This window comes from Sinohyriopsis cumingii, chromosome 9 (assembly GCF_028554795.1).
Source record: "Sinohyriopsis cumingii isolate HCF-2022 chromosome 9, ASM2855479v2, whole genome shotgun sequence".
Taxonomy (NCBI): domain Eukaryota; kingdom Metazoa; phylum Mollusca; class Bivalvia; order Unionida; family Unionidae; genus Sinohyriopsis; species Sinohyriopsis cumingii.
This window is the reverse complement of record NC_142969.1, coordinates 62636321-62708409: the sequence shown is the minus strand read 5'-3', so window position 1 is coordinate 62708409 and position 72089 is coordinate 62636321. Positions and strand designations below refer to the sequence as shown.

Here is a 72089-nt window from a genome sequence, read left to right as displayed (position 1 = left end):
GTGATGTCTAGCACTGGGCATCATGCCGCAGACATGTAGCATGATATCCCACCCAGTCACATTATTCTGACACCAGACCGACCAGTACTAGCACTGACCTCTTAATGCTGAACGCCAGGCGAGGCAGTTGTTAGTACCAATTCTATAAGTCTTTGGTATGACTCGGCCGGGGTTCGAACCCACGACCTCCCTCTTCCGAGACGGACGCTCAAGTCTAGAAATAGCATTGATTGTGTGTTGATAGCTCAATGCATATAGTATTACGACCACCTAATCCAAATGTTTAGGTTAACGTGCTTTGTAACTGTATATTTCACTCAATAATCCAAAATACTTTCTAATAATAAAATGTTCTACAATTAGTGCCATTCTCTTTAACAAAGGTAAAATAAAATCATTTACAAGCATCTAATGCATGTGCCGTAGCCTTAAAAGTAACAGTTCTTACTATATTTGACAGATATTTAATATTAAGTCTTTGAGGATAAATAATTGGAACAAAATCTGTGCAAGATATTATTCCTTCTCAAGAAATGTTTTGTATTTAATATTGACATAAAACAAACAACTAAACTGTCAAAAGTTTTTTTTTTTAATTTTTACATAAAAATTAGATTTTAGTGTGGCGTAGCTAGGCACTTTTTCGATGTACACATTGTCATGGAGCTATGGGTTGGGGTTGGGGTGATGATATTATGGCTTGGAATTCAAATAATGGCATCTTAATTTGACGCGTGTCTGTCGGAATATCTAGCTACATAACCTTTTATGTATTACTGAAAATAATACACTGCAAGTATTTCTTTCCATTAAAATTTCATCAATCTACGATCTTTAAATTTTTTTAATTTTTAAAAACGATTTATATTGTGTAATATTTTCCAGATGTATTCTTTTTTTTGTTCGATGTTTTAAATGTCAGTAAAGTGCTACAAAAATTAAGACTTAGAAATGATTACATATATGTTGTCAGATTGACATTTAAACAAAGAAAAAGACAAACACAAAGTTGTAGATAGGCTTAACCTCTTTTTCAGTCTCTGGTCATCTCGCCGATTTGATTATTATAACGCTCAAATGTTTATAACATAAATTCAGATGAAAATTAAATTCAGTCAAAGTTGCAAATAATAGGTAACATGTACACATACAGGGCAGTCATATTCACTGTTTATAATTATTGTGACCAGTAAGATTTAGTCGATTGTATATTCCGTTTGGTATGAATTCAACTGAAGGAACTATTCCTGGCTTTTTGTACATGTTTAAGATTAACGTCTCGAACAGAAAGGACACACTGATACATATATACGGTAGTTAAAAAAATATTACCCAGACTATATTAATCACAACGATATTGTAATATATTTCGATAAGAAACTCGCTTTTAATCATAACAATTATTACAATATATCTGATAGAAATTAAAGCTTAACTAGGACCAGATACTGTTTAAATTCTACTTTTCCTCCCACACATTTGATTAAGAGATTATTGAATGACATCTTTGAAATCATCTTTGAAATCATGCCGAAATGAACACACATTTCTCTGTTTGCCTTAAGAAAATTCAATATTTATCCATTAAAATGCAAACGTTCGCCTTTTCTCAGTACAATTATGCTTATGTAACAGTTCGAGAAATACAAATTAAAATATATTGCAAACATATTAAAAAATTTAAATTCAACGCATATGTAGTTAGGTTTTTAATTATTTAGGTATAAAGGAAAGACTGATTACTCAGCCGATTGTTAAATAGATCTACGTTTGCCTCAGAAAAAATGTATTTTTGTCTTGTTAGCATTTTAACTAATGGAAGAAAAATGAGAGATGGCCAGAACTGTATTAGAAAGTGTTGAGACGTATATCTTCTTCCTTTTCTCACGCCACTATCGTACGGAGTATTTCATCCAATGTTTTAATAATAATAAAATAAAAATATCTTTTTAGTCATTATTGAAAAGTAATTTGTTTATTTTCCACCACCTTGATAATATCACTAAGCCACACACGAAAAAAATGTTAACAGCATCAAGCTGATCATTTCGTTTATCTTCAAAATTTATTTCTTTTTTCTGTCATAGTTTTATTTAGTCAACATTTATGTATTTTGGATTTTTATAAATTGTTATATCTTTTCAAGGCTACAAAAGATGAAGTGTTTATAGTAATTGACAACAGTGTGACTTGTTGTCATTAAGTTTGTCTCTTGTTGTCATTAAGTTTGTAAAAGAAATAGCTGATGATACTCCGAAATATGTTGACCAGTAATTTTTAGCTTTTAAATATATATGATTCAAGAGGGTATTAATTTTCCAGATAATAAGTGATTTATTTAGTGGTTTCATGGGAAATTTTAACTACGAGTCAAAAAATAAAACTGAAATATTTATCCTTTCAGCCATTGTGGCTCAGAAATAGACGAGTGTTGGAATTCTACTATCGGATCAATCCAGGTCGACGACTGTAGTATGTCCTTGGGCAACTTACTCGAATAAGTCTGAGCACTGTATGACCTACAAATGTATCCTTACTCGAGAACATGATTGGTATCCTGTGTTGCTCTGTCTAGTTAAACGTTATCATGACTTTACTTGTTCAAGAGACCGCTCTAGTGGCCTAGTGGTTAAAGCGTCCGCCTCGGACGCAGGAGGTCGTGGGTTCGTTCCCCGGCCAAGTCATATTAAAAGACTTATAAAAATGGTACTAACAGCTGCCGTGCTTGGTGTTCAGCATTAAGAGGTTAGTGTTAGGATTGGTTGGCCTGGTGTCAGGATAATGTGACTGGGTGGGACATCATGCTACATGTCTGCGGTATGATGCCCCAGTGCTAGACATCACTATAAACTGTCGCACTTCAGACATCGTAGCGATACGACTGAAAAATTGTTAAAGCTACGTTAAAATTCCAAATCACACACACACACACACACACACACACACACACACACTTGATCAAGAGGTTTGGTTAATACTGCAACATAACTCATGAACTAGCTGTAATAACTATAAGTGCTAAAATTACATAAAAGGATGAATTAAAAAGAAGAAAAGAATCGGTCAAAATGCTAGATGCGTTCTACTTGTATTTTTGTTTTACATACCCATGAAATATCACATGATCGCCCTGGCCTTCGATATGGATGTTGAGTCTGTATCGTGCACACTCACACCGTAGACGTTTTCACGTAACTTCGAGTGTTGACGAACATAATCGAACTTGTAGCTATTCCAAATTATTTTGAATTTCATTCACACTGTACAGCTGAAAGAAACAAAAATGAAAGCGTAAAACATTTGGCAGGTATTAAAGAGAAACCACATCCGTGTTTTGTTCAATGTCGTGTTAAGGACTCAGGCTGATATGGCACACGAATAAGTCTTGCCCTGACGACCTCGACGCCATAGCAAAATTTTGCCCACACTGAAGAAAACACGAATGTAGTTGTGGGTTTTGAAATGTAAAGCATAAGCCTATATACACCCTTTTACTCTGGTTCATGAAAAGCAGCTCTTTACTGGGAAGAAATTGTGTTAAGAGAATTTGTATATATCTCAAACAATTTTTTTAAAACTAAATTTCATAATTTTCCAACAAAGAGATAGACCATAATTTATGTTCTTGTATTTGTCGAGAGCACTACGATAGCTCGATAGAAATATACCAATGTTTACACGACCACTCTACCAAGTTTTGTTCGCGTGCCGGTAGACAAAAAAAGGTATTGTTAGGAAACTAATTAAGAAAACATAAATTTACACTAATCTAGACAGCCGATAGGGATCTTACAATACAACCAAATAATCGTAGACTTTAAACTTATATCGCTGTATTATATAATGCAACTTCTATTGTATACTTTTCTATTGCATTTTATGTCAGTGTCGTGAAAGAAACCTTGCGCTTCGACCCGATTTCTGTATTGCGTTTTTTTTTAAAAAATCTACCAATGATTTATATATTACTCAAGACCTTAATGAAAGCTAGGGATCAACTAATCAATTTAAATGTATCTTGTACAATTAACCCCACCTTTCAACACCTATAAACATCAAAGCATTCACACGATTAAGTGTAGATAGTGTTTGGAATTATAAAAGCCCAATTAATTTCCTATAAAACCTTCGCACGCAAAAAACACATTTATTTATCCATGTTTTTCGTTTCGGCGGGTTATTGCGCAGATGCACAGAGTGGAACTGCGTGACGCGAGTAAATTAAAACGCAACTTTTGTAATGCTGAAATGACCTCCAATTTTCAACCCTGGCCTCCCAGTCTCATGGTATTGAATTTAGCAGTGTTCCAGCGGTGGTCTTCAATGTTTTGAAAATTACGAGAAATTATCACGACGTATATTTGTATTTGTCTTTTTACTTCGAATTTGTCACATTTTACAGTGGAGACGATGGGTTTAGCTTCGTATTTAATTTGATAGTCTAGGAAGATGGTTGATTCGGAAATCTTCATTTCTATTGATTTTCAACTAAAATTTATATCTCCTAAGTTGAGAATTGAAAACGGTGCAAACCGAAATAGCCCATGAAATCAAGGAAAAGATAAAAGATCCGTTATAAAGACAGAATTGATTACTGAAGATGTTTCTTTCCATCAATGTTCTTTTGTTTGTTGTGATTAACGCCTTTGCAAGGAGGTTCGACTATATAGGCTTTCAGACACACAAGACGAATTAACAAACATTAGCTTTGGTAAGGGCGTGAAAGCTTGTAACCAGACTAAATGCTTTCCTTGCAATATCACCATTTTAAAATCAAGTTTGCAATCCAGAATTTCCCTGTAAGTATTATTGTCTATGTTGACTTTAAATAACGTTGCTGCTGCCGCTAAAGATCATGAATAACACGAAGACAATTATTATGGTGTGGCACTGGAAATAATAATAATAATAATAATAATAATAACAATAATAATAATAACGACGACGATGTTGATAAAAACGACAAGAACAACGACTTTCAGGAGTGCTGTGATAATGTCTTTAGCCACAGCACAACAGCAACCAGATGGCCAGTATTGACGATGTAGACGGCGATAATTACATCAATGAATATAACAAATAAAAAATAGTTTTAAAAATGTGATTAAATTATATTTCCGTAAGCAGACGTACGTAAAGTATATTCCCGACACTTATGGAGAATTACATTTTAACGACCATGCTAATTACCATAATATGTACACTCACAGGGCATTCAAAGGCTTGCTTTCAAACAGCTTTATTCTGTTACATGGCTTCACAATAACACTGAACTGAACTTCAATACACGCCAATGGCTCGATTGCCTTATTCGACTCCACCAGCTGTTACTTGTTGACCGATAGGTTCGTCAATAAATGACAAACTCCCCATCCCAGGTGGATAAGTGGTCCCAGGCGCTCGCCTTTAAAGACCATTGCTGTCTCGAGTCTCATACTCGACCAGCGTGGGTATGTGAGAAAGCCGCAATTAGCTTCCCGTGGGTCGGGAGTTCTTCCCCGAATTTTTTCCGGGTTCTTCCTCCACCATATACACTGACCAACATGTATAGCTTCTCATGTGCTGAAAAATGATGATAACCACAATCAACAACAACAACATTAACTCTGAGGAACCTGTCCTACCTCCACGGAATGTAAGTCTATAATCGGAGCATTTTAATCAAACAGACGCTGTGTTTGAAACTTCTTTAACGATGGTGTTTGTGAAAGCCGCGCTTTTTTTTTTTTTTTGGAAGCCTAGCGGTTCGTCAGTGCGTCATTTTGTTTTAAAAAAATAAATGTATATGACAAGAGTAATATCTCTGACGATGACGGTCATAATAGATCGTCCCAGGTTTCTCATCTCTATTTGGTGGCTAATTTAACCCCATGGGCAAGATTAGAGTATTACATAAAAACGAACACCTTTTATAGACACCCAGGTTTATCAAGTGATGCTATTTAACGGTAGCAAATACAAGCTTAGGTATATAAATTCAAAATGCCAGAAGTTTATGACTGGGTACCATTTGGGGACTGTGAGGTGAAAAAAAGGGAAGTTAATAATTGTTAGTTTTATGTTTTGACTTTCAGTTCTGTACTATAATTAAAAAACGCTTCAACTTCATTTAAAGCAATCCTACCTTTTATTTTCAGACAAAATATTAAAGAAAAGAGACTGATTGATAGAGGGTTGATTATTAGTTGATTGGTGCTCAACCGCACATCAACACTTGAAAGTTAACATCGTACCGCAGTAATATGTAGGATGTGTTTTGCCCAGAGACACACGAACCGGTCTAGTTCAGGATTCTATCCCGGACCATTCTGGTTGCGAGTCTGGCACACTTACCTCTGAAGTTCCAAGAAATTAAATCTTTGCACTTGGTAATAACAGTGTTTGATAGGTCATATGCTTTTGTTTCGCTTTCCTATGAAATATCACTGGTAAAGTGCACATGACTACATTATAATGAGGTGATGATAAATGGTACTTAACGATAAAAAAAAATAAAAGTTGCGCAAACTTGAACTCGCATATGCATGATAAATATATATAAAACAAAATAAGTTTTGCATGTGTTTTGTTTACTAAGGCTATTAAGATTCGCACGTGATGAAGATCCCTGATATTAATATATTAATTTTTTTTCCAAATGTAACCTCAGTGGGAATGAACGATAAAGTTATATAAGACCAATATAAAATAGACCCCCCAACCCCTCAAAATTAAACAAATTATGGACACAACCTTACACAAATATTTTAATTTTCGGAAGAGGTTTTACAAAAGCAGCAAAGTAAACTTTTTTGAAATTCTCTCCGATGTGAGAACTCATGGAAATTTCTTTTGAATATTTTAACCTGTTTATTTGCCATGCTACTTTTTATCCTACTATGTTTTAATGCGTAATCAAACAAACATAGCAATGTTGGGGTTATCATCGATGCATAGTTAACAAAATATTTCGGGTGTTACTAACGAGGAGACGAAGTGGGGCTATTTCATCCTGATATGAAAATGTAACATCAATGAAGAAATTGCGGAAATTGCAAATGTGCTCGGAGGTTACATTACCAGGCAAGACTGGGATACTTTCTGAACTTTGTTACGTCTTCAAACATTATTAGAAGGAAATAAGAGCGATTTATTTGAAATGCCAATTAACCGCATTATGCTAAACTGTCTTGTAATGGTTTGAAAACAAACCAAGTAGGGAAGATAATGGTCGCGAAATCTTTATTTTAAAAAGATAGAGATAACATATGCATTTGGGAAGGGCACGAGGAAATTATAAATGGGTTTAAAGTCTTTGATATGTTCTGTTTAAATTTCACAGTTCAAACGGATCAAATATGGCTTGTGATTGGCTAGTAATACTAGGTACAGATCAGCATTCAAGCAAGCCCTAGTGTTTTAGACCACACATGTGCGTGAGATAACTTAAAACATTTCTTTCCAATGAAATACCGTAACATACCTGAGTTATGAGATATACTATGAACTTATTTGTGTAACAAAATTCATAAATCTTATGAAATTAAGAAAAAGTAAAGAATATAAAGGATATATTATATTCATATAATATTAGCGACGACACAATGATGATGATGATAAGGGCGACGACGGCAATTATAGAGAGATATTTCAATCGAATCAGACAGAACTTGAAATAAATCCACGGTACAGAGATTAAATCTATTTAGTGTCGTAATAATCAGAATTTCGAGGACAATATTGATAAAACAAATAATTCTTCAGCAATATTCAAGCAATAGCGATAAACTCTAATGGTGCGCATTGTACGCTACCTCTAAATTTCATTTAGGGTTCGATTTTTCGTTAGATTCTTCTTGCTTTCGTACAAGTATGCGAACAAGCGATACAAGTAGTTTGGTTTAAATATTTTGCTGTGAGAAAGTGATAATTTAAAGAACAAATTAGACTGATTTTCGCTAGAACGATAATAACGCAGATTAACTACAGCTACTGCCATTCAGATTTGGAATACATATAGGTCTGTTTGTGTGCGTATGTATGTATGTATGTATGTATGTATGTATGTATGTATGTATGTATGTATGTATGCATGCATGCATGCATGCATGCATGCATGCATGCATGTATGTATGTATGTATGTATGTATGTATGTATGTATGTATGTATATGTGTATGTGTGTGTATGTGTGTCTGTGCGTGTGGATGTGTTTGTGTGTGTGTGTGGTGTGGTATATATATGCCAACTGGAAATGTGTTCATGGAACACAGATGTCCCACAACTAAATCACAAACATTACTGAAGTGTCCCTGACGGGGGACGTATGACTTGATTAACACGAAATGACCCATGATGGAAGGACGAAGAACCAGATATGCACAAAATGCCTCCTGACGGAGGGACGAAGGACCAGATTAACACGAAATGTCACTTAAGGGAGGAAAAAATAGACCAGATAAGCACGAAAAGCATCCTGTCAGAGGGACGAAAGATCAGTTAACACGAAATGCCCCCACCCTTGACGCAGAAAGACTAGATTAACACGAAATGCCAGCAGACAGATGGAAGAAGGACCATATTAACATGAAATGCGCCCTGGGGGAGAGACGAAAGACCAGATTAACGCAAAATATCCCGCTAGGGAGAGACAAAGGACCAGAATAAAACGAAATACCCCGTGTCGGAGAGAGGAAGGACCACATTAACATGAAATGCCACCTGACGGAGGGATGAATGACCACATTAACACGATATGCTAGCGGACGACGGACCAGATTAATACGACATGTCCCTAGCACTGTCGGGAGAAGTTGAACCAATTATCAGGATAAAAATGAGTGCAACTTAATTTTCTATCTAAAGCTAATGATACTGACATAATTATTATGACAAACGCTAAAATAGTGCAATTACATTTTTTTTCGTATCGTCATTGTTTTATCTGTTTAATTGTGTTAAAATAACCTTGGCATTACAAAATCAATATAATTATACATGAATATACTTTTGGAAATTATTTCATCTTGTGTCAACTATAAATATTCTTCTGGAAATTATTTTCTTTTGTGTCAGATATTATATACATAGTTACTCATTGATATTTCTTCATATTTCTTTCTTATTTATATTTGCTTTAATAAAAAAAACAATAAAAAAACAAGAACAACAAACAACAACCCCAACAACAACAATTTAGTATCAGGGTGATATGATCCTTGGAAATGTTTGTTGACCGGATAGTTTGACTAAATTACTATACGGAAATGTTGTTTTACGTTTTCTCCAATTACTTTCTTTGTAACATGGTATTAGAATTTTTTAAGATATATTATGAACTTTAAAAGAAAAAACCAACTTATCTAGGATAAATAATTCATATTAATAACATTTAAATATTATAACGAACCGAGAAGAACAGTAACAAGTAATGTCTGCTAAATGTGCCATACTTTTCTGATAAATCCACAAAAAAACAAAAATATATTTTCTGGTGTAAACCTGACATAGTCACAAAATTTCCGCGATTTATGCAAAATAATTTGTGCAGATGTCATTAGCATAGTTAGATGAACGGATACCTAGGCAAAGCATTTTAAAATCACCTTCTAATTAGTAAAAATTGAAGGTCCCGGGTAAACAAGTTTTGCCTAAATGATATTGTCGAATTTCAACAGCAATCGCTGATTTACTGATTGGATTACGAAAGAACGTTATCGTGCAAGGAAAGCTTTGTTAGATCTGATATAAACCCCAACACCTTGATGCGTGATATTTCAAGAACAAACCAGACCCTATTCTGTTGTATCTGATACTATAATCAGGCTACAATCCTTTTGAGTTCCAAATATTTGAATCTGGATAGAAAGTCGCTCACATTACACAGTACTTTTGTATCCAGGATTTTAAAAACATGTACGCTGTCCAAACCAAATAAAATCATACCACGTTTATTAGAGCATGATATTTAGTCAGTATTGTTTGGTGGTTTTTTTTTTTTTTTTTTTTTTGGGGGGGGGGTTAAAATAGCTATATTATCTTCTTTTGGGAATTTTACCTAAAAGGGCCATGGAATAGTAACCAAGCAACCCCGATGTGGCCTCTTAAACGAAAGAGTGTATTTAAGATTTTTTAAGTTTTTTTTTTATACCGTTGAAAATAATGTAGTCTTGCTATGACAATAAACATCTCTATTGTACAAAACCGTCTTTTCTGTGAACTTGAAAACAACAAGATTAGTAAATAAAACAAAACAAAATATAATTCTGAAAGTCCACAATCCCATATCTCCGTCATCTTTTATAAAGTGTTCAGCATTCTTGAAATCTGTAAGCATAGCTCCTTTGGAAAAAAAACATCTCCAGATTTTAAAAGTGTAATGCCTGATAGCATGTAAAATCCATAATGAATTTTTTTAAATCTATGAAACGGTATTTAAAATCCATAATGATAATTTGTCAAATCTTGATTTATTGCTCGAAGAGAGCCTGTTGTCACGAATTTTTCCAGTAATGTCCTGTAGTTTAACATTAGGTTCTTTCATAGAAAAATGTAACTATTTAACACAGTTCTAGAGGAGACCATATTTGCTTCATTTTTTTTTTTAAATACGACCTGTGTACATTTCCTTGTTTAAGTTATAACAAGACGATAACTGGTACTCAAATGGATTGATGCCTGTCTGACACGAGGAGTTGAAACCGACATGTTTTTCGGATACACGTTGGGTTTTATCTTGTGATAACTACACCTGGTCGATGTATATAGTATATGATGAGCAGGTGTTTATGTAGATTTTAAGGTGCTAAGTTCCATGCTTGAATACATAGCCGCAGGAGGTTCGCCAGGTGATACTTACTTAGTATGCATACCAAGAAGTTTTGTTGGAAAAGATGTCACTTTCTAAAATATTTGTTTGAACTCTAAAAACTGACAATGACTTGCATATTTTTTGCAAGAGATAGAAAGAGAGAGAGAAGAAAAAAAAAACAGTTGGAAAGGAATTTATCTTTCATCCATTCAGGTTTTAATTAGAAATAGGGAGAAAAGGGGAATAGCCAAATGTTAATAATGTCAAAAATATTTTTGATGTAGTTGTAAGCTTTCCTTTGTAAGTTAAAGTGAAGGCGAACTTTACAATGTTCATGGAGGCAAAATTTACAATATTCAAATAAGTATTTTAATGAGCAATGATTAAATGAAATGAATTCGAATCCAATTCGTAAATCGTCTTCATGCAGGTTTGCAGTATACACTATACTAGTGTTAAAGTATTAGACTCCACTTTCAGGAACACAGGAAATTGCTAACGTTACCTCCCCTTCAAAACAAAGTCTTTACTGTGGAAAACATAAAACGCCATTCAATACGTAGATACCACTAAAACTGAATATTAAGCATGCCAAAAACAGTCGTAGATTATAGTTTCTTAACTATATTTGAACAGCATGCCTTCAACCAGGATAATTCAATCATTACTGTTTAGATAATCAACTTTTCTGCTTTGTTGTCATTAGATGTTATTGCAACCACGGGTTGACAGGACCTATGACATTGGCTAGATTGAAGACTGTCTCAGCGTGTGCAACGAAGACCGAAACAAACACATTCTAAACATAATCTTAAAACATTTTTAGTGAAAAAAAACGGGTTCAGTCAAAATGTTATAAATTCACAATCTTTATCTCAATGTCTGGTAATTTGTACTATTAATGAATTATAAATAGATGCTTTCAAATGCTAAATACAATATTCAAAAGTAAATGTGATTTTAATTAGTATTCGTATTTATCGGTGATTTAACGATTCGTTTCGCCGTTGCCATGTTTGCAAAATGAAAAAGTATAACAGAGGGTGGCATTTTGTAGGTTTCGTTTTGCACACAAATATGACCGTTTCATTAAAATACATATATTTCCAGAAAATGAGATGTAACTTACGCTAGCGTATCGTGAGCTTCCTAATGTCGTCCGGGCTAAAATAAACTATTTATATCCTTCAAATGTCTGGTAATTTGATTTTGTATACCACTTACAAGGGCACTATACATAACAAATACCACGCAGCATTTTATATTCAAATTAAGTTATCCTACATATTCTTACGTTTACCACCACACATAGATCACGTTATCCTAAAGGCCATAGCCGTCAAATTTGGCATGGCACTGCGGCCATTTCCTTTTATGGAATTGGGTAATATGATTAGAAAAATCTATACCTTGAAGGTAAGAGTTAATGAAACAAAGAAAAGAAAAGAAAAGAAGAGAGATTGGCTGTATTCTCATGTTATAGTCATCAGTGTGATTTGATAATAAACAATACAATAACAAAACAAAAACTGATTTTTTAACCTCTAATAACATTCAATATACATGCACGTTTTTGTTCTAAATCTAATGCGGCGAGCATTCTGATATTTGCACCACTTTTTCTATGTTGAAACACTATACCAGGTCCATCTGTGCAAACTGATATTATTGGCAATATTGAATTTCCTTTAAATTACTGGGTAATCCATATTTGTTTTAGAATGTTCAAACAGAAGAGACAACTAAAATAATGCACTTATAGAAGACAACCTATGGTCACTAAAACGTATTTACCTACTGATGGACTGAATGACAGATCAGCTGGCTTGTGTTTTCAAATATACATTCCTACATAGCTGTCAAAGCATACATACATGTAAGTAAATTTATAGGTGCATATGTGTGCATGTGGTACAGTTGTGTGTGTGATTAGGATTTTTAACGAATCTTTATATATAAAAAAATCAGTCATATGGCTACGATGTCTGCAGTGTGGCAGTTTATAGTGATGTCTAGCACTGGGGCATAATGCCACAGACATGTAGCATGTCCCACCCAGTCACATTATCCTGACACCAGGCCGACCAGTTCTAACACTAACCTCTTAATGCTGAGCGCCAAGAGAGGCATCTGTAAGTACCATTTTTGTAAGTCTTTGGTATGACTCGGCCGGGTTTTTTAACCCACGACCTCCCGCTTCCGATGCGGACGTTCTAACCACTAGGCCACCATGTAGTATTTCATACAATCTTAACAACAGAAATAAACAATAGATAGTTCGAAATTTAACTATAAAGTATAGATTGGTCCTTGTGCATGTTGAATCTCTTTTATGTAAACTACAATTCCCGTGCAGTATGGTATCTACTTGAGCTAAAATCAATAATTAAAAACATAAATAATAGTTACGAAATAACCGATAGTGTTTTATATCCATATCTCATGTTACCCAAAGTGTTCAGTTTTGATGCCGAGTACACAGCTGTAGACAATTAAAGTAGCAATGGTTAAAAAAATATAAACATGTACACGGTTTAAAAAAAAAACCATGCCGTTTAATCGAAACAATTAGAACTTTAGCTTTTCCGCATAACAATCCGCTAGGCTCGCTGAAGAGCTAACATTTATTTTAATGTGCATGTGGTACGTCTTTCGACACGCGATTCTTTTCATGCATTACCTCTATCGACATGAAAATGTTTCATTTGTTGTACGTTCGTTACCTCTTATTGTTTTGAACCTAGCTTTAACAATTTTCCAGTCAAGTCATATCACTACTATGTCTGCATTGTAACAGTTTGTAATGATGTCTAACACTGGAGCGTCATGCTGCAGACTTGAAGCATCATGTCCCACCCAGTAACATTATCCTAACACGATGCCCACCTGTCCTAACATTATCGTCTTAATGCTGAGAACCACGCGAAGCAGCTGCAAGTACCATTTTTGTAAGCTTCTGATAAGACTCAGTCGAGATTTGAATCCGCAACCTCCCGTATCGGAGGCGGATGCTCTAACTACATTGCCCACGCGAGAGTTCTCCCTAGGATTGTACTAATATTGTTTAGTATTGCTGTATAATATGTACATGATGGCCACGTCGATAACGGAACCGGACGTACTGCCTGGAAATGCGCATGGGATGTTCTTGTGGGAGTTATAATGACTAGGAATTTATGCCGTTCCTAACAAATTTTAATACGATGTTTCCTTAAAACAAAATGTTGCTAAATAAAGGATGCAAAAACAAAGATGTCGTTTAAAGGTAAATATATTAGTTTAAACAATTTGTTACCATCATTGTCACTAAAACAAGTGGACTTGTAATTTTGTGTAATAATGCAGTGTAACCATTTCTCATCAACATCTGTTATCCTGCTGTAGCAACGCTACATTCAATGTATACTTTAAGAAACGAATTATCAAAAGAATACACTGAAGTATGTATGTATGTATGTATGTATGTAGATGGATGGATGTATATATATATATATATATATATATATATATATATATATATATATATATATATATATATATATATATATATATATATATATATATACTTACATACATATATATATGTGTGTGTGTGTGTGTGTGTAATTCACATATTGTAATTGGAACAGGGAGTTCCTACGTCAATGACATCCACGTGTATGTTTATGCACACGTTTGTTGATTTTGCAAAAGGTTGCAGGCAGTAAACTCAACTAAGACATATAAACATTGCAGACTAACACACAAAACAGAGCAAGATTTAGCGTTTAATTTCGATAGATCGCTATATGAACTGCGAAAATCCTAACCAGACGGCGCATGACGAAACGATCCGTCTTTATATATTCAAATCGCCGTTGAGTGAGCGTTATACACGGTGGAATAAGGTGTATATCTAGTTATCTACTACACCGGAAGGACAGTTTTATTACGTTTTATATCGTAAAAATATCTAACGAATTTCGGATGCTCATAGGATTACCATCGATAATATTTTTCATTTGGACTATATGAATGGAATTTCTGTATGTTTATATTTTGAATTCAAGTAAAATACATAATTTACCCCATGCGTGCAGAGAAGACGATGACTGAAACACATTTACCTACAGCTAAACTATATCCAGTTACGGAGTTATTATCTGTTAACAATGGTCTAGCTCCTATGTGATCATTAAATGGGACCAGAATTCACAAATCACATGCTCTAGTTCACGGTACTGTGTTGTAACTTAAAACGTTGTTTTTTTTTTAAAAAAACAACTTGTTATCATTGCTAAGTCAAATCAACGTCTTTACAAATCCAGGAGAGGGTTCGATACCCTTTGTTTTTGGTAAAGTGACGGGGGAACAAGGTTGTATTACAAGCAGAAATACGTGTAATAGTGTTTGCAAAGACAAAAAAACGAAAATCTGTGATTTGCATTCTTCTATTTGAAGACACCCTATTCGGTAAAAGGGTCAAGATACAACAATACTTACGTTATCGGTTTTGTGAACAATTCTTATTAATCATCATCTGCTTTATTTTGAGCACAGAAGCTGATTTGCAAGTGAGATCGTGAGTTTTTAATTTGTCTGTGTATATGTTAGACTGTCCAACGCAGAAGCTGATTTGCAAGTGAGATCGTGAGTTTTTAATTTGTCTGTGTATATGTTAGACTGCCCAACGCAGAAGCTGATTTGCAAGTGAGATCGTGAGTTTTTAATTTGTCTGTGTATATGTTGGACTGTCCATCACAGAAGCTGATTTGCAACTCAGATCATGAGTTTTGAATTTGTCTATGCATGTGTTGGACTGTCCAACAAAGAAACACCAGTTCAAGAGGGATAACATTTAGTTGCAATAACGAATTTATACAACCACCATGAATTCACTAGCGAGGAAATTCAGGTTGTCTCTCTTCTGCGTTGATTAGTTATGTCCCTGTTATGGTGGCCGTGTGATGACGTATCGGCATTACCTCTAATTCAATAGATTAATGTTTACACGCTGTGGTTCTTTATAAGCCATATTAAAGGAAATACGGGTTTTAAAGTCAGACAGATGAGTACAGTATAGGGTTTTTAGGATTCAATATTCATGCCAAATTCAAGCTGAAATTTTTTAAACGGGTAGCGAAAATTGTTGATATCTCTTGCGTATATGAAGACATGCAGACGACACTAAATAGGAGGTTATTCATACGGACTTCACGTTCACTAAAACAAAATCAGTAAGGTGATTATTTATCATGCTTATATCAACAACTCTCAGACCTATTAATAGGGTACACTGGTTGATTGGTGTTTTAACCGCACATTCAACACGGCACTATTTGTATTATGACGAGGAAATACGAGTTATGTGACTTTCCCATGAACACGCGTAGACGGCCAACTCTGTCCAACCTGGACGAGTATTGAACTCTAGACATTATACAAAGCTTCTGAACAATAGTTTATTACTATTTTTCCGATCGTAGTTTGAGCTTATATACAATGTATTTAATCTGTTTGGCCAGTTGAGCCTGAGATATACAGATTTCGGCCCATATAATGTTAATAATAGGAATTTCAGTACAAATGCCAATGTACTAGTAGGCAAAGAATGAACGTTGAAAACGGCGTCTCATGCGTGCATGTGTCCGTGTGTATTTGAGATAAAAAGAAATATATATATGACAGTCACTATATACTCACATTAAAGATTGTTCATTGCATAAGTTTCCAACTTTAAATCAAGAAGGCGACTCAGGCTTGTGGTTGTATGCGTAATTGTCCTTATACCAGCAAGTAATTTAAGGGAGTGCACAAATATGTTTCTTCACAAAGACTTTTAAACTGAAAATACCTGGAAATATCACAAGCCAAGCACTCTATATATGTGAGCTTTGTGCCTATTTGGAGGAAGACAAAAGGCGAAATACCTTCCGATAAAAAGATTGTTCCTGACCCCCGTGAATTATTACTGTCTGACACGAAACGGTAAACTACCCTACTTCTGCGTAGAATTTTTTGTATTGTAATCGTTTCAATGTAAGATTGCATATAGAGGTGAACATCGTACTTGCATAACTCTATCAAGGTTTAATTTGAAGTGCATATCCCAAAAGTCGATATGAAAAAAACAAAGAAGGCATTTAAAAAATATGCAGGTGACAAGGGTGATTGAAATCAAGAAACCGGAAATAATCACCGGGGCGATGACACGTTATGGAAAATATTGAAAAGTACACACTGCGGTGGGTGGTGCACTATTTATAGATAGTTCTCGGCTTATGAGCAACAACTTCATATTGGTGATTTAAGATAACGACTTTGACTGGGATTTGTGTTGTTCTTAGTTTTGGCTTATTGGTAATTTCGAGACTTGGAATGATATTTATGTGTCTAATCAATCAATAAATCAATTAATAAATAAATAAATCAATATATATATATATATATATATATATATATATATATATATATATATATATATATATATATATATATATATATATATATATATATATATATATATATATATATCAACCTATTAGAACATAAAGTTCGATAGTTATGTATAACATGTGCTTTTATATTGGATACCTTTAAACTAAATTTATTCCTCTGAACACATGTCTACATAATTCAGCCAAATCAATTTGATTTACTCACCTGTAAACATATCTCTATTCTTTAACGAAAGACATGTCGTTTAGATAAACCACATCTCACAATATTGAAATACGTCTAATCACAATTATTCCCAGAAGGCAAATGAAACAAACTATACCTTCCCTCCCGGTTATCAGAAGTCACTCGGCAGATTTATCACACATTAAGTATGCAGTATATTAAATCTATAATAAATTTTCTTGATTCCTTCATGTGCACAGAGAGACTTCAAGAGACACTTAACAGTGCATTCCTGTCCCGAACAATGTCTTTGGCGGGACAATGCTTTCAGGTAAACAAACTATTTCTACTTGTGATTGTACTTGATGCAAAGAAATGAGCTCGACAGCAAATAAAATTCTTGTAAATTCATCAGATAAGAAGGTTATTACACACACATATATAGAAATAAGGCAAATTTTCATTGCAAACGCCATGTGGGGGACTTCAGTTATATTTACAACTGAAACAGGTCGAGACACGTAGCGATGGAAATCAGTGCAGATCTTGTGATCAAAATCATGTCCAAAAGAAAACTATCGTCAGGAGTAAAATGTGCTACTATTATATTGTTCATAGTCAAGTCATCTTGTGTGCATATGGTTTAGGCGAAAGAGCTACGTGCACAGGTATATACATAATTATAAGATAATTACGAATGAGTTGATATTTGTTTTACTTAATGAAGTTGTCTGGAGTACAGAAAGTTAAATTATTGTATCCAGTAGAAATAGGAAGTAGTTTTAATAACGTTCCAAATAATACCAATTCAATAATATTAACTGATACGAGGGGCAGACAAAAAGTTTTGAATATTAGTGCCATGTACAGCTAAGCTCTTTTTTTAGCGAACAGTATCCCCTTCAAATAATTCCATATACATCTTTACACATTCGCAATCTGATTATCCATTTATTTGCAAATCCTTCAGAACATGGTCCAGCCAAAAATCGTTTGAAGCTAATGCAGGGTTATTTGGAGGATGTAACAAAATTTAGATACTGTTCACCAACAGGTGGTCTGTAGCTATAGCTAATTCATGCGCCGGTGCGTTGTCATGAAGTAAATGAACACCTCAGGTTCCGTTCACGGATTGTTGGTTTGGTAGTGCTCTACAACTTGCGGCAACATGTTAGATACATAAAAGTTGCCCACTCATACTAGCTCGGTCAGACACAGGTACCTGGACTACCTTCGATAAATAATGCGTCTTATACTCTCTTAACATTTCGACTACGTAGAGCGATTTGTAATCTCTCCCTCCTTGTCTCCATTCCAAATTTTATTATTTTGTTTTTCTTAAGTCTGGTGAAAAAAATTCTATGCTTCATCACCTGTGTCAATCTCATTGAAACATACCTCTTTCTCCCTTTTAGTATTTGGCGATTCAGTATGTTAATGTTTTTCAACAGTGGCCAATAAATGAGGAACCCATCTTGCACAAACCTTTCTGAGCTTCAACTGATTTGTTTAGCATATTCTAAATAGCTGACGAATATGAATGTAATAAGAAAAGTATGTTTCTTTTGTATATAATTTATAGTCATTTATTGACATGATTGACATCAGGTTCATGGTTCAAATAACTTGGAATAAACAAGTAAGTCAGGACTAGAATTTCGTTGAAAAAGTTAGATATATTGACACATTTTATCTACATTGTGATTGTTAGAACTATGAGAGGATTCCTTTTAAAATAGTATTCATTCAGTAATTAAACCATTAAGTTAACTGACATTTTTCTTTTAAAAGTGCATGCTTGTCACAATGCCTGTGGTTATTTGACATCGCAATAAATTTGATATCCACTTGTCAAAAGTGTAAAAGAGTTGCAGATTTGTATATGTATTTAAATAAGAGTGAAATAGTTCAAGAATTATCCATTAAACATATGCGTTACATACGTTTTGCATTGCAGATGTGAGACATATAAGACCTTTTTCCATTACATTCCAGGATTTTATAAATCTGCCCACATTTATTTATTTATAATTAGCTATTGATCACGAAATAACCACAAAGGTGATAAGTAGAGAACATCTTGTCCGATTAATTAAAAAAGGTGTACTTCCTTGCTGATGAAAGAAATTATGCTATAGTATTTAGGTGCTTTTAAACGGTTAAAGACCACAGATCCTTAAACACTTTTGGAAAACAACAAAAACATTTTCGGAATCGACACATTCTTCAAATTCTATTTCAGTACGCAAATTGAGAAGTACGAATGTTTCTTTTTGAATTAATAATAAAACTAATTTATTAAATGAGCAGTACCTTTCGATTTCACTTATTGATGAGTGTAATGTTTCCCTCCCTTGTTTAGAAAAAGATTCTTTCATACCCCGAAGTAGATGACAATATCATAAGAGAAATCATTGATACTACTATTCGAACACTCGCAAAATATTGCATTGTGTGATGTATCATAAGTTTATTGTCGGTTCTGGCACGGAGGCTTATTATGTTAAAGCAAACAATCCGGGTAATCTTATAAAATGCTTTGAAAACTATTTAATGGTAAACATATAACCCTTCTGCAGCATGCTTATTCACTTTTGTTTTAAATATAAATGTCGGTGTACCACAATGATCCGCATTAAGGCCGTTCTTGATTCTAATTTACGTAAACGTAATTGCTGTTGTTGATGTTGTTGTAGGGTTAAAGGCCATTTTTCAGCACACGATAGGCTATACATGGCGGCCAGTATTAATGGTGGAGTAAGAACCAGGGAAAAGCCCGGAAAGAACCACCGACCTACGAGAAGCTACTGGCAAGCTTTCTCACATACCCACACTGGCCGAGCCCGAGACTAGAACCCACGCAGACAGAGGTGAGATGGCAGTGATCCGTGACGGAGAACGCTTTAAACCATTCGGCCACTCAGGGCCCTAGACATAATTGCCGATTTCTGCAAGGCTATGTCTCCTGTCTGTTTGCAGAATACTCATTTCTGCTAATGGTAATGATATGGAACTAGTCATTAATAATGATCTAATAAAACTGCACGAATGGTCCAAGCAATGACGTTTAAAGTTTAATCCAGACAATAGTGGTTGATTTTCACGAACACGAAAGTATCTAATATTCTTGAACATTTTTTTTGCTTAAAAAAAAAATATATATTTTGATCATGTGTATGTAGATTCTCATCACAAGCCTGGGTTAGCATCTAATATAAAATGGATCTGTCATAATGATATCATCTTTAAAACAATATCATCCCCAAATGCCAGCTTTAGCAAGCAAATTATATCAAATCTAAGGGTGGAGTTTCATTGATAGGTCCAGAAAATCTTGGAAAACCACAGGCTGAAGCGGCAACAATAGTTACAGGACTTCAAAAATACATGAGCAGACAATCTCTGTTTTGCAACATGGCGGGGACGTCTGCAAACTAGACTAAACTGACATCAATTTCTAACACTATAAAATTAAAACAATGCAAACTCAGGACAATTTCAATGAATTAATATCTCCCGCTGTGTTAGAACAAGCACATTATAACATTTCACTTGCTATTTCAAGCTAAATTCTACCAAATCATCTTATGGTGCTTTGTGTAATGTAACATGTCTTAAAATGCTCTGAAAAAGTGTTTAATTCCAAATATCGACTCAATAAAACGCCTTCAAATACTTGACAGTGTCCTTACTGGATTGCATTATTAAAACCTGAGTTTTACTTGCTGACACCCCATTTTCTTCCTGAGGTAGAATATAAACCACCCGTGCATTTCTTTCTGTTCGGTCCCAAGTATATAGTCAGCAACGAAATGGGTTGACGAGGAAGCTACTCTCAGTGCCATATCCAGCTGTTAATTTAGATCTAATGCTTTCGGGAAAGGGGGGTACAAATGAAAACTGCAGAAATCTAGAACATTTAAGCAAATATTTAACTGATAACTTGCTCAAATATCGAGTGCTGTCATTGTGCCCCTCTCCCCCCACCCCGGTCTCTATATCTCCTGTTACCTTTGCTAAACTGTTGTTATATTGAAATATGTTGCTATAATTATATCATGCAGGTAGAGGGCTAACCTAGGTTGTTACGACTTGTAACCAATCCCATTGTATCATATTGTGACAATAAAATATATTTTAATTGAAGGTTTCCGGTTCCGATGCCAAATAAGGCAGATGCAATACGTGCACTTTTGAATTTATTTCAACTCTAAAGGGTCGCTTGGTAGGATTCTCTCTTTAAGGCCGTTCGGTAGGTTTGTATCTTGTTTTAAACGGCTTTAAAGCAATGGTCTGTTGACAAAGTCACCCCGTCACGGTCATATATCTTTTCATATTGCCCACGTTTTGACAGCCTTTGCTGTGGATATTCTAGATAAGGGATTTGAATATTTGTCAATGGACAGTAAAGATGTTTATCGGATTTAATGTATCTATTACGGATCGCCTCAAGCTTGGTTACAGACATTTCAAAGTGACCACACGAAGATCACAGCCACTAATATGGTCATGTTAATAATCACTTATGCTAAATAGACATCCGGGCAGTTGATTAATCTATTTCTCGAAGGTACCTAGAGTGCAGACTTGTCCTTTCCTTGTACTAGAAGGTGGAGAAGTCTATAAGGACATCGTTCCTTTGTACACCAGGTGGCTTAACACCTGTGATGGTTTATGTGACCCTAATGCCATTTACAAAAGCAATTTATAATATAGATGACATATCTCTAGTATTTGATAATGTCAACTTTGCCATCAGAAAGTCATACAAAAGTGATAAAATAAGAGCAGAGGAATATGCAGAAACAACTTTTCGTGGGAGAACACAAAGTTGACAGAGTTCGTTTTGGTATTTTACCTGGTCGAAATAATATTGTTCTGAGATTTAAAAATATGAAAACGAAGACTCCAATATGATTCCATTCTGGTATGCCCTGAGGCATTGAAAGTATGTGAAAATGTAATATTTAGTTCACGATTTTGATAAAACCTATTCAACGAACTACATCGAATGATACCTGATATTTTCGTATTCAGACACGAATAACAAGCAGATACCTTATGTATGGATTGGCACAAAGTCATAACTAGTCATTTCTGAGTTTAATTGGTAAGTAAACTGTATCCTGTCATTGTTGAACTATGCACACACACACACACACACACACACACACACACACACACATGTGTATGTATGTATGTATTAAGAAAAATGAATCAACATAAATAATTAGCTGCCACAATTAAAAGGCCATGGATCTGATACAAATTAAAAATGACACTCAAGAAAATATTTTATATAATATTCATCATTAAAAATAAAGTCGGGGTGGGGGTGGGGCGGTTGAAGGTTATGTCAAGTACATTCACGCAATTAGGTAGAAAAGAGTGAAAATGATGAAAAAGTACCAATATTACTTTGCAGCGCCCATTAACTTAGTCCTAAGTAGAGTCGTTGGCTCGAGAAATTAGCATACATACATAAGTTGTTTGGGGCGAGACAGATACTTTTTAAGTTGCTCAACGAAGGCACAAATATAACCGCTCTTATTTGCGAGTACATAATGCTGTCTCTTTTTAACGCTGTCCTCTTTTGTAGTACTGGCGAGATAGATACGCTTTATTCAGACGGTCAAGATACTAAAGAAAATGCGACCTTTCTTGCTCAAGTACGTTCTCAGTCATCCATCCTTGTAGTGCAGTCCCTCATTGTGACTGTTCATATTAAGTTTTATCAACCGCATAATGTGCCATTAAGATTTTATCGTGGCCATGTGGTTGTATACCACCAAGCATCCAAGTTCTGGCCGACAATAGTCTATTACTATTTAAAGACTGAGTGTAACACCGGCCCAACAAGACGACTATAGCATTTATCATCACACAGTTGTTGAGATGAGAATGGCTGTTAACACCGGTAGAGCAATTGTTATCTTGTGCAGCATATGTTCTTCTCTAAGCATTTATACAGCGGAAAATAAATCACCTTTACGCCCAAGCTTTTATTAGCATGGCGAAGCTGTGAGCGAAATTAAGTGCATGAATTGGCGAGTATTTTAGTCTCCGCTGTAGGTTAATGGTGTTTCGGGTTCGAAGATAAAAAATAGACTGTGTCATCATTTATGGCAGCAATAATATTTCCAGAACTGTACGAGTATAGAAGTGTATCGGACAACAACAGGTTAAATATGGGAAACTAAAATGCATTTGATAAGACTAGCAATTTGTAAATACATCGCAGAACACACAACAACAAAACAACCAGCGTAAATGTAACTTTTAAAAATGCAATTACGAAGAAATACGGCCCTAATTCTGAATCTATCTACACTATTTTTGCCCTGGTCAAAAAACATTCTTAATCATGCAAGGCAGGAACAATATATGCTATTGCATGTTTATTTCATTTGCTGGCAGCAGACTTGCACGCACTTACTGTGTACCTGGTCGGCATTTTGCCGATTTAAAAAGGCGACAAGTTTCAAAATTCGCCAACTCGTCTACGATAGTAATATACATTTTACATGCTGATGCCATTTCGAAGACGAAAATATGAGAGAAAGAAAAAAAAAAACAGATATGTAATGAGAGACAAAGGTACATATACAAAATATCGTCTTACCTACAAAGGCAGATCATAAATTATATTCAAATGTACATATATTCCATTAAATGTATCTCCAGAAATTGAAACAATGGCAAAAGACCTTCAAACTGGAGTCAAGTAATCAGAGTGCCAGATTCTAATATATGAAAAACAGGAGTTCATAGGCTGGCAAGGAAATAATATTCGCACGATATGTCTATACAGATTACGTCGGACTATTAAATATCACAGTGATATTTTATGGACTAATTTTCCATATATCATGGCTCATTAGTGTGTAACCTTCACCGCATATAATATATTGTCCATAATTTTTTCATCTGTATAATTATCAAATAAATTAACTGTCAGGCTTTGGTTTGTCTCACGCTGACACAGGTCCGCCATATTTTAATCTTGGGGTGATATATATTTTCGAGGTCAACAGTCCTGACGAAATTCGATATTCATGAAAAATACGTGTATGAAGAAGACAAGAATTTGTTACGACTACTCAGATATCCCTGATTAAAATTCATATGTATGTATGTATGTATGTATGTATGTATGTATGTATGTATGTATGTATGTATGTATGTAATGTATGTATGTATGTATGCATGTATGTGTTTGTATGTATATAGGTAGGTAGGCACGTATGATTGCAATGATTGATGGATCGCTGAATGGACGAATAAATGGATGGATGGAATATATATGTATAAAGTGCATACATACTTGTGCATCGATATGCATACATGCATGCGTGTATTCATCTATGTATGAACATACGATGGCATGCACCTAAGTACTTTATATGTGTGTATGCCTTTCTGCGTACGTATATTACCAACATAATTTGCCCTTTCTCTTTTGCTAGGAATCTTTTCTTGTGATCTCGTTAAATAATAATAATAATAATAATAATAATAATAATAATAATAATGATGATCATAATAATAATGATGATGATTATAATAATAATGATGATGATTATGATGACAACGTCGACGACGATGATACCATTCATTATATTTGATGCTAGGCTCTAAATAACTATTTCTGTTCGATTGAGCTTACATGTCTTTGAAAACTTTGAAATTTTAGATTTGGCGAACTATATAATCATCTGTAATCTTCACAAAAGAGATTTTATCTATATTCAAGGTTTATTAATCTGTACCGTCAAGTATACTGTCCCACCAAGAGTTACCAGTGTTTACTGTCAGCGATACTGGCCCACCAGGAGTCACCAGTGTTTACTGTCAGCGATACTGTCCCACCAGGATATATCAGTGTGTACTGTAAATTATACTGTCCAATACGAGCTATCAGTGTTTGTTGTCAACTATACTGTCCCACCAAGAGTTATCAGTGTTTACTGTCAGCGATACTGTCCTACTTGAAGTTATCAGTGTTTACTTCCAAATATACTGTCCCACTTGAAGTTATCAGTGTTTGCTGTAAACTATTCTGTCCCACCAAGAGTTATCAGTGTTTACTGTCAACTATTATGTCCCACCAGTAACTTACCAGATTTTATTGCCAACTATTCTGTCCCACCAGTGGCGATTTGTTTCGAGAAATATATTCCTATGAATATTTCTTATAAGACTCGACTATTTTGAGGGCATCATCAGATTGTATATAATTAAAATCCTGATAAACTATTGATTATTCTTTGGAAGAATAGTTTTTTTCGTTTTAGAGTACAGATACAAAATTCAAAATAGACAATGATTGATATATATCAACATTTTTCCAGCAGTGACAGTCTATTGACAAGAAATAAGTAAAACATCCATTTCGAAGACAAAATGCCCTTTTCGTGGCAAGTATCCTAAATTTGTAATAAACTTAATAAGATTAAATGCAATGTGGGAATTTGTTCCATTAAAGTAAGTTCCAAAGATTGGACGGGGGGGGGGGTCTATGCAAACGTGGACGAATATATGCCAATGGCACTTGTGGGAAGGGAATTATTGAAACGTTCATATCATGTTTGCACATTATTTTGTTTTCTTCATCAAGCTCTCGATCACAACAGTTTGTTTAGAAACAAAGCACTTACCAGGATGTGACGTGACCTTGATTTCATTCGTAACCCATAAACCATAGGGTAAAATCCAAAGACTCCCCGAATGAAATACATCTCCACGTAACTGGTGAAAAACAAACACTAAGCGAACCCTGTAACGAATTCGATTTTAAAGAAAGAAATTTATCACAATTCAACGCCAACCCACTGAATTCATTATCCTATCCTCTCTGATGGAACCTTTATTTTCTTCTGAACATCGCCGCCTCAGATCACGTGACCATGACGAAGCCAATTAAACAGGTCTCGAGGCAAGCTATTCTCTTACACAAAACTCATAAAAATCTCTTCACATCTCTTTGTCTGGAGACATAGGCCATAAACTAGCTACATTATGGTGTTGTGCTAACTTTGCTGAATACGTTGAACATGAAATGCTACGTCAACGAAACATTAACGACGCAGTCCGTTTGACAGCCAAAGGGTAGCCTGAAACTTCAAATGTAAATAACATCGTTGACTTTGCCCCAGAACTGAAATGGGCTATAAAATGTCAAACCCCACAATTTCTCCTGGGTAAATATGCTCCTGCAACATATGCTCACTGTTTAAAGAGAACAAATAAAATCCACGAATAGGAAAAATGCATATATATCTTGAGTTGCTTGATTCGGACATTTTATGAGAAAATGATTTGCCTGGTGAACGTGGTTCATGAACATATATATAGTAACAGTTGAAATGACTGACGTTTAAAACAAAATTTTGACGATGTCGTTGTTTTCTTTATTTCAAGAGTAGATGTTTAAATAAAACTTCTGAAATAAGTAAAAAGATAAGACAAACGTTCAGTACCATATCTCTAAAGGATACGCTTTATGAATGCAAAGCATAATATCAATACTGCAAGTTTGAATGGGATACGAAATGTAGTCAATTCAGGTTGTTTCAAAACTGGTTCTCTTTGTATCTTTTCTTTTTTCGTTTGTTACTTACTTTTTAATGCTTCGTTCACTATTTCCTAATTTATTATTGAAAATCTACATAGAATCAGACGTGCAAGACACATTTCAGTGTGTCGATAGTGATTAACATGTATTCATCGGACGTGAAGCCATTTTTTTTCTCTCACGTTTATCTAAATATTTCTAACAACATGCTTAGCTACACTATAACTGTTGGTGGTTGGAAGCAGGTATTTTTGTATCTATTAATTTCTGATCAAATTATTAGTAATTAATATAGCAAACTATAATCATTGTAAATAGTGCGACCTCAAATGGTGTAATATTCGCCCTTGAATATGGCCAAATGATTTCAGCGGAGACGCAGTCGCTTCATGGAGGTAATAGTTTACTGAACTTCGCATCACTATTATTAAAAAATGACGCAGTGTCTAAAATGAAGTAAATAAATTATTTTAGGAGTGGGTTGTCTTACACATTAGCAAATAGTCAAATGGCCTGTCTACATAAGTGAAAATATTCCGTGTGCTTGGATTTAATAGTTCATTTGTCTTTAAAATTTGCAAATGTTATACAATAAAAGATCTCAAAATTTATTTTGGAAAATATTGGGGTAAAATGTTAGCATGCTAGTTTTTCACAAGTGAGTATCAGAATTGTTACGTGTTTTCAAATAAACATTGCAATCAGCCTATGTTCCTGAACAATCGATTTATTTTTCCATGAACAGTATAGTTATTTTTTTGAATCACGTTTTTGATACACAGAGTGCAAATTTTAGATCATTTAAATGCTCAGGTGGAGATTGTTGGGTCTGGCCAAAATTTACATACATGGTGGGTGTGCTGTACAGATAATATGAACTTCTTGCAGAGTGACATGTGTACGGTGTTGTTTGCATTTGCAACATGCACAGTGGAGATAATGCAAGCATATCTTGATGTCATTTTCATGTAATGTGGCTGATATTTCTTTGGATAATGTATTTGTGGAAACTGTACAAAATCTAAACACACCGTGAACCAAATAGTTGCCTCCACATGCTCGAAAAATCTGCTTTAAAGAATATCAAGTACACCATCTTTAGCAGTTATTAAAGTAGAGAAAACAAATTTTGCCAGACAAAATAACAGCTTCTGAAAATGCAACAAATCAATTACAAAATGTATCAAAAGTACAACAAAAATAATCGGCTCTTTTTGTTACAAGCTACCGCTGAAGTCCAGTAAGTGAAAATGACTAATCGAAGATAGCCGTTTTTTTGAGAGATGCACATCTGTAGTAAATTCAAGCTGAATATGCAGAGATCGGCGATACGTCGCGTAAATGTATTATGCGTATCACGTGATACACAAAAGTGAAAATGTAGGACAAACAAGGACACCTGCTGATAATATAACGTGTAAGGAAATACAAAACAATGTTCCAGAACTGCATTTTTATTGCTGCTTTTTTCTCACAGCTTTCAACAATGGAAAATTTATATAAATAGTGTACAAATATATATATATATATATATATATATATATATATATATATATATATATATATATATATATATATATATATATATATATATATGACAGAAAAAAGATATAAATATAATGAAGTAATTGACATGATTCTCTGCTTTGATTAAGTCTATATTGAAGACAGTTTTAATTCATGTTTTTAGAACATTTTGAAGAGTTAATCTACATGTATCATTTCAAAATAATAAAGTTGTATATTCTTCTAGTGATAATACACTTGTACACACAAGAAGTTTTTTTTTAAAACTGGTGACAATGTAGAAACGTTTATCATTTAGTAAATAACATGCCATCTTGAAATATGCATGAATCATTTTACTTTTAGATAGAATATCAAAATAAAATCTATTGGTGATGCAACTTTTGTCTTTTTTAAGGAAGTTTCCACCGTTTTGGTATCATTGTTTTCTTTATATTTTTATTGGCAACCACATCACTGCCATATTAGGTAGTTTGGGTCCCAGCATCACAAATATGGGTTGTTCTATACATAATGGCCTCTTCTGGTATCTACAAAACAATTCAGAAGACATAAGTAAATATGTTACATACCACAGATACATTTTGAATGTGTGAGATTTATAAGTTTGTTTACTCGTGTTTCTATTTTTACCTTTGAAAATAAATATATGAATAAAGGTTCCTACATATTAAATAAGCTGCCATTTGAACATTAACATTGTCTTACTATGTAATATATAAACTGCAAATTTTGGCAATACATAAATTATACCCCATGGGTTCCACTAGTAGTTCATTTTTTGTATATAAACATATGTGTACAGTTTTGTATATTAAGCCTGTTGTAATCTACCATTATTTAGACACCTGCAAGGATAGTATTTGAAAATTTATTGTTAAAATATTCTTTTCTTCTGATATCTGAGTTGATGGCAGGACCCTAAGTACCCCTTCCACCTTGCACTGAGCAGTCCTGTATATAATTCTGAAGTATACAACTGAGTAAGGAGGCAGGACTCTCTGTCTGTCTGTCTGTCTCTCTGTCTCTGTCTGTCTGTCTGTCTGTCTGTCTCTCTTTATATATATATATATATATATATATATATATATATATATATATATATATATATATATATATATATATATATATATATATATACTCTTTAAAGTTTGAGCTCTTGTGTACTTTTTTATTTATTTATTTATCTAGACCCCTCTGTTTCATTCTTGGATCCGCCATTGTATTACGGAACTGAATGAAAGGCTTTGCATTACTAGCACATCTATTGATTAAAAACATCCCGCCCCCGATGTTAATCGAAAATGTTCTAGTTTCTAAATAGATGTAAATGACGAACCTGATTTTGGTGCAAGTGTTGCTGGGATAGGGTCGTGATGTTCCGTCGTCGGTCTATTCCAACCTACGAAATGTTTACTGCAGATAATTGTCCATCTTGTGATTTTATCAGTAGTAAAAGTTCCCCTTCCACAGGCACGCACCTAACGCCCTCACTTCTCGATATTTTATTTCGGTTTTTGAAATGGATACCAAAATACACACGTCATGTTCACGATCTGAATATCTACTATCGCTGTTACAAAGCCCAAAGCACCGATGTCTTGAAGCACCGCGATGTGTTCGCTTTTTAGTAATAGATGCAATCTCTTCAGTGTGTTCCGCCATTTATGCTGTAGTACAAAAGCCGGTTTATTTGTCCTACATTCTGCAGCTGAGTCTGCGAGCTACAAACAGGCATGCTATTCTTAGTAATTAACAGTGTCGGCCGATCTCTGATATACTCTATAACACCAAAATTCACTCATGAATCATTTACTAAAATAAAGGGAATTAAAATGTTTTAATACATCGTGCAATGTATTTTTAAATAGCCAGTACAACTAGCGAGGGAAACCTGTTCATCTTTTTTTCTTTAATAATCTAACCCTATGTAAAATACGAAACTGGAGTGCCACCTTTTCTTGAAGGAAAACGAACTCTAATTGTCATATGTGCATTGAGCATTGAATGCTCATCCTACGAGAACGAAAATTTATAGAAAATGTTCACTCGTCTGCTTCTCTTTTTGAAGGATATAGCTAATTATTTTCAAATATGGAGTCCATAGTTCGGGCAACGAAGGTACTGTTGTGCATATCGTTGTGACGACACACGACAAATCTAGTCTATCGCCAATTAAGTGACCTACCGATTTGCTACTGCAGTAAAGAATGTTTAAAGATTGTTTAAAACACAAATCGAACATGACAAAGATGTTAAACTATACAGTAAATAATTAAGAGGAATTCAGAGTGTGCTAATAACAAAAGACAACAATTAAAAGGCGGTTAAAACTGTGCAACCTACTCCAGAAGTTATAGCTTTTTACTAAGGCAAATTAATTATTACCGATTCGTTATGTGAACTCAGAACTGTATCCATACTTATAGTAAGGCGAAATACAATAACACAAATGAACAGGGGTGTAGTACTGTTGGGACGCGTGGAAAAGATGTTCTCTTACTTTTGTTGCGATTACCATATTCCCACCACCACCCGCATCTGAGTAACATGCATTCATGAACTTCTTTATTGTGTCCTCTTGCTTCTTTATTTAGCAATGCACCACTGCAACACTATCTTATTGTAACACGTCATTTACACACTGGTCAAGTTAAAACCATCTTAGTTTCATTTTCAGTTTTCAGTTTGTCTCATGATTTAATCCATGTTAATGCTTCAAAAAAAAATGTAAAATTCAAAACTAAAAAGAGAGAAGCACAACATGCATAAAGAAATTTTATCTAATGCAAATTAATAGCTTAAAATACATTCTCGACGTTCATTGAAAATATAAATATTTTTATCCACCGTTAAAACAACATTTCTTTTGTGAAGGCAAAGGACGTGTACATAACATTTTACGTCGTGAGACGATCATAATTGCAACTAAACAATATTACATGTAACAGACAACTTCCTCAAAATGCTTGAACGTGGTCACCAATCTCTCTTTTACGAATACAGTCAAGCGTCAGAAATAGTCACACGACCAGATAACCAAAATGAAAAGAAAGAAAAAAAATAGCATGGCGGTCTTCGTTGAATTTGATCTGAGCATGTAAATTCGTCTGTTAATAATAATAATAATAATAATAATATTGCAGTAGATATTATTCAAAGTATATTGAGGGCATAGGCAGGGTACATTTTGCTTTGTTAAACCCGAAGTAAAACGCTGTCAGATTTGCGAAGACCAGTTCCTGGTCACCGAGGGCGTGCTCTGTGAAGGCGCCCAACATTAGCAGCTACCATTGTTTCATTCTTTGCTGAGGTCGAAAAGAGAGAGCGGGACGGGATTGGGGACATTTGAAGTTGACAGAATAAACAACTCCAACATCAGTTTGTTTGACGTTTAAATCATGAAAGCTCAAAGCTACTAGGCGGAAATGATCTCAATGCCATATATCCAGTTTTCCCCACAATCCTCCTGGAAGAAGCAAAACTCGAACTGTCCGGTATCGAGAGGATCATGTGACCGAATCTTTTCACAGCGCTAAACATGCAAGCCCCGTGTATTTTGGTCGAAATGCATAGCTAGCTGATCGATTATGACTGAGGTGGATTTACTCGCTATGATAATACTTGGAGTCTGATACCAAACCTCACGTGGTCAAAGGTGGCAATTGCGGAAAAAAAGTATCTTTTTACAATAAATGTTTTCTTCCTTTATAAAGTTACAAATCAGATCTCTCTCTCTCTCTCTCTCTCTCTCTCTCTCCATTCTGTTGGAGGTAACTCGAACAGAGCTCGATCTTTCGATCATGAGCGTAGTACGGCGTGAAAATCACATGGTTTGAAATTAGCATGTATCTGAATGTGTATGAATAGATTAGTCTAAAAACCAACGCCAGTGCTGACATTAACAACCGATTGAACCTTTGGAATTTGTAAGAATATCTTTAGGATATCATCTTTTCTTTCCCGAAATTCTATAGGTGAGTGTGTCATGGAAAATTCAACTTTGGTCACAATATGGGCGAACAATTTCGAAGAGAGAGAGAGAGAGAGAGAGATTTGTGTTACTCCACTTAGATAAAGCACTGTAAACAGCAGATGTAACGTGTGTTTCAAGATCTTATTCAAATTTGTGTAAAATTATATTTTGACCCATTTGTACCTATTTGGCACCGCAAATTGTTCTGCCTACTGTTTGTTTTTTGTGTGGATTGTTTTATTTATTTTAGATTACCTTGCTTATGGCATTTCTGATAATACTGTGATTTTTGTGGGCCTGACAAATAATACAAGAGTTGACAAATGACTTTCATTTTAAAATTGCACACCCGTCCTTCACTTCTTGAAATACAAGTCAAGGAATTCTTTAACTTTGAGGTCATCCTACATTTTTCTTCCGAAATAAGCAAGACTATTTTCATAATATTGCAGGCGCAGGATATTGTGACTGTATTGTAATCCTTTGGTACCTGTTTCAAGTTAGGAGAAAAACGGAAAATTACAAACCACGCGATAACAAAGATATGAAAAACCTCAATTTGACTAAGAATGTTCGAGATGATTAATGAAGCCTGGTTTAGCCACAGACAAGTTTCACAACTCTATCATCATTATTGCTTTGAACTTTGAGTCTAGTGGAAAATGCATATGTAAAATTCCCTCACATTCTAGATTTATATGTACACCTATCCTGTTTAAACTCCTTGAGACCTTTCTTCCACACCTGTAATTCACTTAAATTTTAATACAACGACCGGTATTTTCCTTCAGTAGGCACGAATTGTACATTACACTTAAAACTCGGAAAGAACGCGATAAAATGACGTTTTGTTTGGCTATAATAGCCGCGCTGGGGCTCATATGGGGAAACTGATAAACACTAGAAAATAACCTTAAAACTAGAAAACCGAGACAATTTTCTTTAGCAAGGTATGAGAAATCGTTATGAAGTATGTTATAAAAATGTACCATACTCTTCATGTGTCTTATATTGTAGGACAAGACAGATTTTATCAGATCAGCTGGATTTTTGACCCGGTTCAGGTGGTCGTTGAAATGCAAATAACTATCATCTGCCGTTTTTGAGCAAATAACAAAACTTTTGTGAGTTTTACCCATCATGCACGGCGTCAATGTGATACTTCCAACCAATTCCCGCATTTGATGGGTGAATTTCCAAACTTGCAGTTTTGTGAATGACGTCACTGCTAAGCTGATGACTTTGCTGATTAACAACTCTGCGAGCAGAAAAGTTATAAGCAATCAGCCGAAGACAACGGCCTCGCAATCTAGGCCGAATTCAAGAGAAGATATTTAATAGGGTTTTCTTCCAGATAGGTTTACTACCCCTGCAAGTGTATGTTTGAAGTACATTTCTCAGGATTATCGGTGACAGGAATAAAACTTTCTTCAATAAAATGAAATAGTCAAATCCGAAACCCTTAGAAAATCTAATGCATGTGTTTTGGCTGAAATAAATTGCATGTCCTGACCAAGTATTTCTGAAAATTGAATCAAATGAATACAAGTGGAAAAACGACCACACCATCACGTCATATCATGAACATGTTTTCAACAGGGTCACACGTGCATTACTCGCCGGTGCAGATAAAGTGTTGCTGAGTTACGTGGAATTTATTCCTTCAACACTGAACATTTATTTAAAATCATGAATTTATACAAGGACACTTAATTTTCATTGATTTCGTTTTGTTTGTGTTTCTTCTTAAATTTGTATTGCTGCTGAAGCACTCTGTGCAGTAAATCACAGAGGCCGGAAAAATAAACCGCAACAGAATGTGGTTCTACTGGATCATTGTAGAAATGATACACTTTACCAAAGAGCTCACAGCTGCGCTCTCTGCTGTACGTGACGACCAAAGAATACAATTTGTATCATTATAATGGTTACACAACATAAAATCCATGCAAAGGTTATCCTTACACTTTGCAATTTATAACTAAATTAATTTCCGCTATTCGTTGATTATGAACGTTACGTCCCAAACGATATAACACTGATTTCATGCGAAGTACTTATGAAATTTAACACTTTAAATTAACAAGATCTCTATAGTCCTTTTGGTGTCCTGGCACTCACTATAGAATTAAATTTCCTCAATAGATTTAACGGGACAATTAGATGAAGTGATTGGATACCACCCGATGTTAATTGCCACGACGTGATAGTGATTTTAGTACTGGCCCTAGCAATTGCACAAACGCGCCGCAGGAAGAACATCTTTATCTTTCATGCAAATAAAATATTAGATAAAACACACCATTAGTTAACTGAACCATTAAGTATAACAATTGTAATGCATGCAAAGTTCAGACTAGATATTCAATCCAAGAAAGTTTAAATATATTTAGATTTGTCATGTATTTTTTAGGCATTATCAATTTTGTGGTCAGACAAGGTGTGTCAGACTGACTATACTTGTGTAAGCTGTTTAAATATAACCTAATATATTTACATTTGGCGCTATAGCACACACGGTACTAATGGTATGGAAAAATGGGAACCAGCCTAGAAATGGTGAACCTAAAATAGAGTATATATGGGTTAGGCTGACCAGGATTGGTTAATAATGTACGTTATGTTGTAGGAAAAAGAATCTTTTGAGAGCTTATCCTAGTTGTAAGTGAAACAAAAATAGAAACATTGTTTTATTGATGGAATTTCAGTCCTTTAACAGTCTTAAGTTTGGAACACTCATTAATAAAATTAGAACCTGACTCTTTGGTGTGGAATTGAAAGCACACGTTTCAAACACATGCGGGTCCAGAAAATGCCGAGGCTCATATAGTTTCCTCTACGCAGAAGCTGACATCCAGGTTTCATGATAAATATAGGTTTGATCATGAACACTCAAAAATTTTAAGTTATTGAATTTCTAATATCATGGTGGTTGCATAGGTTTACTATGGGAACTGAATTAGTACCGTGAGTCCTATACCGTTATATTGACAATCATAGAAGCTGTTTATATTTTATTTATTATGTCAGTAATTCAACTAAAGTGAAGTTATGCACCAGATACAGAGCTTACATTGCTGACAAATGAATCGCAGCTTCGTGACTCATTTATGTTGCAATTGTACCTCATCACTATGAACTGCACATATGGGACTTTATTAATAGCCTGATGTACATTGCATCCCCATATGACTGAATATATTGATACATACATACACACAAAAGCATACATACATACATACATACATACATACATACATACATACGTACATACATACATACATACATACATACATACATACATACATACATACATACATACATACATACATACATACATACATACATATATACATACATACATACATATCTACCTACCTACGTATGTACGTACGTACGTACATACATACATACATTCATGCATACATATATACATACTTACTACATACATACATACATACATGCATACATACATACATACATACATACATACATAGAACAACAACAACATCAACAACATACATACATACTTCTCAGCCATGCGACAGAGAAATCTAGCTTTTTTTTCATATCTGACTTTTCAAATCTCAGTCTAGTCATCTCAGACCAGTTGTCTCCGTCAAGGTGTCCACGCGCTCAGAACTACTTTAAAAAAAAAAGAAACCCTTGTTGTCTTCTGCTGTGCCTGACGTAGTTGTACTAAAATCAAACAACAACAACAAAGGCAACAAATACATAACAAAAACATAGTAACTTAAGGTAAATCCATCTTTGAGAACACACCATGCAAAAACATTTCGAGAGAGAGAGAGAGACAAAGACACAAACGCATACAATGTCGAGCTTTTTGGTATTATGCTAGTTCGTTCCACATAGCATGGTCAATTTTATCCTATATACAGGCCTAGCTCAGTACATTTTCAGGTCAGTGTCATTAATGTAGCTAAATTTACCTAACTAGTTTTAAATACTTCATGTGAAGCAAATTATCTACTGTTAGCTACATTTAATGACGCTGACCTGAAAAATGACTGTACTACAGATAGGATAAAATTCCCAATGCTGTGTGAAATGAACTATGACAGAAAATACTGATCCATGCACATAGACTATAGACCTATACACTTCATATCATCCCAACTCTTTTAACAACTACGGAAAACCTAGTAACAGCCAGAAAAGTGTTACATAAAACATGCTTTATTCTAATTTTGTTAAGAATCTCCATTGTGCTCCGGCTGAATCAAAAATATACCTACAATATTTAATGACAAAAAATGTACTTACCAGCCAGAAGGAATCATTTATCAGTCAGCATATTAATCCATAAGCAAATTTCACTGATTCACTTGCCATATTTCCAGGACAGAAAAATAAATGTTCAAAGAATCTGTGACCTTGAAAGTTTAGGACATAGTTATCCACTAGAGTCGGTTTTTGGAGGGTCTATTATATACGGTGGTAATTTTACAATCAATATTAAGGACAACACAATTATGTCACAAACAGTTTCACCTCCTCCAAAGAAAAGAATAGTTATATACGATAGTGATACAGATCTCTAATTGCCCATGAATAATAAAGCAAGATGTTACTCTTCGTTACAGCTTGTACTAAGTATAACTACAGTAGCCAATATCGTTTTATTATTTACCATATAACTTTTCAAATTTGGAACTAATGAAAATAAAACAGTTTCTTGTAATAAATATTAATTATTTATTGTCAGTTTCATATAACATCCATATATTAAATATGATCATGCCTCATTACTATGCGATGTTTATGTTGTTATTTTTCTTTGCTCACACGTATAAACTGTGCACTTCGGACGTAACGGTCACACCACATCCCTCATTAACATATTTATATTCATGCGCCGCATGTAAACATTGGAATAGAACAGTAATGAAGAATTCTTTTTAATTTAAAGGAACGTATTGGGTGAGAAAAATAATCTACGTTGGGGTTTGGACCGAGAAAAGGAAATCCCAGTAGCGGGATAAACTATTATATGTCTCCGTACTCGGGCAAGCGTCGTTTAGAGACAAATAATATAACCCCTTGACTGGGATTTCCTTGTCTAGGTTCAAACCTCAACATTGACTCTATACACACACACACACACACACACACACACATACATACAGTACCAAGCAAGGGGTCTAAGTACCGAACGAATGAAACACTTACATGAGTGCAGCTCGAGGTCCATTGTTTACCTACTTCCTACGACCTCAAGACAACAATGGATGGCAACTGCAAGGTTCCTGAACTTGCAAATAGTACAATTTTTTCTGTAATCACCGAATAATTACACATCACGAAAGTCTAATATTTCAAATTGGTATGGCTGCTTTTTTAAAAAAAATTATGCATCTTATGTACTCATCAGTAAGTTTTTCCAAGCGGAAGATTGGCACATTTCGCAATGCAGCTCGAAATACAATCCAAAAACCTAAAACAATGTATTATTCCTATCTCAAATTACTAAATACTTATACATTAGACTATCCTTATAATTATTCATGATAAAGGATCTTCAAGACTGTACATTATGACGTCTGATCCTGGAAATTCGCAGATTGCTTGGTTTGAAAAATGTATTCCCAGCACCGAATCCCCATAATCAACAAATACTTACTAAAAACTAACAAAGCTATATACGTAAACGTAAATACAAACATATACCATATGTTTATTGCAATACATACATAAATGTTATGTCATGTAAAACAATGCACAAGCATTCAGAGAATAGATTGTACCTGACAAATGTGCGTTTTTGTTTGTTTTCAACAGCGAACTGGACGAACTTTTCAAACATGCACTTTACGAACATTTTGCAATGTTTTATTCGCTCACATTAAAAACGTAAGAATTTTGCAGCAGTTATTTCAAGTACCGAATCACCATGTATTTATTCTAATCGAATGTTGTTGTTCAAACAGTCTGGATCTGTATCATTGTAAATGGATCCTGTAAAGTTTACTAGATTTACAAGGTGTATGGTAGATTTACATTCGTTATTTACCTACATCAAATACTTAATGTATGCTTTCCTCATACTGTGCTATTTTAATCAATGAGGTTTCAAAGCTGTTGCTGCTCCTTTTAGCATTATTAAATGTAATATGTAAGTCTGACGCTTTTGTAATGCATTGTAATGTATCAACATCAAATTAACACTTTATTCTCTTGAATGTTATTATCTAACTAATATAGCCTTGATCATACTTTTATACCGTCCAAAACTGCAAACAAATATACATTTTATTTAGATACCGATATCGTTGTCTCGTGTGAAACTCAGATTATTCTTTTGTTGATGGATTATGATTTTTAAAAAGCTGTCTTAGTTATAACAGTTAAAGAGACATGATTTTTGAAACAAATAAAAAGAATTATAAACAAATAAAACAAAACGAAATGAAACAAAATAAATCAGAAAATTTGAAACAAACTAATACCTTTTAAATCAAGACAGTTTCTCCTTTCTGAAAATTAAACATCACCTTCCTAATTACCTTGGATATTCGTTCCTTTTCGTTCTTGCTACCCATTTTTGGACTCGGACATTCCAGGGTTCTTTATTAACACCTGAAAATGTGACGACATCAATGTTAATTTTGCAAGACGAAACCTGTAGTGTGTTTTGTTGAAACATCTTATGAATCCAAATACCTAAACCTTCTTCTTTAAGTCCACTTGTTCGGAATACTGTTTGCTTAGAAAGTACTCGACGCATGATTTACTCGTGTCATAAAATAAAGATAGAAACACTCTAAAAGTAAAATTTATGACTTTTTGTAACACTGCGTCCCTCTTGAAAAAGATGGAAAAATTTTGCTTGCAAGAGTTAAGGCGTTTAGCTGACGTGTCATACATGTACATTATGTACATTATTATCACTGTGACTTGCACCTTTACATTTCCTTTCTTCAACTTAATTTCGTATAAACAAAACTGTACCGATAATATCAACAGTTTTATTTCTTGCATTCCTTATCAATATTATGATCTGTCAGCGGCAAAAACAACAGCAATATTATCACTATTTACTTCTTCTTAATCGTCGTTGTCTTCTTTTACATTTTCCTTGTTTAACAGAGGCATGTTTTTTCCCACATTGTTATCATTGTCGTCTTTGCCTTCGTCCTCAGAAATTGGCAAAGTTTCCCGGTGATTTGTTTGAAGACGACAGTAGGGGACACTCTAGAACCGGTATGGCATCATTTACAGCTGTTATGGGCGATAACAATGTGATGTAAATTAGAAAGGAAATTCATTGAAATTAGCATAGCTTTTATATATATTTTAATTTCCTTCATCGAATTACATAACAAATTTATATAATCGCAAGGCTTATCTGCCAACAGTTAGTTCAACTTTTTGATCCTTGCAACCATGACTCTATAATGGTGTATATAATGTTCATAAAGAGAAATAATGGAAAGAATAATATAATGTACCATGAATTCCAGTCAAGTTTCTCCTGCTTAAATTGGGCACGGACCTAATCAATTCCAAAGACCAAGAGTTTCGAGGATCAAGAAAAACGTGGTAATCAATTACCATAGCTAAGTAATGAACCCTTTCATAACGTTTACAGAATTCGTCAAATCAAAATTGTTTAATATTAAAAATATATTTATAAACAGCTGCAGAAAAAAATATTTCACTCATAATTAAGGGAAGTTAAACTGAAAGAACAGTATGTACTTTGCTAAGATTTGTGTGCGTAATGTATGAAAAAAGGCAAACGATATTGGCTTGGGAATCATTTTCAAATTAACATTGCTACTTCATGTCTTAGAATGCATACGCGGCTTAACTAAATTATTCCATGACCGCGAAATGTTGATTATATTGTTGTACTCAAATACTAGCTGAATTAACTCCCTTTCCTATATTACGTCCGTCTCATCTGATTGACAATAATGGTTTTAATTCCAGTCTACCTTCCTCATTTTGATTTTTTAGTCTTGTATTTACTAAATTTGTGTCCACTGAATTTATTAAGATTGATATTAATTAAAACAATTTTGTATGCATAATAATTATGTATTATTGTGAATTGAAAGACAATACTTTGTCAGTAAGTTTGACACATCAATACACAGTATAAATTTTACTCGGTGGAAATCCTGTGAATGTGGAGAGTAACTACACAGATGAAATTTATAAGTATAGTATGTTCATTTATTCATGAATAATATTCAGATAATATGAATACTGGTTTCATATTTGTATTGATGACTCAGACTGTACAAATTAGATATAGACGTTTCAATACAACTCGACTGTTTTGAAAATAGTTCATAATATTTAGAGTGTATTGCAGCCAGTTTTATGACAGTAGAGGGTGTATTGCAGTTAGCTTTATGATAGTACAGAGTGAATTGCAGCCAGTTGTATGACATTATAGAGTGAATTGGAACCAGGTTTATGAAAGTACAGAGTGTATTGCAGCCAGTTTTATGGCATTATACAGTGTATTGCAGTTAGTTATATGATAGTATGTAGTGTATTGCAGTCAGTTTTATGACATTATAGAGTGTATTGCAGCCATTGTTATGATAGTACAGAATGTATTGCAGCCAGTTTTATGATAGTTCAGAATGTATTGCAGCCAGTTTTATGACATTATAAAGTTTGTTGAAGTTAGTTTTATGATAGTATAGAGTGTATTGCAGCCAGTTTTATGAAAGTACAGTGTATTGCAGTAAAGTGTATGATAATACAGTGTATTGCAACCAGTTTTATGATAGTTTTGATTGTGAGTACAGAAGCCAGTTTCATGACAATATAGAGTGTATTGCTGCCAATTGTATGATAATACAGAGTGTATTGCAATCAGTTTTATGATAGTTTTGATTTTGAGTACAGAAGCCAGTTTCATGACAATATAGAGCGTATTGCTGCCAATTGTATGAGAATATAGAGTGTATTGCAACCAGTTTTATGATAGTTTAGAGTTTGAGTACAGAAGCCAGTTTCATGACAATATAGAGCGTATTGCTGCCAATTGTATGAGAATATAGAGTGTATTGCAACCAGTTTTATGATAGTTTAGAGTTTGAGTACAGAAGCCAGTTTCATGACAATATAGAGTGTATTGCTGCCAATTGTATGATAATACAGAGTGTATTGCAACCAGTTTTATGATAGTTTTGATTGTGAGTACAGAAGCCAGTTTCATGACAATATAGAGTGTATTGCTGCCAATTGTATGAGAATATAGAGTGTATTGCAATCAGTTTTATGATAGTTTTGATTTTGAGTACAGAAGCCAGTTTCGTGACAATATAGAGTGTATTGCTGCCAATTGTATGAGAATATAGAGTGTATTGCAACCAGTTTTATGATAGTTTAGAGTTTGAGTACAGAAGCCAGTTTCATGACAATATAGAGCGTATTGCTGCCAATTGTATGAGAATATAGAGTGTATTGCAACCAGTTTTATGATAGTTTAGAGGCTGAGTACAGAAGCCAGTTTCATGACATTATAGAGTGTATTGCAGCCATTGTTATGATAGTACAGAATGTATTGCAGCCAGTTTTATGATAGTTCAGAATGTATTGCAGCCAGTTTTATGACATTATAAAGCTTGTTGAAGTTAGTTTTATGATAGTATAGAGTGTATTGCAGCCAGTTTTATGAAAGTACAGTGTATTGCAGCAAAGTGTATGATAATACAGAGTGTATTGCAACCAGTTTTATGATAGTTTTGATTGTGAGTACAGAAGCCAGTTTCATGACAATATAGAGTGTATTGCTGCCAATTGTATGAGAATATAGAGTGTATTGCAACCAGTTTTATGATAGTTTAGAGTTTGAGTACAGAAGCCAGTTTCATGACAATATAGAGTGTATTGCTGCCAATCGTATGATAATATAGAGTATATTGCAGCCATTTTCATGGCAGTATAGAGTGTATTGCTGCCAATTGTATGATAATATAGAGTATTGCTGCTTGTGCCATGATAGTTTATAGTGTACTGCAGCTGGCGTCATGATAGTATAAAGTGTATTGAACCCAGTATTATGATAGTATACACTAGTGTACTGAAGCCAGTTTCATGACAGTACAAGATTTTACAATGGAATGTAATATTTTTAACAGTCGGAAAAGGTTTTACAATGGAAGATATTTGAAGCTGAGTTATTATTCATTGGTCTATCTCAAGACCATGTAGTTATTTTAAGTTATAAAAATTATTTACGTACCATTGGTTTCCTTAAAATTATCTACGTATAATTTATTCTTTAAAATAAAATTATATATGTACCATGTTTTATTGAAATAAAAATGTTTGCCACCTCATTAATGTCCAGTTTCTTATTCTTTTTGTTTGGTGGGGTAATCTCCCTGGGTGATCTCTTCAGATCATTTAGGGACCCAATAACATTAATGTCACTGGGTATGCTATAGTATGTTTTGTTTTGTTTGTGTTTGTGTTGAATTTTGTCTTTGTTTTTGTACTTTTTACAAAATGTTTAATTGTTATTTTTATTTTTTCCAGTTAGCTTGTCTGTGTTTTTTTTAAAAATTCCAAACATTCATCATATATTAGTACATAAGTTTCCATATTCTCTCTTCCTATTCTCTATTTTGTCTTCTTTTAGCTCCCCATCTAATTTTGTCCCTTTCAAATTCTTTTCTTGTTGTTCTGTAGCTGTCAAGTTCATATGTGATGATTATGTTGTTTTTATCCATGTTGTTGTTGTTCTGATTTTGTTCTTCCTGTTGTTTATTCTCTTGCATTTTTTATTATTTCTAATTAGGTTCTTACTTTGTATTTTCTTCCATTCTTTGTTGCTGTTTTGATTCTTTATTTTTGTTGTTGTTGTTATTATGTTTCACTTGTTGTTGTTTTGGGTTTGTCCTAGTATTTGTAATTTTTGTTGTTCTCTTTGTTTCTGTTTTGGGTTTTGTTTTTCTTCTTCTTGCTGCTTTTTACCCGTTTTCTGTTTTTGATGTTGTTTCGTCTCCATCGCTTTTTGTTCTATAAATCCTTCTCTAGTCTTTGCGGGGGTGTCTTGGCTTTTAGGGCATGTTTGTGGATTGTGCCCTGTCTCTCTACATCAGCTACGTTTTCGATGATAGATACATCCCTTATACCATGATTTAGTCAAACATCCGTGTAGATAGAAGGCTCTTTTCACGTCATTAACTTTGCTCTTTTCTATTTCCAATATTCTTTTTTCCATTGTATGTTGTGGGTAATGGAATAGTTTGTAATCTTGATGTTATCACCTTTATGTTGAATTGTTTCTCGAACATTTCTACCGTTGCTTGCAATGGTACGTGATGTCAGATAGGTGTAGCTCTCCATTTGTTTATTTTTATTTTACTTAAGATGGGTGTCGGCTCCTTTACTACGACTGTCTCTCCTGCAATGATTATTTCATCACACGGTAATATCGGTTGGGTTCCTATGGGTCTTGATATGTAGCCTTTGTATCTGATTCTGTTGAGGGAGTAAATTTGTTGTATGTATTCTGGATTTAGAACCTTTAGTGCTATAATCACTGCTGTTATTCCTGGTATCCTTTCTCTTGATATTTTTGACATATCCAGTTATTATGTAACTTCTCTGTATGAGCATTAAAGGAACGATCCTTCGCTTGTTTCTTTCCTTTATGTCTTGAAGAATTTCTCTAGTTCTTTCCTTAAGAACAGGCGCCATTTTATTTCGCGTATCTCCTGAGTAGAATTCACTGTTCATTTTTTTCTCCTTATGGTTACTCTTTCTGTATTATTTGTATTATGTATTTTAACATCTTTAAGTCTTCATTTCATGGTCACAGAACAATGTTGTAGTCCTTGGTACTTGTGATTATAATCCTGTGTACTTTTTGGCAGTCTGTTTTGTTCATGCCAAAACAAGGCGTTGGGTAAAATCGTAAGAATTTCCTTCTCAAGAATGAATGTCCATTTAGTTGTTTAAAATTATAACAATCATTTATGTACCTTCGGTTTCCGTAAAATAAAAATATCCACGTATAATTTATTCTTTAAAATAAAATGGTCCATTGCTTTTCATTGAAATAAAAATGTTTACTATCGCTTTATATGCCAGTGTCGAGATTTTCTTTTCATAAAAAATGAACTCAAACACTTTTTTTTGAACATTGCCAGTGTGGACAATACATTTACATTACTCATGGGTGGAATAGTAGAATGTTACAATTTCATGATTACTATAAGAACAAGGAGGTGTTTGTTCGTATGTTCAAAGTCTTGACAAAAATTCTTTTCTGCAAGATCATTGTCAAATGATCCACTAAATTTTAATTAACATTTTGAATTTAAATACTCATTTTTTTAAATATATGGCACTGTCCTAATCTGCTTTTAAATATTAAATGAAACCGTTATTAAAAAGTATGCATACAACTCAGGAACATCTAAAAAACAATTCCGAGTGTAAATCTTATTGAAAATAAACTGGAAAATTGGAATACTGTAGTTTCAAATGTAATGGATTATTCCAAGAGAACTTTATTTGCACTCACCGCAGATATTAATAGAAACATAAACTGCTGAAAATCCAGCAAAATATGACACAGTTAAGGCTTAATCGTCAAAGGTTCAACCGTGATACTTTTGGAGCATTAAAGGTTCAGAAAATAATTGAGTAATTTTAAAGTAAGCGAATGTTTGCCTACTCTACCAATATTATTACACACAAACATACACACACGCACGCACGAACGCACACGCACGTACACATGCATACATACATCCAAACATACATACATACATACACACACATGCATATATATATATATATATATATATATATATATATATATATATATATATATATATATATATATATATATATATATATATATATATATATATATATATATATATATATATATATATATATATATATATATATATATATATATATATATATATATATATATTGGAAAAAAAGAATTTAAAATAGTGAAATTGCAAGTCATAGAAAAACGTTTATTAATTTGGAATATTATATAATTGTTTCCAAGGTACCATTGATGGACAAATGAATATACTTCGCTTCAAACAGTACTTATATGGTAAATCTTTTCAAAAATAAAAAATGCCATTTTTCAGGGGTTTGGTTAGTTATTATAATTCACGATAAGCAGCAACATACCTCTTTCAAAATCTGCACGGCATACAAGCGTAGTTATTAGAATCGGAAATATAGCTTCATTCACGAATTATATTTAGACTGGATTCCAAATTGAATTTTTTCTAATAAGAATGAACTAATTTCGGTACCAATTTACAATACGTCCTGAAATATTATTTTTCTTTGAGTCTTTATAAAACTAACATAATTTCACCACAAAAGAAATAGTTTTCTTCGATAACAAAACTGCATATTGGTTGCAGTTAAATGTGTATTTCCTGATCAGAAAAATATTTTCTTTTATTAGAAAATTGAATTTTAAATGCAAATTTAACTAATTTGGCTACAAAAGAAGGTCGATATCCATTGCAAATATATTTATTTTCGATGTGAATAATATAAATTCCATCACAGTTGTCTTTTATATAGGTTTATGTTGGGTAATTGTTTCTATGATGTTTATTTTTTTTCGGGGGGGGGGGGGGGGGCGGGGGCGCGTGAGAGACAAAGATAGAGTCAGTCCTTGGTTATACATATAAGCGTTACCTATAAATTACATTTACAGAAGAAGGACATAACATCGTTTAAAACTAAATTATGGGGAGGAGAAATAAAAAAGAAAATTAGACATGTTTCTCCACTTCCTATAATGATGGTACATCGTGATCGATGTTAATCTGTCTGTATTTGACTCCATTTCCTCAATGTTTTGCACGAGAATTCAAGAACCATGATCGATTGGTTGATTTAGATATAAGTGCATTGAATGCTACCTTTTTCTAAATTATAATAACTTAATTTTTTAAAAATACTTTTACTAAATCTTTATTTCAACGACGATTAATCTAAATATTGCTGATATTTCTTACTCACATTCGAGATATAGTTTTTTATTTGTGCATTTGTTCATAAAGTGTATGTTGAGTCGATGATGTAAAACCTAATGTTCACCTCCCTCCACCCCATCCCCATCCCCGATAAATTGAATTTTGACTAATTATTTTTAAGCGATTGTGGGTCTAAATGTATCCACCGCTTGGCACTGTGTTGATCTAATAGAATAATGTCAGTCGTTTCGTAACAAGGTTGATTCGTAACCGGGATTTTTATTCGGCAATTTCAAAGGATATTTTTGGAAGTTAATTTCACACATTTTTTGGTAATGTTTTTACTAGAACATATTCTACAAAATATGTCACTTAAATATTATTCTAATGACTGATTCATTAATTTGATAAAAAGTTAATTTCCTTTGTTCATTTTCTCCATGTACGGTATTTTATAATTTCAATCGGATGGATTTATTTGTAAATACCTTTTTCCTTCCTAACAGCCTATACATTAAACTGTTCTTTTAAAGTCGTACGTATTAAGCACTATTTATAAACTTCTTTTGATTTTATGCGCTGCAATAATTATGCATACAAACTGTTTTTTAAAGATTTGTTTTAGACTCATGATATATATTTCTGATTTTATTGTGTGTTGTTCTTTAAAAACAAATAATTAAATTTGAATTCTTTTGTACCTTTGACAATAATAAACCTATCACAAACGTTCGCAATTATTTACTACTAAATGCAATTAACGTTACCCGAAAATACAAACATATGTGTAGAAATACTGGGTACGAACATCCCAGTTACAGAATGGTCTGCACCCGAATAATTTACCATTACCCGTAATCCATCTCATTCAACATTAATGACGGTCATTTGAATTTACAAATGAATTATAGCGTAACAAATGATCTCGTGGCCCATGCAGCCTTGAGATCAATGTATTGTCCGAAAAGAGAGAGAGACACACAGATTCAAACACAGTAAATCAAAAATTATTTAAAAACATGATATTGTTATTGACCAATGGTTCATTTGTTTGGAATAGTACGCCATTATTCCCAAGGTTCTGTAAACAGACAAATGAATATACTCAGCGACAAAATCAGGAGCGCCCGCTGAGTTGTTTTCGGGTGGTGTTGCGTGACAAACATGTACTGGTCAGTTATTATGTTTTTCGGATGTCGGCCAAAACATATTAAGAGGTGAAATCTGGGGTGGGGTGGGTCAAGTGCCCCCCTCCCCATTTGCCCTTATATGCAGACGCCCATGGATAAAATAACTATGTCAAGACTACGCTTGATTTGCAAATAGAAATGAGGACTTTCTATTTATAAGTCTGAATATCAATATATCTGTTTTCTACCAACGACGTACTGAGCAAAATAACTAATTTGTAAATGTTACCACGTGTAATTGAAGTGATGCACGTTCAGCTTTATCGAGTAAGGGAAGAAAGGGAAAGAAATTTCAAATTCAAACGTGTGGTATATGTTTCTGTTTCTTTGACCAAACACAGACGAAAGGCAACTATGTGGAAACCTTTGAGTTCAAGGAACCTGTCCAGTTTGTTAATATTACATGTAAACAATACAGTCAAGCCCACTGGATCCAAGCAAGTCTTGACGCTTTTGAGGTTTTAAAGATACCGTCCGCTCCCTGCTGGTATACACCAGAATTGTAGGATGATAAGTGCTCCATCCCTGATGGTAAAAAAAATGTTTACCTGTTAAAGGAACCCGTCTCATTTTTCATTCGATGTTTGACTGTGTACCAATGTAGTCTGGCTTTTTCAAAGGCAAACGAGAATATAATATACTACCAGAACTGATACTGTGTCTTTCTTTACAAAGAGATATACACTAACCACGAGACTTAAGGCCAGTTATTAAGATAGCCACCAATTGATGTTCAGCCATTTAGACGGCTGACTGTAATACCTGCAGTTTATCATTTAGTGTACTGTCCGATGTGACCCTATACATTGTATATACGAATAGGGAACCATAATTCAGTAGTGCTAAGAATCAAAGACATAACACGTGTATGGCTAGATAGGTACACAGTATAATACATTTGTTGAAGCTGGTTAGTTTTTGTTTTAGAAAGATTTGTAATTTTTGCTGTCACTGAAAATACCAATTAACCTCGAAATTATGTTGTGATATATATATATATATATATATATATATATATATATATATATATATATATATATATATATATATATATATATATATATATATATATATATATATATATATATATATATATATATATATATGAAACAACACGTATTAAGGAAAGAAAAAAATTATATTAAACTAAAATAAGTACAGCAGAATGTATCTACTTCTTTATGTTTTCTTATTTTATGGGGGGGGGGGAATTGGGGATGTCTACAAGACACCATACAACATACAATACAGTCCTAATCATTCACTCTCCCCTGCCACACACATTAAAGAAATGTATAATCACCAAATTAGCAACCTAATTAAGATTCTCATGGTATATGTACGTTGCAGAGGAGAATTAAAAGACGACGAATCATCCAGGATATTAATAAGCAGAAACATTTCTTTTTCTTCATTATCGGCATATCAAATTATCTACGAATCTACCCTACCTACATTCTCTCTCTCTCTCTCTCTCTCTCTCTCTCTCTCTCTCTCTCTCAGTACATTCATAACTATTGTTCCGATCATATGGTTTTAAACTAAGCAACATAAATTAGCAAACTTTTCAAGCTTTGCAAAACTTAACAAATACTTTAATTCTAAGTTATAAAATTAAAATTTCAATCGAAATTACAGTATTTTAAATTATATCCAAATAATCCTAGAAGTTCTATCACAAGTCCAAAAGAATGGAGTGTTCCAAATTAATTCCAGGTCTTGAATGTTTTGATGTACAAATAACATTGAATGTGCTGAAGTGCCAACATTCTTGATGTATTACAATGACATTGTTCAAAGCGTCTTTGAATGAATTAACACTAATCCCAAAAGAGTGTTATGTCCAAACAGTCATATGAACACTTTGTCATTCCTATAAATAATTTGAATAAATGAATCCTCTCAAATAAAATCTAAGCACAACATACGTCTGCAGATTGAAAATAAAATAAGGACGGTGTTAAAAATTGGAATATGACTGATCGTTTACCTCTCCTTACATGCATTCCAATGACTCTATTACGAAAATTATCCACACGTGACACATATCGAAATACCTCCCTACTTTATTTTTTATCGCAATCCATCTATTTATCTATCTGTCTGTCTGTTTGTCCGTTCGCCTGTCTATCTATTTATCATGTTCTATTGATAGATAGATAGATAGATAGATAGATAGACTGGCTAAATCTATTAGGCATATTAGTCTTTTTGCGTTGCTTACATATCCGTACCAGTCTTGAAATGGGTAAACATAAAATAGACTACATATTGGAGGCAGTGATTGGTTGATAATGGAAAGTAAAAGTTTGGTAAAAGGCATATTTTGAGAGTTTTGTCCTATTTGTAACTGTACAAAATAGAGACAATGTTTCTTGACTGGATTTCAGTCCTTCTACATACCTGATGCTGGAGTATTCATTACTGAAACTAACACCCGATTCTTTCGGCGCGGAATTTACAACACGCATTATGATCACGTGATGATTATACAGCTGCCGCGATTCATATGGTTTCCCCACACAGACTCTTGCGTCACGAATGGTCTATACTTAGAAATATAGGTCTGATAATGAGCATCAAAAATTAAAAGTTACTGAATTTTTAATACAGTGTTGTTTCCATAGGTTCGCTATGGGAGCCGAACTAGTACCGTGAGTTCTACAGTCTAGCTATTAGTTATTGATAATTTCGCCATGAAATCACCTCTGGCATTCAACTAATCAAACACCGATGTCTGACTCATTCGAGTAGGTGATTGACAGTTTTTATTCTTTTAGACCTTTGTCCTTGATAAGGAAGAAAATCCTTCTAACCTGCTATTTTTTTTATATATATTTAAAGCTAAATATTTATAACCAATAACATGTTGAAATGTATTGCCAAGATTTCCACTATTCAAACCGAGCAATTTTATGATGACAAAATTAGACACTTGTAAGGAAGGATTAGACCTGAATAAACCAAATGTTTTCACATACATCAATACAAGCTAGTAACAAAGATTACTGCTGAGATACCTAGTTCTTCCCTTACTTTATTGTCATAATGGTATCTAGGTAGTTACGAGATATTACGGTACCAGTGATTAAGGGCAGCTAAAGGCGTCGGTTTGTTTTGGCTGACTTTCACAAATTATTGGCTCGATCACGCTAAGAATATGGAGGATTTGGGTCTGCATTAAAGACACACCGAAGCAGTCCACCAGGTTTGGCACGAGAGGTGGCATAAGGCGTTAATGCTCGAGCGATTTTTATACGCCCTCTGTAAGGTTCCGTATTATGTTGTGATGTCGACCATCCGTCTATATGTATGTCATCAATTTAGTTTCGACAAGATAACTTGATTTGTTCACCCTTCACAATCCGCAAATGCTATGGATGACTTGCTCTTGATATAAGGAAGAATTCCGTCAATTTCAGCTCAGAACCTCAAAGGTCAAAATCAATGTGACTGAACAGTGAAACTAGTCTCTGCACAGTAACTAAAGTTCTCTATATCATCTGTAATTATCACACGTTGTGGATAGATTGCACTTGGGATATGGAAATAGGAAAGATAACTGACTGAAAGAACAAACTGATTAAGTCAAACATTACAGTTATATACACAGAGGACTCTTACACGCGCTCTGAGCCGTTCCCGGCACTCTTGTTACAAAATGTCAGCCCTTTGTAGTGAAAATGGTGCTCGTAAAAGATTAATGTTACCAGTACTGTTACTAACAGTACTGGTCATGGTAAGGTAGTATTATAACAATGTTTTGTACACCAACTTAAACGAAGGAAAACTGAAGATCTGCACGACAGGGCCAACATCCTACACTAACACGTGTAATATGAAAAAACTATTCGGCCATGGAACAACAGAATCTTCTCCTTTTTGTGACCTTTGTCTTTACAGGTAGCAATTGTTTACATTAGTATAAAATCGCTTCATGGAAAAATTGTCAGATAACCTTAAACAGAACACTTTCATTTGTACTAAGCATCACTATCGACCTTAGGTTATGTAAGATAAAATGTTGAAAATTCAGTTTACCATGCTTTAAATAGGAACTGTCGTCAGTCATCATTCTTATTCTCCTCCCCAACCCTCTTTCTCTCATGTAATCTAGCTACCTCTAAAAAGCACAGATGAAATTCACCTAACTTAATGTGTATAATGTATTTTTGTCTGTAATGATGGTACACTAGTCTACTTTTTGAGAACTATATTCAATGAAGTCTTGAGAAAAGTAAGACAACTAGATATTGTTAGCTGCTGGAATGATGAGACGGAAGAAGTACTCACATAATGTACATGAACTGCCTTTCAATGTTCTTACTTTTTAATAGATTATATTTGCTTTTAACCAATTAAATTAGTCAAAGAGAACAGCGTTGTCTTTGGAATATCAGAAATACGGCCGTTCATGTCGATGCCCCTTTTTAATTACCATAGTAAATATGAATGTATTTATGTATGATTACATGTATTTATGTATGAGTACATGTATGTATGTATGTATGTATGTATGTATGTATGTATGTATGTATGTATGTATGTATGTATGTATGTTGCTGTTGTTCTAGGGTTTAACGCGTTAAACCCTAGAACACACGATAGGCTATGCATGGCGGCCAGTATTAATGGTGGAGGAAGAACCCGGGAAAACCCCGAGAAGAACCACCGACCCACGATAAGCTACTGGCAAGCTTTCTCACATACCCACATTGGCCGAATCCTGGACTCGAACCCACGCAGACAATGGTGAGATGGCAGAGATCCGTAACGGAGAGCGCTTTAGACCACTCGGCCATTCGGGGCCCCTTGTATGTATGTATGTATGTATGTATGTATGTATGTATGTATGTATGTATGTATGTATGTATGTATGTATGTATGTGCGTGTGTGCGTGCGTGCGTATGTATGTATGCATGAATGTATGTATGTATGTACATGTATGTATGTATGTATGTATGTATGCCTGCGTGCGTGCGTGCGTGCGTGCGTGTGTATGTATGTATGTACATGTATGTATGTATGTACATGTATGTATGTACATGTATGTATGTATGTATGTATGTATGTATGTATGCATGCATCCATGTATGTATGTATGTACATGTATGTATGTATTTATGTATGTATGTATGTATGTATATATATATATATGTATGTATGCATCTATATATGTATGTATGGATGGATGGATGTATGTATGTATGTATCTACATCATGCATGCATGCATGGATCGATCGATGCATGCATATATTCTATTTTTTGACTTATCGTTGAGTATCATATGATAGTTTGCTATACAAATTGTAAACTATTAGAAACTATCTGAAGCATTTATTTATATATCTAACATTTTCATCGAAAGACCATCATTATATTGTCATAATAATGTATATTGGTGCATTAACGGTCGTGAAGAAATTGCGTCCTTTTGAATGTCATTGTTAGATCAAGGACACAACATCATCAAACCAATGACACGTGGAGTTTGTAGCACATTTTAGGAAATTCATCAGTGTGTAGATTTTGGTACAAGTGACTGTCTTCGATAATTTCAGTGTGTCTTATTAACCAAGATTATAATGTTGCATTTATCAGAAAACTGAATTTAATTGCCAACTATTATTTTAAACTCGTCCAGCATAAAGCGTAAATCTGCCAGTATCACTTCAAAGTCAGTCCTTGGGTTCACCACGCTGCTTATTTTATGAGAGACCAAAATTCACTTGAGTAATAAGAATCCACTTGAAACTCTTGTTTATATTAGAGCTCTTAATTGTCAATATTTGACAGTTGCCATACTCATCCATGGGACATATTCCATAGAGCATTCGTTTTGTTAACATTTTGATATGGGCGTACTCTTTTTTGACAAATAAAACGTACAGGTCTCTCTCTCTCTCTCTCTCTCTCTCTCTCATAGAACAGGGTGAGAGTTAGAACATGTCCTTACTGACTTGCGCCTGATAAGAAGACAGAAGAAGGGCAATAAACCGAGATAAAACACTTGAGAAAAACTCCACCCTTACATCGATAGCGTTCAGGTCACAGCGGAGAAAGGAGGCCATGGATTATATTTCGCCATAAAACCATAAATGCCACTCATTTCATTTTTGAATATCTGGATGGTTCCATTACTGAGGCAAGGGTTCTCTAGGTTTAAGTTATCGAGTGCATGTGATAAACGGTACGGTTATTCTACAAGAAGCTCTCGCAATTCGAGAGTTTTTTAAACGTATTTTTATAGGAAAGCGTCAAATCAGCACGGTCATGGCTATGTAGTGCCGCGTGTAATCAGGTATCATTATAGACCTTCTCAGGTGGAGCCCCATCACTGGAAGCGTCAAAATGCAAAAGGGTGTCTCATACGACACGTAGGAGGAGTACTGGATCTATTATATGGAATCAGGTCACAATTAGTACTTCCAGTTCAGTACCCACGAAATAAATATTCAGACAGATTACTTGCATTTAACTTTGTACAACTGATCTTAACATGGTTACAAATCCCTCATTAACAAATATCCATGTATTTTAGAATGTTTGGGATCAAAAGTTCACATTCAGCACATCATATAGGCTGACATTGTACCTATAGTGAATCTGTAAGGCACATTTCTGGCTGTGTGCACTGAAAATATCCCACAATGTTATTTTTATCATGAATATGCCTATGTATGGTAACATATTTCAATTTAGTACTTTGACAGAGTGCGGCATTGTAGCATCAGCTGATATCTGATTCCATTGAATCAATGAGGTTAATAATTGGCAAGCAACACTCTTAGAAATACACTATAAATGTTCAAATAGATCATTTGAATTATGTTTGCACATTAGATCTTAACAAGTACATTGTATATGTCCCACATATGCAAATTTCCATTCTTGTTTACAAGATTTGGGGACCAGAATTCCACATTGGGTTGATGATATAGCATTTATTTGATTGGTACCTATAGTTGATATGTGTGGCCACATGTGGCTGTACTCACTTCCAATATCCAAAGTTGTTATTCCCCATATGAATAAGATTGCTTTAAGTAATATATTTTAATTTAGTACATTGTCACTTGACTTTCCTCTATACTGGTTTGTACTAATGTTTGCACCAATGATCGAACCTCACCTCCCCAACATTGCCTTAAACTTTATGATACATAGTCTACCTGATTAGTTATTTAACCTGTAAATGGCTAAATATGCTTCTAGAAACCTCATATATTTTTAGGATGAATTTATCACTTTATTACATGGCCATTGCTTCACATATCTGAGTGTCACTCTGTCAAGTTTAATATTTTTTCCCATGCTTACAACCTTAATGTCATTTTGAAATCACCATATCTAACACATTTTAACTTCATTGACCTAGATCTTACTGTTTTCTAGAACTAAGTGAAACATATTGTATCTTTTCAGGTCTAGCCAGGTATCTGGAACAAAGTGTTAGAGTTGGATCAGCTTGGAAGATCTCTAGTAGTCCGGTGGTGATATGAAGGTTTCATAAGGTCATGTGCCATAAGTGACCAATATTAGTTCACACTGATATATAGCACGTCAAAGACATGACTTAGGTCTTCATGAGAGAGATTTGCGCCATTTTTCAGTACGGTGGAGCCTTCCTAGAAACCATTTTCCTATCCCATTGTCACCTTTTATAGTTATCGACATTGAAATGGAATGCATGTTTGCTATAAAACATGGTAGTGGTCCCATCAGAACTTTAAATCTGAGTGCGCTATTAGCTATACAAACATCTGCCTATGTATCTGACACAGTAAATGTGGAACATAGCACCTGCCATTGTTTATTTAGTGTGTACACCTATATGCATCTGGACAGGCATATTGCGGTTTGCTGCCAAAATCACTATGAGCCATGTTACCTCACTACCCCTGGGAAAAATGTTATCAGTTGTACAAACCAGAACTACCGTTTGTTTTAAATAGCATTCATTAGTCAACTGTGTTGTCTAAAATTTGTCAAATTGAGTTCTACAACTTGTATGAAAATTTGATTTTTCAATAAAATTTAATTTTTAAAATTTAAATGTTTATTTAAATTGCCATTTCAATTTAATTTATCAATATTTTTAAATTTCAAACATATTTTCATACAGACAGGCCTTATCTTGTATTACAATTAAGGTTTCTCAACAGCAATTGGACCAAAATTTGCACCCTATGGAACACCAGCACAAAACGCTTTCTGACAGGTTTCACATGTTTTGTTTGCAAAGAAATTCAAAAAGACTTCATGTATAAAGTTGAAATAGATGTGACATGGAAATATAAAAGTTTGACTAAAATTGGCATAAAAAATGGGACCTGTCAGGAATCAGGTCACAATTAGTACTTCCAGTTCAGTACCCACGAATGTAGTTCCAGTCATTTTTAGAACATTTTCTCCTCTCATTTTGGTGGTGATATAAGAGTTATATTTATGCATATTTGGTAGGGATTTAAAGTTAATTGTTTATTCTTGAGAATATGATCTCAGGGTGTGGTTTTCATTGTGTATTTTGGCGACAGTGCACAGTGAGTAATAAGGCCTTGGTGATGATCTGGAAGTGAAATCTGTGTTCTGTTTACATGCTGCTCTGTTGGCAGTCCAGCCTCTCAAACAAAATGCATGTCAACCATTGACAAGAACTTCACCGCGAAGTCATATTTGAAGATATTTTAGATTAACATATGATTTGTATTGATTGTCACACAGTTGAAAGGTCAGTATTGAGAAACAAATGTAGAGAACATATAGTAAAATTGATTGTATTCTACGTCCATACATTCCGCAACACGCAATGGGGGGTGGGGTTTAGAGTAGGTATTATTAAAAGTAATTGTTCGAGAACACACGTGTCATCTAAATCTGATAATCAAACATGAAAATCAATTTTTCAGAATGTTCCAATAATCCCAGTATACGTTGACATGTAAGGTCAAATATATCAACGTGATTTTGTTCAATCACCTCAAATTGATTTCCTTTTTTTTCTTAATTGGTCCGATTCACTTTGACTGGATTCTGATCAGTGCGGGCGGATGGTGGGTGAAGGTTGGTGGGTGGAGGTTGGTGAGTGGATTGTTTGGGCTTGGGGATACTAGTTAACGTGTTATGTTTCGTAGTGCATCCACTAATTTCATTAACAGTTGTAATTCAAATTAGTTTTTTATATTAGGATACATATATTTTTCTAAATAGACATTCTTTTAGTTGTTTTTTTACTCTGCTGAAATTGTCATTTTTAGGGCCTGCTATGGCAAACAAATCTTTCGGTCAAGAGAATGGATCATTTAGTCACTATATACACGTTTTGACCACCCATCCATGACACTTTCATATATTACTAAATTTTGTTTCCTATTTTAAAATTTCCTTTAAAACGTACATCAAAATGTGTTCATCATTTAAATTAGTGTCATTTTCTTTTTGCCTTTATCTTTAATTGTATACACATTTTACGGAATTTTCACAGCTTTGTCATTTATGATGTATGTTATAGTACTTCATGTTTACGTTTATTTGGACGTGGTTACCTTCCTGAAATGTTTTGTGGAATTTGCAAATCATCACTAAGTTGGCAGGGGACAGTTTCGTAAATCGTCCCTTAATTTAAGAATATGATGTGCGTTTTTGAGCTATTGTTTTGTAATAGTTAAAGGTATAGAGATATTTGTAAATTTGGTTGTTCTGGCTTGTGTTGTTCTTGAAACTGATGTTAGGCATGTACACCTCATGTATTCACTGCGCAGTATGTAGCCAGTGAAATGCCAATAGTCGTCTAGGAAGCAGAGCTAGCCACTTATAACAGTAGACACGTTGGTTCAAAGCACGTGGAATATCTCAAAAATTGCCTGGATGACAACTATTTTGAACTGCATTAAGCTATTAAGTACACAATGTTTTCGAAATTATCACCCAGGGAAAGGGCCTGTGTTTGCACTGTGAGCATCATGTGTTCTCAAAAATGGCCTTCAGGCATGGAAAATGCTTGTACTGTAGAAATCTGTAGGTGAGGTGTATCTACCTTCTATTCAATAAATTCCCATTGACTTATCAGGTCAAGTGAATGCTATTCTTATGGCTGGATTTATAGAAAAATACGGACCTTTTGACTTTACTCATGTATTTTAGCTTTTTTTTTTTAAAATGAATTTTATATTAGGCAGCTAATAATTAATATTAAATATTAAATTTGTGCACAAAAACTGTCCCTTGCACACTAATTGGGAATCCGCGACAAGTCCCCAAAATAGATTTGAATTATACTATCTGAAGATATCGCCATAATGATCAGTCTTTCGCGGGAAGCCAACGAATTGACTTACGCAATTTACAGGTTTACATCTATCTTTTAAATTTGTCATGATTGGAACATGAAAGGAAAGGCTTATAAAATGACTATTCCAGTTTTACGGTGGATACATCGCATCTACTTTAGACAGATTGTAATGATATCCACATTGTATCTATTTTTTAAACAGTGTCCATATTTTCCACATTTTCTTCGCAATCTGTTTTTTTTTTATATAAACAAATTGAAATAAAAATCATAATTAGGTCCAAGTCAAGTGAATAAAGGCGATATAAGAAATTTAGTAATCGGGATGTAAATTCCACCGTCATTACCAGAAAAATCGGCAGCAGCAGTTGCAGTAGTAACGGCAATATTTGATATTGGTTTGAAGAAGTAGCCGCTAAGTCTCAAGTGGGAAATACACTGATATTCTTCTGCATGCCCGTCTGTCCTTTAAGCTGATTATGAAACAAAATCTATGGGAAAGAATTAGACAGAATTGAACTTATAAAGGTCTTGAGAGAGTCAGTCTCTTTGACTCTTGGATAGATGTCGTAGTTATAGTAGCACTAATTAAACACCAGTAAGCTTACATGGAATAATCCTCAGCTACTTATAAGACTTTGTACTAATATTATTTCTAAATGTAGAACGAGTCCTTCTCTGCTTTTTTACTGATCTGAATTTCTGCAAGAGCACTTTAACTTGCACTGGTTCAAATCACACAACTTCTGTTGGCATAATCTGCATACATGGAAACAGTCAAGACTGAACGTATCTTACTGCAGTCCCTAAAGCCAAAACATTGTTTTTTATTTTGTTATTGTTATTTCTTAATTTTAACTTTTCTGTCAACAAATGGTCTCTAAAGAATGTTATTGCGCGCGCGCGCGCGCACACACACACACACGCACACACACACACACACACAAAACACCACACACACAACACACACACACACACACACACACACACACACATACATACATACATACATACATATAAATAATATATATATATATATATATATATATATATATATATATATATATATATATATATATATATATATATATATATATATATATATATATATATACACATACATAAATAAATATCGGATAATCGTGTTAGATTAAAACAATTCTAATAAAAATGGCGATTGATCTGCGTCCTTTTTACCACAAGAACTGTGAAGGTCAATTTTGAAATAAACGCTGAATATATTTTGAATTATAAAATCTGTACGTCACCGAAACACTATATTCTTCTGAGGCAACTAAATTTTGTGTCGTGCTGATGTTAAACAAAGTCATGAAAACTAATGTTTTGCACTCTGTAACAATTCGTATAATATTCCATAAAAGTATATATTCGCGGCGTTGTCATTTCACATGCTTGATCTTCCCGCTATCTCGAGCAACAAAATAGCACTGGAATAGGTATTCCCTTAAAATATACATGACAATTTCTAGAAATTATGCTAAACTTTTAATGTTCTTCGTAAGTGAAATAAGCTTTCAGTGTAATCAGGAGGAACGACAATTTGCACCGTGTTCTTGCCGATTATTAGTGAGCAAACACTATAATTACATTGCTGAGTCCTGTCTCCCCCCCCCCCCACAAAACCTCTAAAGGAAAACGGAAAAGAAACTTGAACGTCGTAAGGCTTTTTGAGTTTTACATACTTGAACCATATCCGTAAGAATGATTTGCAAGTGATGGCTCAGAGAGAGAGAGAGAGAGAGAGAGAGAGAAGGGGGTGGGGTGGGAGATTGACATACATACATACATACATACATGCATGCATACACATACACACATACGCACATACATACATTCAGTCCCGGCCGAGTAATACCAAAGACTTACAAAAATGTTACTAACAGCTGCCTCGCTTGACGCTCAGCATTAAGAGGTTAGTGTTATGACTGGTCGGCCTGGTGTCAGGATAATGTGACTGGATGGGACATCATGCTACATGTCTGCTGCATGATTGCCCCAGTGCTAGACATTGCTATATACTGTCACAATGCAGACTTCGTAGCGATATGACTGAAAAATTGTTAAAGCTACGTTAAAAATCCGAATCACACACACACACACACATAAATACATGCATGCATGCGTGCGTGCGTCCGTCCGTCCGTACGCACGCACGCACGCACATGCATACATACATACATACATAGGACGGACAGAAAGTAGTTATTCGGTATTCTAGAGTTTTAATAAAACAGAGATGAAATAAAGAAGTAACATATCAAATGAACAAACAAAGGACACATTTAAAGTTAATTACCTTTCGAAAGATTCTAAATAGTTCCAAATCATGATTAACTCTGAATCCGTTAAGTTTCAAAACACAACACCCCTCGTTACTGCATGGAACAGTCCTGTATGTTTATGACTTAGTGCATGCCGATGCCTGTCGCGGCCTAAACATTATGGAGGCCCTCTACTGTACTTCCGCCATTAATTGTCCCAAATGTCATAGATCATACGTGAGATTAGCATTCGCATGAAGCCATCTTAGGAGTAGTTCCAATTAGGAGTTTGAACTTGTTCTGTCAGATATGGCTTTTTGATGCTTCATTTATTATTATGTTCGCTGTATCCAATAAAGAACACGTTGTTATAATTTTTGCTACTTCAAAGGAAGGAAACATTTAAATATAGGTATACATATTTGATAAGGTCCAAGAATTAATCATCGAGTTCCATCATATGATCCAATTTAGGAGGTGACCGTGAAATAAATAACACATTTGTAAATTTTCAATATTTTTACTTTACAACTGTATGAGGACTTTTATGAAAGAAGAATATTAAAGAAGAATAGTATTTAGCGCAGGTTGATGTAGTTCTCTATATACGAATGGTCATTAAATCTGGACCCACTTTAAAGCTATTCAGGGATATACTATTATTATTAATTATAACTTTCAAGGTTATTAAAGGTTTCGCAGAATAGGATAATTGTAATCAAGTCAAAACATTAAGCTGAGACAGAAACACAGAATGTAATTCTCTGCTGTGGAGAATTATATTTTGAACTAGTTTTCTTCACATGGCACAACTTGGAGGCAGAGTGAGAATATGTCACAATCGGAATATTGCCGGCTTTTTCTGTTGCAGCGTATGTTGTGCACTCTGCCATAGGCAAATTACCAGATCCATCAAATTTATGTGTAATCTTACAACAATATCTAAGTTTATTTCTCAACGTAACGGAAATGGCTTTGAGATGTTTCGATTCCTGCTGCTCTTTCCACCATTGGTCACCTCTTACGACGATATTGGCCGATGAGAACGTCTTTTTTTTAGCACATTTATACATATTTACGGTTAGTGATAATACATTCTCAGTGACTGGATTGGTTTAAAGGCTGAAACTTGATTGGTCGGTTGTGAGATTATTAGAGCATGGTACTCAAATGTTTGCCAGTCAGTTTTCCATGCAACCTGTGTCTAAAAAGGTGGGATAATTTCCATTTAAACTGAGCAGTAACATACTAACCTGGAGGGGGGGGGGGGCAGACGGAAAAGTCGCGCCGAGCGCCAGAGGTCTTGGGGCGCCAAAACTTCTTTGAGCTATCATTGTTGCCTCGGGCGCCATTTACTTTTAGTTCACCAATGGGGTCGAGATCAATTCTTGAATGTTGTTTATAACTGACGCGAATTGAAATCGACAAGAATGTCAAAACATGGTTTTACAAAGTTTTTATTTGTCCATCGTCAGGGATCGTCTATCCGTTTCTATTCTTGGCACACTTAGACAAAACACTATCTCCCGCTTTCATTATTCGATTGTATGCAGCTGAATGAAACGTATTCAGACGGATTGCTCTATATATTTACCTGGGAAGTTAATTTTGAACAACAGTAGCTATCACCACAGAAAACAATAAATGTCACATGTAAATGTTTCTTCTTTAAATCATTCATATACGTTTTTCTTTGAATTAAGGCATAAGAACATCATGGAATTCACCATATTGCAAACTCAGTGGGCCAAGTATTGAGAACTCTTCTTTGAAAAATAATTTTGCTTGATATCGACTATAAATCTTCGCTCGGAAAAAAGCATCTGCTCAAACACTGTTTTGGCTCGGTAAATATGTCATGAATTGATGTGGAACAAAGTGGATTGACTAAACTAGGCAAGCGAAAATAACCAACATTGTAAATATTTCTCCGTATTTTTCTATGCATGACTTTATGTCCTGCTCATCCATTCAGATGCAAGTAGAATTGTTATATAAAGTTAAATTGTATAGCGTGATTGTCGATAATTGAGGGTAGGAGTTCGGGCGTACCAACTAAATTTTTTTTTTTTTTTTTTTTTTTTTTGTAAACAACATATTACGAAACTAATTGTAGATTATATTTTACGATATTTACTATTCGTAGATAAAGATATTTTCGTGGATTTTAGTTCAGGACATTGGTTGTCCCCTCGGGAATTCGTGGTTTACCTGATGCTTGCCATAAAATTAACTAACGTTTTAGTAGTAAACCTAATTTTGTTTAGAACTTAGAATGTTCTGGAAATAAACTTTGGATCATCATCCTGGCCCTATTGTTGTGCCTTAGGTTTTTATATTAAGAATGTTAGCATCAGAATTATTCATTCCTAGTATGTTCACTTAGTTGCGAGAGCTCTATACAAGGTTTGATGGTAAAAGTCCCAGAAGTAATATTGTATCTTCCAAACAAAGCAATCTTGCTTCGTTGAAAATTGAAAACGTCCAGTTTAGTAACATAATATTGTCTACGTCATCTATGTAGACGTTTTGGCAAAATGGCAGATGAGTCATGTTTCAAACAGAGTTACTATAATATTTATGCAAACTTGGAAAATCCTTTACACAAATGAAAACTGAAATGGATGAAGTTTATGGACCTAAAGCATTTGATAAACATTCAATCAATAAATGAATGAAAATTTTCAGTGATGTTATAGAGACTTTGAAAGATGTTGTACGAGAAGGCTGGCTAATGGCATCTCTTTCAAAACAACTAATCGATTCTGTAGAACTTTGTGTGAATAATGTGTGCTTTACTTTCAAAGAGATAGCAAACAATTTGGATATTTCAAACAGAGATGCAGATGAAATTCAGACAAAGGAGTGCACAGGCTCTGTGCCCGTTGTGTGCCAGACTGCCTAATAAAGAACCAATTGGTTTAAGAGTATAACAGTCCAGTCAGCATGAAAATCCTTATGCAGGAAACACATGTTTGAAGACCTTACAAAACTTGGCATTTAAACTCTAAATTTTCCACCATTCTTATCAGATTTAGATCCTTGCGACTTCACGATTTTTTCTCTCTTCAAAATTGAAAGATTCATTAGGGGTAAATCATTACAGAGACGAATTAAGTGATGACGTCACGAATATTGTCATCTGGCGGGCTGTTGCACGAGTTTAAGACGTGTAATAAGATGGATGTTACTTTGAGAAAGACAGTTCAGAGTTAGACGACTTTTAAATGAACCTTCGTATGTTTACAGCGTTTTTCCACGATTCTGTACCTGTTGACATTTTCCTTGCAATGTATTCGGAACAATTAGATATAAATATCACAACAAGAAATACAAAATTTCAGAGCTCTTAAGACTAATTGTATGGATGCAGTTGTCAGAAGACACTATCTGAATGAGGCAGTTGTCACGAGACACTACCTGTATGGATGCAGTTGTCGCGAGACACTCTCTGTATGGATCCGGTAGGTCTTTTGATAAGACTTTGTTGAAGAGTGAATACTCTTTATATGACATTTCTATATGACATTTCTATATAACATTTTTATATAAAACTTCTGGATATCATGCAACATTTTAGACATTCTATAACATTTTGTCTCAGCTGAAATAATGTGGCCTTGACATATTTAGAATGATGTTTTCAACCACGATAATATGACGTAGATTTCAAACACCCGTTTACATAATGTGGAACTTTGGATGATAAGAATAATATATATCTCCCATTAATGCATATCTAAAAATGTTCTTTGACTTCAACGTATATTAAAGTACTAATTTCAGGACAATATTATACAAAGCATCACTTTGCCCAATTAGGCTTTCATCATATATTTCCATTTGGATTAGTGAACTTCTCAGCGATATCATGGTGTCAGTGATATCATGGAATCAGTGATATCATGGTCTAAGTTTACATATGGGATATTACCCTAAGTTATCTTGGAAAATGATTTTGTTTCGGTAGATAACTCAAGACGCATCGGACGTTTCATTATATAGCTTATTCTATAGACAGTATCGCAGTTGTGTCATGGTCACGTGCGGGTTTCAGGTCTGGTTGTCAGAAAAACCATATTTGACGACTAACTGCGATTTTGTCGAAAGAATTGTATCTCTCCTTTTATATCCATCATTCATTCTGATCACGATTAAATCCTTAGTTCATAGTCGATCAAACTGATTCTGAAACGGACGACGACGTTTATTTTGTAGTCGTCTATGTTCTTCCATCATATTCAAGGTTTTATACTAAATACGAAATTAATATGTTTGCATCCTAGGTTATTATCATGTGTACTTGGGATAAATATGACTTTTTAATGGGAGACTGTAATGTCAGAGCATTCAACATCAGTGATTAATTGGATCAATATGAGTTCATTTTCAAACACTTCTTGGCGATTACTATGTTTTTCAACGATAATTCTCAAAGAAAAGAGCAACATTAGACCAGGAAATTATTACTACTGTGAAAATACTGATATACATATGTGATACATAGTAATATTATTATACTAAATGGATGATCTGGTGACAATTATGGTTCTATAACTTTCCGAAATTAATATATAAACAGAGATTACCCAGCCTCTAAGTCTCCCACCCGTCCCGCAAATCAAACTTAGCTTAAACAACCTCTAAACCCTACACCCCATCTCACCAGCCGCTGAACCCTATCCCCGTTAGCCAATTATCATCGTCATTATCGCGCAGATATTTGAGTGAAGACGACTATTTTTACATGTCCCGTAAGAGCTACTATAAACGTAGTACGCCAGCCATTGAACCTTGCATTTATTATCAACAATATTCACAGATAAAGAATTTGAAAGAAGAGAGTAATTCTCTATGATTTTTCTTGAGATATCATCATCATCATCATCTTTTTCTTCTTCTTCTTCATCTTGTTCTTCTTCATCATCATCATCATCATCATCATCATCATCATCATCATCTTCTTCTTCTTCTTCTTCTTCTTCTTATTATTATTATTATTATTATTATTATTTTTATTTTGCCGCTGATTCTCGTGCATTATGTAAAGTCCCCCTTCCCATTTACCACACACCTCTTTTTGGTTTTTGGTTCTTGCTGATACTGGTTCGTTCCCAGTAGGTGTTTCTTTCTGCTACTAACTCTCATGCTGCTGCTGACATGTACAATCATTTCCCTCACTACGAAGGAGTTGTTTATGTATACCAATCAAGAAACAAACACAAAAAAGACATTGTCGAAGTATAGGCAAAGGAAATTGTTTTCTTCTTCATTTGATTTATTACTAAAATAATGCACAATAATTATATTTCATAAATAAATATAAAAAATATATATGAATTATTTAGTACTGTTGATAATTATTCTGTGCTTTAGCTGCTGTCAAAAATATCCAGAAATTATTGATATTTTGGTCTGATATGCATTACATATAGTTCAATCGATAAATTCATGCTAAATTATGTATATAATCCAAATATGGACTCAAGAATCAATATCTTAAAATAAGTGAAACACATTAAATACTTTTATTACATAAGTATTATCAGATATCAACATTAAATAACTCAGTTCATAATCTTTGAATAGAAATCTATTAATTTTTTTAAATTTAAAAGCAGACTTTGAACACTGCATCGGTGCCAGATGTGAACTATGTATGGACTTCAGATTAAATTATCATAAACGTGTATTTTTTTATTTCTATCATAGGTATGCAAAAAAATTATATTGATTGTGGCATTACAATACCTCTTTTGGTTCAGCAACAGACAGGATTATGTCATAATCCAAGAAAATTGAATAGGTCCCCAACCAAGCAACTACAATAAAACAAAATATGGAACTTACATGTCAAATGCAAACTGTCATTCTAATTGGAACTAACATGCCAAATGGTTCAAATGGAAATTAACATGTCAAATGGAAACTAACAAGTGAAATGGAAACTAACGTGTCAAATGGAAACTACAATGCCAAAAGGGTCAAATGGAAATTAACATGTCAAATGGAAACTAACATGTCAAATGTAGCTGTTACTGCGAAAAGTTAAAGGTTATGAAGCGAAATTAATAAAATAGGAGAAATACAGCAAATGATATTTTAGAATCGCCTGTTACCGTTCGTAGAAGTAAATACCGTGGCCGAACAGATATGCTCATCCCCATGATGTGAATGCTGATGACAAAAGTTGTGTGGACAGCGCTGGGCATCAGGTTAAGTGCAATGATGTGGAAGTGATGTCCTTCCACTATATCCAGACCTGTCTCCAGACGTATTGACACTGTCGTGCCAATGGACTGAGACAGGCCCATATAAGAGAATGAAGGCTACTCTGTGCAAACGTCCCTCACATAACTCCAACTCACACACAAGTCATGACACTTCTCCCCTCCCACACCATCTGTTTTCTTCAAATCGTATGGCGACTAGTGTAGATACAGTAGAGACTGTAACTGCCGACCTGGACATAGGTGGCTCGTCGCGTTGGATCATCAGGAAAATCTTTAATTTGAAGATACTTCAAAGAGGAACAGAACACTTCAACATCATATTCAGTCAATAGTATTATATGAGCAAGGAGACAACTGATCGTCTGTCCCAAGTGGATATCAACAAATCACTTGCGGATCCTCCAATGCTGACTTGAAACTATGACAGAAATTGACCTGCTATACGATATACTAGCAGACATTTACAAAGAAACATGACACAGAAATTTGCATAACACTTCCAGGCAATGTGGACTAAGGTAACTATACCACAGGAGTACAAATATGCATCTATTAACTTGTGCAAGTAAATCTTCTTGCGCATTATATCGATCAAGGGATACTGTCGGAGAGTCCATGTGGCTTCAGAAAATGACGTGGGACCACATACATCGTGTTTACAGTACGTCAACTCCACTAGCAATGTCATGAACGACTCCAAACCCGTACACTGCATTGCAAGAAATGAAAAAAAAAAAAAAGCCTTTCCTGACTACTGTTCCCTGAATGCCAAATCTTAGTCTGACATGCCAAACAGTTCGACCATGTATATATCTTGTCACAATCAATATCAAGAAGACAGGAGTGATGCACCAACCTGCACCAGAAATGCAGTCCATATTGTCGATGAAAACCAAGACCAGAATTGCTAAAGCAAGTGTGTCACTTGGCCAACTATATGCAAATGTGGGGGAGCTTGCTATATGCTTGCTAAACCTGGACAATTTACATATGTTGTGCAAAGAAGCCGAATCATGGGCTGGCTGGGGAAACCGATGAAAATACGATATTGGGACAGGGACCCAGACACGAGGTTCTCACAGAGTCAGTCACTCCAATCATCAGCACTCGGATGTTGATAACGGAGAAGATGCGATGGACATGCCATAGAGGAATTGCAGTAAAGGAAATCACTGAACTGCAGTTCGTCTTCTATTGCTCAAACGAACAAAAATAGGCACCTCCTGTGAACTGTGATTTCTTGGCTGCCTGACATAGTCTATGAAACCAGTTTTTCTGATTTAGCCAGGTATTGGCAGTACAATGTTAATGTGAGTGCGATTCAGTGGTCGTTGTAGTATATTCAAGTGATTCGAATTTTCGTGTATGTAACAATGCTCTTCTTGGTCCGATCTTTCAAGGATGTAACAATGCTCTTCTTGACTCAAATTTTGGAGGATGTAACAATGCTCTTCTTGACTCAGATTTTGGAGGATGTAACAGTGCTCTTCTTGGTGCGAGTTTTCGAGGATGCAACCGTGCTCTTCTTCACTAGATTATTAATTAACTAATGGTCTTGGATTTTGGTTGTCAGGCCGGGTACTGACTGTTTACTATTTCGTAGAAGGCAGGGGTTAATACTTGGTGATGAGGGTGTATGGAGAAGTGGTTTGGTAAATTCTGTTTTTCTACTACTTCCCTTTAATGGCAAATACTATGATAAATCACTGAATCATGTACCATATTAATACTAGACACATGGTGAATGTTAACTGTGGTACACAGAAGATTAATACTAGGATTGTTTGTCTGTATTTCAGCATTTTCACCTGATTAACCTTTCATGAAAATATATATTCACTCAGTGTCGTTCACATACATTGCAGTAACTGTCTTTTGCACGCTACTGGAAGTGGCCTTCAGGTGCAGAACTCTTGCGTCAATATTCGTAGTGATGTGATGTTGTTTGTTATTAACGTGTTACAGTTCGAATTGATATTTAATTAAGAGTTATTTCCCTTTCAGTAGAACAACAACTTATCATATTGGTTGATAGTCTCACTGGAATGTTATTAGCGAAATTGAAAGACATTTATGCAGTAAACCTTCTAAATATTGCTTAGTTTCTATGTATATGTTAACACCAAATTGCTTCTGCTAATATGAGTACGATATATCATGTGTTGCTTTCTGAAAAGAAAAATTGCCATCATAGACTTTAATTTCTAAATTGTCACATTAAACACAGCCTATGCCAAAGTTAGCTATGTTTCCTATGCCGCTTTTACACACTTGCCTTGGCAGACACGATTCCTTTTGTATTAGAGTGACACACACAAAGGAGAAAAGAAAAACAGTTAAAAATAAACACATTCTTTAAGAATGTTCAATATGCAACATTATCGCGGCATCAGTGGCGTTATCGGTCATTTAGTTAAATCTTTCTTACGTTTTACTTGGTGGTGTAGGAACATGGTGCTTCATGATGGGTCACAAATGCTTATTTCAAATATGATTAATGTCAAAATGTTTTTAATGCATCGTTTTCACATAAGACGTACAGATCGAGAATTGACCCAACAAAAAGACAATTCTATATTTCTTTAGTTGTTGTTGTTGTGGGGTTTAACGCCATATTTCAGCACACGATAGGCTATGCATGGCGGCCAGTATTAATGGTGGAGGATGAACCCGGGTAAACCCGTGGAAGAACCTCCGACCCACGAGAAGCTACTGGCGAGCTTTCTCACATACCCACGTTAGCCGAATCCTAGACTCGAACAAACGCAGACAGAGGTGAGATGGCAGTGATCCGTAACGGAGAGCGCTTTAGACCACTCGGCCACTCGGGGCCCCTATTTCTTTAGTATCGGGCTTTTAAAGCTATATACTGCAAGTAACATGCAGACTAATACAGTATTTTGCAGATATCTGCGACCGATTTCAAATAGCTCTTGCATAGCGTTCCGTTTTGGTACCATGCAATTTTCCAGTCGTATCGTTCTATTTCCGTAATCTTGTTTTCCCCGCCACGTGTTACCATCGTAACGTACTTAACTATATCCGAGTATCCCAGTGTCTTTCGCCTCATACCTCAAGTGTCTTTTGTTGATGATTTGTTTTGGTTTTTTTTTTTATAAATACTTTACGCGGTCGTATACTTATTTTCTTTCAAACAACAAATATATGCAACCATTAAATAATATGCGACATATATACAGTTGTCTATTTGTACAAAACAAACAGAATCAGGAAATTAAAAAATAATTTCTGACACAAAGTTGAGAGAGATACATCACTTTGAAATGATTCACTTTAAAATATGTCACGCATGCCTGACTCCAGAAGAGCCGAACAACACATGCATTTGACATGTATTCTTCAGCAAATAAAAGCTGTAATCAACCAATTCATCTTTATTCTCTACAGAAATAATACACTACTCCAGGAGAGTGGATATGAAGCTTACGTCTAAATTTAGAAAGCATGTCATAATAAAAGGAAACTATGTCTGGTACCTACGTTCTTTTTTTCTACCCAAATATCACATCTTAAAGTATCTACAACAGTCTTCTACAACCGAATACCCCTTACACTGTGGTTTCTGATGAGTAGATTGTCGAACTTTTCACGTTTGCACCTTTTACTACCGTTAAAATGACAAAGAGTTCGAATACGGTATCATTCGGGGGGGGGGGGGAGGTATTTTTTGTTTTCTGCTCCTTCTCTGACCATCAAATTTAAATGATGTTTACAAAACACAAAACACACATACATGTGATATATCAAAACTCGGACAAGTCTATTTGAGTTCAATAATTGGTGCGAACTCTGACAGATGAATTTTTTAATTTTTAATTTCGAGTTTATATTATCATCTATTGCAATTCATTTTTTCGCACAAAAGGAGTAGTTAATTACAAGTATTTTCATCGCTAACAATTTATATCGGTGCAAGACCTAAATTGGCAAGTCAGCGTCACAGGCTGGTAGGCAGTAAAGTCCTGTAGCGGAATGCCCAGTAGGGAGATTACGATTCATGGGGTAAAAGTCTAGTGATTACGAATTTTCATGAAGATCTAGCATTCGCAACGCGGAGGTCAGTCCTACAGATCATACCTCTCATGTATGTCGATAGCTGTCGTTCGGATCACATCAGCTATTTACGAAACAAGTTTTGACTAAGGAGTGACGAATTAACTACTAGTAACCATTCGTCAATCCTACATTGAATCAAACCGTAGAATTAGCCTGGGTGATCCAAAGCAGATTGGGTTTCCGTTTTTCTGAGGTGAAATGTCCATGGAACAATAGATATGACTTTTCTGTAAATTAATGCACCTACATATATTCTATTCATACCTGTATCGTAGAAATAGCTGAGGTAGTTCTGATGCTATATTCTATCAATCAAGTAACAGGAGTTTGATGCGGTTGACAGCAAATTAGTAACAATGTGATCGTTGCAAGTGAATTGCCTCAAAATCTGGTGTACCGTGCGGATGGCAGCAACCACATGCCGTCAGATCTGATAAGCAACGACTGTGTGGTGATTCGAAAAACAAAATAGAAAATAGTTTGTCAACAGTTCTATGATGATAGCGTTTGAATTTCCGTTCCTGATTTAGGTCAAATTCTTCTACGCCCCACGACATTTTCTTCACATAACATCACACACACAAACGCTAGCCCATGCAAACCAGCAAAACCAAGACACTAAAAGGCGCCTTTTATAGCTGATGGTTATGTCGTCGAAAAGAAGACTTCAACCCAGATGTTTAATCAACAGACCGCTACTAGTACACTTCTGGATTATAGTCCCTACGCCCGAAACCATACGAGTGTAGCTCATAAGTGAAGTTCCCAGTAAACTGTCAACACTTACTGGATATTTAGTGCATGTACATCAGCCTAGTTAATGTTCCGGTGCATATATGTGCTCAGTGGCTGAACATTTTCGCAAACACAGCGATAAACTCACCTTGCTAATTGATTTTCCTCAATAGTTGCCAAAAAAAGCTTGGTAATTGTACTAAGCCTGTTTTATACGGCAGCGAAATGTTTGAATAGACACTTACTCGTGAATGGAGCCTACCAGTGCCTACGTTCTCACCGGTTACTATTGATATGGCTCCAACGACAATTGCGACTGGTGTGCCTGTAAAATTTGCTACGATTGCTATTCCCGCCATACCCAGACCAACAGTGATTGCCGCAAGTATCCCGCAAATAGCATTTACGACCATACAAATGTGTTTGTTTTTCGTGAGTAACGCGCTTCTCTTGATGAGTGTTGTTCAGTTTCGATGTTTGTCCGCGTTGGTAAATTTGAGGGTATATCAACGCTCTTCAATTAAAACTGTAAATGCTCGACGGGCTGATCATTTGCATGAACAATAATCACTTCTAACTAAACATTTTTTGACAGTCAGACAATGTTTTTCCGGAAATATTTATATTTCCAGCGATAGTATGTTCTTGGAGCCTGACATTACATTCCTATAAAACCATATTGATAACATAATTGTATAGTCTCTAAATCGACCATTCTCTTCTTCGCCCAAATACTAGTACACAGACAAGTATGACCTTGTTAAATAACAGTCGACATTTTTCTCTTTTGGTTGATTTAATGTTGGTGCAACCTGATCATGTTGAAAAGCAACCGAGGTTGAATTTT

The 72089-nt window shown here is 34.6% G+C and overlaps 1 long non-coding RNA gene across 3 annotated transcripts; it reads left to right on the top strand.

The window, feature by feature from the left end:
* Positions 1-12786: 12786 nt before the first annotated feature.
* LOC149791914 (uncharacterized) lies at positions 12787-55680 on the top strand. Of its 3 annotated transcripts, none has more exons than XR_016423228.1 (2): positions 12787-12920; positions 55050-55680. It is a non-coding gene; the product is annotated as an uncharacterized LOC149791914 (long non-coding RNA). The 3 variants fall into 3 exon arrangements; XR_016423229.1 differs by lacking the exon at positions 12787-12920 and adding an exon at positions 17994-18059; XR_016423230.1 differs by lacking the exon at positions 12787-12920 and adding an exon at positions 50665-51525.
* The last annotated feature ends 16409 nt before the right edge of the window (positions 55681-72089 follow it).